Source organism: Balaenoptera musculus, chromosome 5 (genome assembly GCF_009873245.2).
Source record: "Balaenoptera musculus isolate JJ_BM4_2016_0621 chromosome 5, mBalMus1.pri.v3, whole genome shotgun sequence".
In the NCBI taxonomy this organism is placed as follows: domain Eukaryota; kingdom Metazoa; phylum Chordata; class Mammalia; order Artiodactyla; family Balaenopteridae; genus Balaenoptera; species Balaenoptera musculus.
The window spans coordinates 62,266,824-62,338,912 of NC_045789.1; the positions used below are offsets into that span (position 1 = coordinate 62,266,824).

At 35.3% G+C, this 72,089-nt stretch overlaps 1 pseudogene; it reads right to left on the reverse strand.

Moving 5' to 3' along the window:
* Positions 1–8,838: 8,838 nt before the first annotated feature.
* On the reverse strand, positions 8,839–59,767 carry LOC118895302 (annotated as a pseudogene).
* Between the last annotated feature and the right edge of the window lie 12,322 nt (positions 59,768–72,089).

Here is a 72,089-nt window from a genome sequence, read left to right on the forward strand (position 1 = left end):
TTGAGGAGTTTTGCATCTATGTTCATCAGTGATATTGGCATGTAGTTTTCTTTCTTTGTGACATCTTTGTCTGGTTTTGGTATCAGGGTGATGGTGGCCTCGTAGAATGAGTTTGGGAGTGTTCCTCCCTCTGCTATATGTTGGAAGAGGTTGAGAAGGATAGGTGTTAGCTCTTCTCTAAATGTTTGATAGAATTCGCCTGTGAAGCCATCTGGTCCTGGGCTTTTGTTTGTTGGAAGATTTTTAATCACAGTTTCAATTTCAGTGCTTGTGGTTGTCTGTTCATATTCCATGCAAATGGAAATCAAAAGAAAGCTGGAGTAGCAATTCTCGTATCAGACAAAATAGACGTTAAAATAAAGACTATTACAAGAGACAAAGAAGGACACTATATAATGATCAAGGGATCAATCCCAGAAGAAGGTATAACAATTGTAAAAACTTATGCACCCAACATAGGAGCACCTCAATACATAAGGCAAATACTAACAGCCATAAAAGGGGAAATCAAAAGTAACACAATCATAGTAGGGGACTTTAACACCTCACTTTCACCAATGGACAGATCATCCAAAATGAAAGTAAATAAAGAAACACAAGCTTTAAATGATACATTAAACAAGATGGACTTAATTGATATTTATAGGACATTCCACCCAAAAACAACAGAATACACATTTTTCTCAAGTGCTCATGGAACATTCTCCAGGATAGATCATATCTTGGGTCACAAATCAAGCCTTGGTAAATTTAAGAAAATTGAAACCGTATCCAGTATCTTTTCCAACCACGACGCTATGAGACTAGGTATCAATTACAGGAAAAAATCTGTAAAAAAATACAAACACATGGAGGCTAAATGATACACTACTTAATAACCAAGAGATCACTGAAGAAATCAAAGAGGAAATCAGAAAATACCTAGAAACAAATGACAATGAAAACACGAGAACTCAAAACCTATGGGATGCAGCAAAGGCAGTTCTAAGAGGGAAGTTTAAAGCAATACAATCCTACCTTAAGAAACAAGAAACATCTCAAATAAACAACCTAACCCTACACCTAAAGCAATTAGAGAAAGAAGAACAAAAACCACCAATGTTAGCAGAAGGGAAGAAATCATAAAGATCAGATCAGAAATAAATGAAAAAGAAATGAAGGAAACGATAGCAAAGATCAATAAAACTAAAAGCTGGTTCTTTGAGAAGATAAATAAAATGGATAAACCATTAGCCAGACTCATCAAGAAAAAAAGGGAGAAGACTCAAATCAATAGAATTAGAAATGAAAAAGGAGAAGTAACAACCGACACTGCAGAAATATAAAGGATCATGAGAGATTACTACAAGCAACTCTATGCCAATAAAATGGACAACCTGGAAGAAATGGACAAATTCTTAGAAATGCACAACCTTCTGAGACTGAACCCGGAAGAAATAGAAAATATGAACAGGTATTGGCTTCTGAAGTTAAAACAATTTTCATGTTTGGAAAGGAAAACACAAAAGAGCAAGTTTTTCTTCATGCTCATAATTATTCCTCAAGAATTTCAAGTAACTTTGCAGAGAATATTTATAATATGTGAGATCATATAATGTCTACTTCCAAAATTTATTGTGTCTCCAAAACAGAAAGATTAGTTATTTTAATATATAGCATGTACAATAAGAGAAAAAAATACCAAAATTTTAGGAGGTCTGATATGGAATTTTAATAAAAGATATAGAAGAACTTTTCAGAGAAAAGTATAAAATCTATGTCAAAAGATCTATAAGAAATTCTAAACAAATATAGAAATATATACGTTTTATACAATTTTATTTAAATCCTCAAAAGGTGTTTCATGAACTGAGAAGCTGATCCTAAAAATCACATGAAAAATAGTGGACCATAAAAAACAAAAAAATTGGAAGAAGGACTAGCTCTGAGGACTCACTTTTCAAAATACCTGTAGGCATTATTGCTCAGCAGACCACTATAAACAGAATCACGTATATAGGAAAGCAGGGCATAGGACAGAGGAGGCATTGCAGATTATCATTGATCATGACAGACTTTTCAGTAAGTGATGTTATTAAAATTGCCTATTTGTGTGGAAAAAAAGATAAAATCCCTAGCTTATACAATATAAAAAATGAAAACTGTAAGGATTAAGGGAATGAATGTGAAGAACAAAATTGTATAATTATTAAAATCAGTATAGGCATTATGCCAAAAATATAACGTTTCTAAGACATAAATTTTTATGTAGTGACCTTCCTTTTTCATTTGAAAGAACTTTGCTGTTGTCTTCACATAGTTGGCTCTTCCACTGGCAGAGTATCTAAAAGAGGAACATCACCAACAAACTCTCATTGCATATCAGGCAATGTTTATTTTTTATAAAAAGAGCTAGAAAGAGGTGTTGTATGAAAACACACTATGAAGTTGGCAAATATTAAATGTTGCTTTGAAGAATTGATGATTATTTTTCAGGTATAGACAGTGAGGCAGTCTAATTTGATTAATGATTAATTCTCTCAAGTGTACAGGTATAATTCTTATATCTAGCAGAGTGACATGACCTTTCTAGGACTTCAAAATATACATTAGATCATGGAATATTTTATAAATTTCTATACCTTACTCTCCTGCATTCAACACATTGCCTGGGCCTATCTTATTTTGAAACCTGTCTTATTTCTTTTATACCTCCTGCTGCCAGTATAGCCAAAAGTAGTCTACATCATGATGGCTCATAGTTCAGCTACCAGAGTGAACGATCTATGTTCAGTCCTAAATCTGTCTCATCAGTATGTGACCTGAGAAAATTCTGGGCTTATATTTTTTTCTTCTGTAAAATTGAGACAATTGTGTATCATATCAATCAACCTCATAATGTTGTTATGATTTTTAAATAAATATATTCATATGTATTAACATATCTAGATCTATAGATAGATACACACAAGATGTTAAGAAAAATTGCTCTATTGTGTTTTACTTTTCAAAAATAAAATTTATTATTAGTTTTATTTATTTATTTATTCATTTATTTTTGACTGCGTTGGGTCTTTGTTGCTGCATGTGGGCTTTCTCTAAGCAGCAAGCGAGGGCTACTTTTCATTGCAGTGCATGGGCTTCTCATTGCGGTGGCTCCTCTTGTTGTGGAACACGGGCTCTAAGCGCATGGGCTTCAGTAGTTGTGGCACGTGTGCTCAGCAGTTGTGGCTTGCGGGCTCTAGAGCACAGGCTCAGTAGTTGTGGTGCACAGGCTTAGTTGCTCCGCGCCATGTGGAATCTTCCCAGAACAGGGATTGAACCCATGTCCCCTGCATTGGCAGGCGGATTCTTAACCACTGCACCACCAGGGAAGTCCCTATTATTAGTTTTTAACTTCATCAGCTAGTATCTGCATTATATTTCACAATAGATGGAGTTCTTGCTTAATTTCTAAATTTAAAGTACATTTAACTCACTCTTTTGCTAGAACTATAGGTAGGTAGGTTCATAGACAGACAGACAGATAGATAGGTAGACAGAGAGATAGATATTCACTCAGATCAGTGCCTTTAACATAGTGCTCTATCAAAGAAAGTTAGCTAAAGTTTTACTGGTTTCAGTAGTTGGGTCATTATCTCACTCCCCTAATTATCCCTTTATGACAATCTTTCTGACAAAAGAATGTCTCTACAGCATATATAAAACTGCTATATGTTCCCCCAAATCTGTTTCCTCTTCTTTCAGGGCACACAGTTAAGCTGCATTTTTCAACTTGCTTTGCAATTAGTTTTGGCCAGGTGATTAATTTCCAGCCAACGGTCTGTGAGCAGAAAGCACATTCGATGTGAGTACTGGTTAATAAAAAGCCCTGTGCTTGTGCTACAGTAGTGTTTCTTCTTTCTGGTTGATGATCTCAAAAGTGAATTTGCACGTGACGTATAGAGGATAAAAGGGCTGCTATTACTCTAGGCCCCAAATAAATATTCAGAGTATATCTGCCCAAGCCTGCAATGTTACCTGAGAAAGAATTACAGCATTTTTAAAGTAGTTAAAATTGGGGTACTGTATTAGTCATGATTCTCTGGAGAAACAGAACCAATTACATATATATATATGTATATATGTATGTATATATAGAGAGAGATCTGTATATATCTATACATTTATATATTTTTATAGGAATTGCCTTATGCAATCGTGGAGGCTGAGAAGTCCCACATCTGATATCTTCCAGAGAACCAAGTCTGAAGGCCTGAGAACCAGGGAAGCCAATGGTGTTTAAGTCCCAGTCCAAGTCTAAAGGCCCAAGAAGGGGGAGTGGGGAGAGGTGGAAGATAATAAGTCCCAGTCCAAGTCTGAAGGCCAGAGAACTAAGAGCACCAATGTTAGAGAGTGGGAGATGATAGACGTCCCAACTCAGGCAAAGAGCAAATTTTCTCTTCCTCCATTTTTTTGTTCTATTCAGACCCTCACTGCATTGGATGATACCACTTGCATAGGTCAGTGCAATCTTCTTTACTCAGTCTATAGATTCAAATGCTAATCTCTTCTGGAAGTACCCTCACAGACACACCCAGGAATAATGTTAGCTAACTCTAACCCTAACCCTAACCCTAACTGGTTAGCTATAAGGTTAGCTATCTGGACATCCCTTAGCCCAGTTATGGTGACATATAAAAGTAACCATCACAGGTACTATATTTCACCAAAATCTAGATTATCCTAACTAATGCTACGTGTCATTCTCAGAACAAAAACTTGCAGTAACTTCTAACTGGAAGTTGTATTTCAAGATCATTTTGTTCAGTTCTGCTTACTGCATTTTAAGCAAAGCATGGACTAATGAGCCTGCACTCAGATGTTTAACCAGACAGATAGTAGACCTAATATAATAAGATATTGGAGAACTGATGACTATTCAACTTGAAGATAATGCTTACAGAGCTCATGACTCTTTTATTCATTCATTCATTCAAATTTAATTTACTGATTGCCTGTAAGTTTTCATTTTCATTTTAATTCTTTGCCCTGGAATTGAAAAGATGATTTAAACAAGATATCCTTACTCAAGGGGCAGATAGCATTGTGGGTAAAATAAGATTAAATAAATAATTAAAATAAATTATAATAGATAATCTAAGGCATGCAGAGAACTGCAACTTGGTAGAAGTCATGATCAACACAGCCAGGGTTTGAGGTTTGCAGAATTTTTAGATAGGTAATGTTTGAGTTTATCCTTGTAGGATATGTAAGAATTTAAGAAAAACTAGGCTTAGATGGGCAATTCAAAAGAAAAAGTAGTACATTAAAAGCATAAAATAGTTCTCTTCAAATATTTTCAAGTGCTGTCACATGGAAGAGAGCACAGAATTGTTTTGATTTGTTCAGAAATATCAGTAAGGGCATTTTCTGTGGGAGACTGAACAGAGGATGTGTAAAGCCAGTCATTTTCATGGTACTAAAACTGGACTTGATAGATGAACACAGAAGGGCCTAGGGAAAAGGCTGGAAACACCAAAAGTGGTTTCCTAGATGACAGCAACCAAGTCAAGCAGAAAAGTGAACCCGAACCTGGTTGTTCATCAAAGGAGCCAGGCAAATGCTAAGTATGGAGACGTATTTACAGAACAAGAAGTTGAAGAGCAATTTTTTAAAAGAGCAAGATCAAGCAGATAAAGAGGAGTTGGTCTAGATTAATTTTGGACAGTGAGTACCAGAGTGGCTTTCAAACACCACCAGCTAGAGTTGGGTGAACAAATGGTCTTCATAAATGTGATGTATAAACAGAGAATCTGGAAGGAGAATTTTTTTTCAATATAAAAAAAAAACTTTTAATTTTTTAAATGATTTTTCTATTTCTTGCAATATATTCCTTCCTCCAAGGGCTTTCATTGTTATCCCTCAAAAAAGATATGTTGGAGCCCTAACTCCCAATCTCCCAATATCTTTGATTGTGACTTTATTTGGAAGGAATTTTTACAGAGGTAATCAAGTTAAAATGAAGTCATTAGGGTGGGCCCTAATTCAGTGTGACCGGTTTTCTTATAACACGCGGAAACTAGGCACAGGGGCAGACAGGCACACAGGGAGAATGCCACGTGAAGATAGAAACAGAGATTGGAGTGAAGTATCAGAAAGCCAAAGAAGGCTAAAGATTGACAGCAATTCACCAGAAGCTGGGACGAGGCATGGAACAGATTTTCCCTCATAGTCCTCAGACGGAACCAGCCTTGCCATCACTTTGATTTCAGACATCCAGACTTTGAGACAATAAATTTCTGTTGTTTAAACCACCCAGTTTATGACATTTTGTTATGGCAACCCAAAGAAACTACTAATACAATAATAATTTACTGAAAATTTAACACTTGTTATATGTTCTGTTAGGCACTTTCCTATCATGTTATAGGTTATAACTTTATTAAGATATATTAAGTACAGTAATTAGCATATATAAACATTTTACAACTTTAGAATTTTATGTAAACGGAATCATAAACTATGTACCAATGATATTGATATTCATCCTTGCTATTGCATGTATCAATAAGCCATTTCTGTAATTTTCTTTTCCCTTTCCTCCCTCCCGCCCTCCCTTCCTTCCTTGCTTCCTTCTGTTTTCCAATTTCTTTGTCAGATTTTAATATCAGGTTCATAATGGCCTCATTAAAAGAACTGATCAGTCATTCCTCCTCATTTATTTTTTGAAAAGATTTATGTTAAATATGTGTTATTTCTTCCTTAAGTGTTTAATAAAATTCACCAGCAAAATCATCTGGATCTTGAAAATTTTCTGGAGTTATTTTGATAACAGATTCAATTTCTTCAATAGATATACAGCTCAGATTTTGCAGGGGAGGGGTTGTGCCAATTTTGATAATTTATCTTTTTCAAGAAATATGTCCATTCATCTCAGTTATCAAATTTGTTGGCATAAAGTTGTTCATAGTATTCAATTATTACATCTTAATTCCTATAATATCTATAACAATAGCCCCCTTAATAATGATGATTTGTGTTACCTCTTTTTCTCTTAATTAGTCTACCTAGGAATTTATCGATGACACTGATCATATCAAAACACATTTTTAGCTTTTCTAATTGTCTCTGTTGCCTATCTGTTTTCATTGCATTTATATATGCTCTTCTATTTATTATTTCTTTAATTCTATTTACTTTGGGTTTACTTTGCTTTTCTTTTTCTAATACCTTAATTTGGAACCACAGATAATTTATTCTAGATTATTTTTCTTTCCTAATATAAACATTTTAAGCTATGAGTGTCCCACCAAGTGTTTCTTTAGCTGATTCAAACAAATATTGATCAGCTGGATTTCAATTGTCATTCAGTTTAAACTATTTTCTAATTTCCTTTCTGATTTCATCTATGATCCAGGAGTGTATTGTTTGACCCATGAATTATATAGATGTATTTTACTAAGTTCTAGATATTTGGGGCAGAGGTCTACATATCTTATTTTAATTTAATTCTATTTTGGTCAGAGAATAAAATCTTTATGTATTTTATCCTTTTAAATTTAGAGTATTATTTTATAGTCCAGTATATGGTCTATCTGAATAGCATTCTTTTCCATAGAAAAGAATGTGTATTGAGTATACATTATATTGAATGTGATAATATAATAAATAATATTTCTAGTGATGAATAGTGCTAAGATCTCCTATATCTTTAATGATTTATTTGTCTTGTTATTCTATCAGTTGTTGAGAGAGGGATGTTAATATCTCCTATGTTTGTTGAATTGTCTCTTTCTGCAATTCATTCAATTTTTGATTTGTATATTTTGAAGCTATTTTATTTGAGGTGCATATACATTTTGAATTATGTGCTATTGAAGATTTCTAACTTTTATCATTATAAAATGTCCTACTTTATTTCTGGTAATATTCTTTGTCTTGAAGTCTATTTTATCTGATGTTAAGACAGCTACTCCAATCTTATTAAGCTTACTGTTTGTATGGTAAGACTCATTCTATTTCTTTACTTTTAATCGACCTGTGACTTTATATTTAAAATCTTTTTCTTGTAGGCCACATATCATGCAGTTCTACATTTTATTCTACCTCTGTCAGTCTCTGGTTCTTGGTGCTTAGACCATTAACATTTAATGTAATTATTGTTATGGTTAGATATAGTCTCATGTGGTTGATATAGTCTCATTTATTGCTTGTTTTCTGTTTGTCTTTTCTGATTTTTGGTGCTCTGTTTTACCTTTTACCCCTCCTTTTGGATCACTGTATTTTAAGGTATCTATTAGATTTTTAGCTATATCTCTTTGTATAACTTTTTCTTACTCTAGGAATTTAAATACACATATTCAAGTGTTCACAGTCGTCTCAGAATAATGTTGCACTACTTCAATAAAATATAGGATGTTTGCTGCCATTTAAGTCTCTTTATACCCCCATAAGCTTTCTCTCATAGTTGTTAAATCTATTACATAAGCTGAAAGTCCCATTGGACATTGTTATACTTTTTGCTGTCAATATGTGTTTATATTTTAAAGAAATTAAAACAAAAAATAGTCTACTGTATTTAACTAGGTGTTTAGCATTTCTGGTCTCTCTTCATTCTTAAGGACCCAGGATTCCCTCTGGTATCATTTTCCTTCAGCCTAAAGAAATTTCTTTAACATTTCTCATACAGTAAGCTTGCCAGTGCAAATGCTCTTACTTTTCATTCATTTCAGAATACCTTTCTTTATTCCCTTAATATCTTCATTTCCCTAATGTGCTCGACTTCTCCAAATTTTTTCTTCCCTCTACAATCTGATTATACTTGTTTACATTTATCATAAACAACTATGAGGTAGAGGGGGCTGTAACTGGTGAGGCTCAGGTGATCTGCAGCAGGATCTCCATCTCCATGAGGAAGGTGTCAATGGGCATGTCCCCGGTGAGCTTGAAGAAGAGATGCTCCAGGCATTTCAAGCTGATGGAGCACAGGACGGGGGGCACAGCAGCAGTTTTGCAAAGCTGCCTGGTTGTTCCAGATACCTCTGCTTGGTATAGGCCTCAAGAATAACATAAACTTCCACAGAACCTCTGGGAGTTTGGACAGACCCTTGGCATCTGGGTTAAATGCACAATGGCTTGCAGGATTCCCAGCTACAACTTATCCACCCACTTCATTTTGAACACCAGCTCAGTCAGAACTCTGTCAAAGATGGAGCCAACCCCAGCACTATAGACACTGCTCAGGTGGATGTATAAGCCTATGGCCAGAAGGATGCCAGTCTGCACAGAAACCAAGTGGAAAGAGGAGGCAATCAGTGGATTACTTCTACCCTGCCCAGAACAAAATGACCTGGTCCTCCAACTTGAGGTCAGAGAAGAGGAAATGTGCCTGGCCCATTCAAAGAGTGAAAAACTGCTTATGAACTTTTTTTTTTTTTTCTGACACAGGGCATTAATTGTGTCTTTAAAACATCATAAACAGGAATCATCCAGCACCTTACTGTTTTTGTAGCTGGACAACTTAGGCCTTAATCATCAGCCTGCTGAACATCCTTTTTCGGAAACATAAATACTATCCAAAAATTTTCTGATATCCGTGTTTTTAACTGTTGGGGCTTGCTGAATCAAAGCAGCTGAATCTGATACAAGTTTAATATCGTTTCCTTCAGGAATTAACATATTTTTCTGGCGCTTGAGATACTGAAGAAGCAATGCCTGGCCTCATCTGAACCCTGTGGATACATTTTCGCCCAAGAAATTTGAAATTTTAACAAGAGGCCCGTTATTTTGAATAACGATGCTGATGGGGAAGTGAGTATACACAGGCCTCATCGTGAAACAGAAGGCCAGTGTGATGCCTTTTGATCATGTTCTGTGCATGACTACACACAGTGCAAAAGGTAGCCAGTTCCTTTCTATTTCTCTACAATTTGTCAATGCAGAGTCTCTTCTTTTTCTTTCCAAGGAGACTTTTTGTATTTTATCCAAAGATTTAGTTGTAAGCTGAAGAGGCTGCAGTGATTTTATGCAGCCGTATCATATGTGTAACTCTAAATAAACCATGTAAGAGTGATGTGGGAATGCAGTGATGAAAGTGTGGGTTTCAGGCATGGGAAAAAGCGTGGGCTATTCAGTATGAAAATCCTTATGGAAAAAAATGAAACTTGTGACCCTAACTCACAGCATACATAGAAAATAATTCCACATTGGTTATTGATTTAAATTTAAATACCGTAAGCAATACAAAATTTTAAATATAATATATGCTATCTTTATAGTCACAGGGTATAAAACATTTTAAAGACACGATGCAAAAGTACAAACTGTAAATGAGAAAAAACAATAAATTAAACTACATTATAACAAACAGCTATCTAACGAGACTATATGAGCCATTGCCTCATTGAACAAGATAGGCGAAATTTACAACATAATATTGAACAAAAGGAAAAAAACACTATGAAATAATTCTATTTATATAAAATTCAAAAAAAGGCAAAAGTGATACAGTGTGTAAGAAGATAGGGAAGTGGTTACTGTTCAAAGAAAATATTGACTTAAAGGGGGAATGAGTAGCTTCTTGGGTGCTAGTAGAGTTCTGTTTCTCCATCTGGGGATTGTTGTTATTTTTTTGTTTTTGTATTTGTTTTGCTTTATTGTGTAAGTGTGAAAATCATCAAACTGGTCACTTACTTGTTGTTTCCTATATGAATATTATACTTTGATAAATATTAAATGAAAAGTAAGGGAATAATGCACACAGTTTGGGAATAATAATTAAAATAAAAGGAGGCATTTGATGGTAATTTGGAGAAGCACAGAAGATGATGCAGTGTTATTGGCAAAGTTCCAATTAAGTTGGATTGTGGATTAAAAGATGTTCATTTTATTGCTTATTTTTACCATGTAGGTATATGTGTACCAACTATTTGCACAACTATTACAAAATAATTAATAATCATATGGTTGTGTAATAATGACATAATAAAAAAGAGAAAGAACCACATGATTGACACAGTGTGGAGTCTCAAAGTATTTGTGAAATAAATGATGAAATATGATTAATTCATTTCAATATGTCTTATATGCTTGCATGATAATAAATCATATATTATTACTGCATATTTTAATAAACACCCTGATACTATACTAAGTATTTTACAATGTTTTGTTTGCTGTTTCACACTAAATTCTAAACATCCATTTTTAATTTTTTGTTGTTGCTACAAATAGATATAGTCATATGGGTGCATCATATTTCATTTATCAATCTACTAAAGAGAAAGAGCACAAACAATGATGTGAAAAACTGAAAACCTTCTACAGTTGACCTTGAGCAACACTGGTCTGAAATGCACGGGTCCACTTGCATGCAGATTTTTTTTTCACTAAATACGTACCACGGGTCCTCAGCTGGTTGGTGTAGAGGGTTGGTGCCCCTAACCCCAGTATTGTTCAAGGGTCAACAGTATATAGATGCCTGTATTGTCCCATTCATGCAAATATGTTTGTGATATTAATTTCTAAGGATGAGAATATGGCAAACAAACTCTTTAAAATGTTTGTCTTCTAATAAATGATTCAAAATGATGTAGAAATTGAGTTCACATTCCATCAACAGCATATAAAGAGATTTGTTTCTCCGTGCCAACAATAATTTTGTCTTTGCCTATCTTTGCCCATCCATTTAAGATTGACAAAAATAACTAAGACTGTTGTTGGCATGGAGAAAAGAAAGTTCTTTTTTGTGACTGTTGATGAAATGCGAACATATATATTGGTATAGAGAAATATAAATAGACAGGGAAGGTACTTTTTGAAATCTATTTTTAACTTCTTTATTAGTGAGGTTGATCATCTGTTTTATAATTCATTTCATTTTTTACTCTCATTTATTTGGGATGTTCCTTTTACTGTTTTATTACTGTTTCTTTTATAATAAAAAGAATGTGCATATTATCTCTTTTAACCATAAAACTAGATTCTGAATTTATCTTCCATAATTATTTGTGATGATTTTATTTCAACATAAGGCTCTTTTGGAATTTGTGTCACTTTTCCACAATGAATAATCACTCATAATTTATTTAGTAGCTGCCTTTTTTGTTTAAAATTCTGAGTCAGCCAGAATTATTTCTGATATAGGGACAGAGAAATCCAGCTTCATTTTATTCTTCAAATAGCTAGCCAGCTAAAAATAGGTATTAGACTTTAATTTAATTTTCACTAATTTCAAAGGTTTGCCATATATTAAATGTATATATTTTATATTCAAAATCTTCATTTTAAGATATGCATGATTATGCAATTCTTATTTACTTTGTAGTTATAGCAAAATTTAAGCCATTTAAGGTAAAAAAAAATTGAGCCTATTTTGAAAAGTATATAGTTGTATATCATTGTATTCAATACATTCTTCCATTTCTCCACCCTAAATCCTCCTGCACTTTGAAAATCTTCACTTGTGCATAAATAGTTTTGGTAACAACACACAAACATCTAATGTTGGAAAGGGAACAACAAATTTATAATAACTTTTGTAGATGCTCAGGAAACAATTTTTTTAGCCTTATTTTTTGATTTACTTTTTATATGTAATATATCTATGGAGGAAACGAAACTCTTCAGTAACACAAATATAGGATATTTATTCTTACATATGCTTTTTCATCTGATACCTGAAAACAGTCTTGAATTCATTTCAGGGAATGTTTAAGCAAATCTAGCCAATGACACATATTCACAAATGTAAAAATCAGCTTGAAATCTTGTGTTCTTGCCATGTAAAAATTATTATTTTCTTCTCCTTTGCATGACAGTCAGTTTGTAACAAACTTGTATATTAGGAAACAGGGAAAGTACTGAAGATTATAAAGTATGTATCAGTAAATGGGTTGAAAATGTTTTTTGACTGAACCTTTCTTTATAAATATGATTTGGGATTTCAGGAAGGGCATATTGCAAATGCCACCCAGTACATTCAGCAAATGTTACCTTCTATCACAGAAGACAGGCTCCAAATGTGATTTGAGTAAAAAGGAACCATGAGGGAATAGCTTATAAATGACACTTTAGCTTTTCAGTCGTGATTGATTTCAATACTGAATTTGAGAATATAGCTGCTGTTGTAAATAAAGTTTACTCCTACTTTTATATAACTGTTAAGTGTTTTCTTTAACATTCAGGAAATTATTGCTTCTTCCACTAAAGTCTGCATTTCACTTTTGTACTGTAATAGATTTTAAAACTTTGTATAAGCAGCCTTGAAATCCTGACTGTTCCTGTGAGCATTCCTTGTATTTCCATAAAATTAACTTTGCAATGAAACTTCTTCAAGAATCCTTTAGCAGGAGATTCTCCCACCTTTTCTGGATCTATGTGCTCTTATCTATCTATGTGCTCTACTGTTGCTCACTGCCCTTGCCATCAAAGATACGGAGATAGGAAAATCCTTTAAAGTTTTCTTTTGCATTTGTTCCTCTGCTCCATTATTGAGTCTTTGTATTGACAAAGGATCATATCTACAAAATCCATGCAATAATAAAGTTTTAAAATGACAATTCATATAAAAAATAGTGATTCAGTGAAAAACAAACCAAATTATTCTAAGCCATATTCTTTATACCCAGCATAAAATCAGATCTATCTCCACAGATCATCCTCATTTATGATTTTTCTCATTCACATTCTGCTATCACAGCACTCAGAGAAAACAAATTGTGATTATTATTTTTTAAATTCCACTAAGAGTTAGGATAACTTAGAAACTTTGGATTACTCTAACTTTTAGTATGAAGCAATGACCTGGGCCATCCTTAGGTAATTAAATTAAGATCAATATATTGAGAGTCACGTAATACAAGGTGCTGTACAACAGATGGCTTGGTAGTGGCCTAGGGATACCACTCAAGGGACATAATCAGGTAGCTTAATATGCATGTCTCAGAAAAATCTTAAGCATCTTATTCATATAATCAACCACCGTAATCCTACTTTTAATAATTGGTTGCTGTTGCTTAGGGGTTGCTTTCAGCCCCTTGAGGCTGCTCTATGCTCCTTGAACATGGCCCCTTCCATCTTTAAAACCAGCAAAGATGTCTGAAATCTTTTTTTTTTCCTTTGAATATCTTTGACTTCCCATTCTGCTACTAGCTAGAGAAGTATCTCTGCTTTTAAAGGGTTCATATAATTAGATTAGACCCACTAGGATAATTTCCATTTTGATTATCTCAAAGTCAACTGATTAGAAACCTTAATTACATCTGCAAAATCCATTTTACTCTGTAACGACATAATCATGGGCAAGATATCTCTATACTTATGGTCATGGGGATTAAAGAGAAAAACATTGAGGGATAATTTTAGAGTTTGCCAACCACAGGAGTTGATCTTCCATCCCCTACTTGGCATAAAGAGGCAATGCTCTAATTATACTACTAGGGTAATGTCAGTGTACCTAAACAAGAAGTAGGTCTTCAATCCTCTATACAGAAGAAGCAATTAGGCAATGCTCTAATTCACCTACTATGGAAATTTCATGAAGGTCCAGCAGGGAGCTGAGCCACCAACCACAGTCAGCAGCAATAATACCTAACGATGTGGTAGAAGGTGGGTTAGTTAGCACTCCACTTACCATGTCTCGGTACCAGCAAGACCTAATGAGGAGCTGAGCCTTCACTCCCATCCAGCAGCAACAAGACTGAATGAGGCTGTGTGAGGCAAGGTTACTCAGCACTCTGATCTCCCCCACCCTACCTTGGTGTCAACAAGAACCAATGAGGAGCTGAACCTTCACCCTCATCTAACTCCAATGTATCCTAAACAGGACAACTGCCTACTAAAAAAGATTATATGGAATCCAGAGTCTCACAACGTAATACCCAAAGTAGCCACATGACAATAAAAAAATCTCTTTTTCAAATAATTTCTCTTTTACAAATAAACAACTTGTATAAAGTACAATCGAGAGACACCAACATTGAGATTACTGAGAAACTGTAGTTACCAGACAAGCATTTTAAAGTACTGATCATTAAAATGCTTCAGTGAGCAATTATGAACAGTCATGAAACAGGTGAAAAAATAGAAAATCTTGTCAAAGGAATTGAGAATATAAAAAAGAAACAAAAAGAAATCATAGATCTGAAAAATATAGTAACCAAAGGGGGTTGGGGGAGAACATCTCAATGGATAGGCTCAATAGCAGAATGAGATGACGGAAAAAAGAATCAGTGAATCAGTGAATCAGTGAATCAAAGATATGTCAATAGACTTTACCCAATCTGAATAATCTGAGAAACACAGAGAATACAGACTTAAAAAAAAAAAAAGAATAGAGCCTCAAGGACCTGCAGACCAATACAGGACTATCTGTCTAGCACTGAAATCCTAGAGAGGAGAAAGAGAATGTGAAGTTCATACAAGAACTTGGGTGGATCTCAAGGGCGTTTGCTGAGTGAATAAAAAGCCAGTCTCAAAAGATTAGATATAGTATCATTCCATTTATTTGATATTTCTGGATATCAAAATTATAGAGATAGACAATAGATTTGTGGTTTACAGAGGTTAGGGATGGAGATGAGAGAAAGTTTGGGCAAGGCTATGAAGGGTTAGTCTGATGGACCTTGTGGTAGTGTAACAGCTCTGTATCTTGAGTGTGGTGGCAGTTACATGAATCCATACATGTGATAAAAATGCATAGCACTACATATCACACACATACACACACACACACACACACGCACACACACAAATGAATTCTGTGTAGCATATACCAATGTCAATCTCCTGGTTTTGATCCTATACTATGATTACTCATGATGTTACCACTGGTGAAATGTGGGTGAAGCATGCATAATCTGTGTGTGTGTGTGTGTGTGTGTGTGTGTGTGCGTGTGCGTGTGTGTTTGCAATTTCCTGTGAATCTATACTCACCTCAAAATAAAAAATTTTTAAAAATTGTTGAACAAATACTCTTTCAGATAATTTGGTCTACTCTCTATACCTCAGTTTACCTGTCCTTTCAATTATTTTCATTTGGTCAAAATCATTTATCAGGACTTTGTCCTAATAAACATCCTGAGAACCTATGTTGGCTCTTTTCCTTAGACAGCTAACAATAAAATATCCTACTTTTGTAATTTCCATCCCATGACTAAATTTTTTGTGTTTTCTTTCTACTTAATGAATAGGCTTATAATAACTAGATAAAAAATGATGCTAAGAAAATACACTTCAGATGCCTGAGTCTATCTGTATAACTAGCTAACTGGGACACTAGATCTCTGGCGAATCAACATGGTCTACTGCAATTGCCCCTAGATTTGAATAGACCATTTGGAATTTCTAGAATTGCCTCTTTATCCTATTCTTCCTTTTTTAACTATAAAATAGTGATGCTTTCCTTAAAAATTTTGTAGGAAGTTACTACTAAAATGTCTAATGAAATTTTAAAAGTCTGAATGTAGTTTTCATAGCATGCTATAACAAATAAAGTATGGAGGAACAAATACTACATTATAAAATATCTGCAGATTCTCATACCAAAGGAAATTTAAAAGAGGAATATACATCAAAGGAAAAGTAATTATGATAATTTAAAGGAGAGGTTCAACCCAGTAACAAAGAATATAGATTTAAGTTAAAAATCTGTAGTCTCAGGATAAAATAAATGGCATACACAGACATGTTTAAGCAACTTTATAATCTAATAATAAAAATGTTCAATTAGTAAACTTGGTCAACTCCTAAGTTTTAAATACTGACTTAAAAAATAAATTGTGTTTAGAAGAAAAATCTTTTAACATTTTGTATTTTATGCTGACAAATAGGAAACCTAAGGTAATTTGGCAGATCTTTTTTCTCAAGTTAATACCTCAAGTAAAGTGGACCAACACAATACAAATAGAAGTAAATATACTCAGGAATGTTAAAATTCTTTGAGAGGTTTAAACATTTCCCCAGTAAATCACCAAAGAAAAGTTAAAGGTTTATAACGCATTCTGTTGTATGTATTTTATGACTGCATTTCAGCTTGTTTTGGGGTGAACATAGTGGTGTCCTCAAGTTGTATTAATGAGAAAATTGCAACCTACAAAAGATCAATGCTTCAATACCACTTGACCTGAAACAAAGGCAGGGAAACAGTATAGGGGAATAAAAATTTCTTTATATAGCTATCAACTAACTATTCAATTAGAAAAATTAAAAAATGGAAGTTAACCATAAATTACTACAGTGAAAAATAATTAACTTTTTTCATTTTCTGGTCAGATTATATACATAAAAGAATAACTTTTTAATTTGTGTCCTATAAGAATATCGCTGCACTTATATTTGGAGGATATTTCATTATTAGTTTTTCCATAGTTATGTTGAGTCATAATTACCAATAACTTACTAATTAAATATCAAAAATAGATTATTTTTTAAATGATGTATTTTATTTATACTGTATTGTGACACCTAAAATCTACCTTTCCAGATTACAGACTCTTGGTTCTGATTGACTAAATTAGATCTTATACTTTAGTGAGTTTATAAATTCAAACATCACCTGAACAAATGTTCTGAAAAAGCACAGAAAGAAAACACCTGTGAGAGAAGGCTGTAAGGACAAAGCAGGAAAAAAATCATATAAACTGTCAGCATCTAGAAAAAATTGTTCAGTGTTTTTGACAAGCAGGTCAATGGTGAATACTCACCTTTTGCCTTTTGAACTTAAAAATATATATAGTCAGCAAGTTGGCAGTTCTTAGTGACTATGTAATTCAATGAGAAACCAGAAGAAATGAAGTTTCTTCTCTGTTACACTGTGTTTTACAATTTCAGAAAATCTTGGGACACTTGAGCCTGACCTTCATACTCTCATTGTTATTGGACCAAAAAAAAAATTTTGTTTGATTCTTAAAATAATTAATAATTTTACAGTAATTTAGCAGGGGTAAGAGGCTCACAGAAATTCAGCTTATTTTTTTCAGATACAGCATCATTTTTCTCTACACAAAAATGTCTACTACCTTGTAACTTATTAGAAATATTAACCAAATATTCAACATAAACAGAAAAGTCCCCAAAATTGCCAGCTGCAATTTTGTAATAAAAACAATCTAGAAAATCCATACTCTAACTATGCTGAAATCTCTACATATCTTTATTGTCTAAGATAAAAATATCAGTGGAAAGGCAGGGTAGGCTGAGATGGAAAGTTCTATAGCTATGCTGTATAATATGGTAGACATGAATTATTGAACAATTGAAATATCACTAGTCCAAAATGAGTTGTCCTTAGGTGGAAATATGTACTAGATTTTGAAGACAGTATGGAAAGAAAAATATATAAATCTCATTAATAAGTTTATAGTAATTAAATGTTGAAATGATAATATTTTGAACATATCAAGTTAAATAAAATATATTATTAAAATCCATTTCACTTTTTATCAAGCAACTAGAAAAATTTAAACTACATATGTGGCTTTTATTTGTGGCTCATATTATGTTTCTAATAGTCTGAGTTACTCTGTAGAATATCCATAGTTCTTTCACAGTTCTTTTATTTACAGTTCCTTTGCTATAGTAAAAATCTATCTAAGTTCAGCAATGAGAGGTCTGATCATTAGGGTAGGGCTGCCAATTGACCAGGTAGTTACTTTTCTCCCAACTAGCTTATGCTAATGGCATCTTCCCAATCACCATAACTCTGGAAAGAATAAGGCAGAATGTATAAGTTTCTATATTCCATTTTTGCTCTTCTATAAAGCTTTAATCTAACTTTACCTGTTTATCCATCTGTGTTTCCCACTGTGAATTCCCAAGGATGAAACACTTCTGTCTTTGCATTTCCAAGAGGTGAGATTGCACTTACATATAACAGATGTGAAATAAATACATGTTGAATGAATATCCCCAAATCCCATTCCCTATTTTATTTGGAATGTTATATATTTATTTCCTTATTGGATTATTTCTGCCTCCCTTCACTAGAAAGTAAGTTCTCTAAAGGCAAGGACTTGTTTTACTTTAATAACTGCTACTATATGTCTCTATAGTTTAGAATAGTGCCTGACACAAAATGATGTTCAAAAGTGTCTGTTGAATGAATGAAAGTATCAATAGATCCCTTGAGAAGGACCAGGGACAGTGAAGAGTCAGTTTTAGCTATCAAGGCAAACACTTTTTTTGCCCCCTTTTCTTCCCATAATGAGATTTTACTTCCCAAATCATCATAGTTAAGAAGATAGCCCTCCAACTTTCCCTTCTTGATAAGTTGGTGTTTTTTCTTTCTTTTCAGATGAGAAAAGCTGTAGCTAATATTTTTCCGATAAAATAATAAAAAGTTTTTTTTTCCAATGGCAGTTTAAATTATTTTATCAATAATTAAACTGTCCAAATGAATGGCATACAAATAGCAGACCCATGGAAGAAGATGATGGATTATTTAAGGGAAGGAACTTCTGTCCGAGTGAGTTCTTACAACTAGTAGCATTGTAGCATGCACCTTTCTGTACAAACATTTCTTATTTGTTGCCACTTAGCTGGTAACAGTGCAGTATTGTGGAGAAAGAACCTACTCTTAGGTCTGGCACTAATTAGCTTGTGAACTTGAGCAAGTTAGTTCACCAGTACACATCTCTGGTTTCTTATCTGAAAAATTATTAGGACAGAATAAAAGGTTCCTAAAGTTAATTTTTAGACTAAATGTCCATGGGAAAACAAAATTAAAAAAAAAAAAAACCAGAACAAAGAATAGTACTACTTTTTTTACCACATATGTTTAAGTTATTTAAGGGTTTTCACGGATATTTTAGTTAACAATAAGTTATAGGGTGTCTCAGGTTGGGTCTTTGGTGAATTCTACCAAACATTTAAGGAAGAAATTATACCAATTCTCTACAGTCTCAGAGAACAGAAGCAGAAGACACAATTCCTAACTAATTTAATGAGGCCAACAGTACCCTAATATCAAAGCCAGACAAAAATATTACAAAAATAGAACACTAGACTCATGAAATATGGCTGCAAAAAATTTCAACAAAATATTAGCAAATCAAAATCAACAATGTATAAAAAAAAGTACACCTCATGACTAAGTGGGATTTATCCCAGGTATGCAAGTCTAGTTCAACAGTTGAAAATAAATTAATATAATACATCACATCAATAGAATATAGAAGAAAAATCACATGACCATATCAATAGATTCAGAAAAAGCATTTGACAAAAGCGAACACCTACTCATGATAAAAACTCTCAGTAAAATAGGGATAGAGAAGAATTCCTCAACTTGATAAAGAATATCTATAAAAAACCTATAGATAACATAGTACTTAATGGTGAGAAACTCAGTTTTCCCACTAAGATCAGGTTCAAGACAAGGATATCCCCTCTCACCATTCCTTTAAATATAATATTGGAAGTTCTAGATAATATAATAAGATAAGAAAAGGAAATAAGATACAGATTGGGAAAAAAGAAATAAAAACTGTCTTTGTTTGCAAATGATATTACTATTTATGTAAAAAATCTGAAGAATCAACAAGAACAACAACAACAAACTCCTAAAATAAGCAATTATAGCAAGGTTTCAGGATACAAAATTAATATACAAAAGTCAAACCACTTTCCTATATACCAGCAATATACAAGTGGAATTTGAAATTAAAGACATAATATTATCGACATTACCCCCGAAAAAGATGAAATGTTAAAGTATAAGTCTAATAAAAGATGTACAAGATGTACATAAGGAAAACAACAAAGCTTTGATGAATGAAATCAAAGAAGAACTAAATAAATAGATATTCCATGTTCATAGATAGGAAGATTCAATACTGTCAAGAGGTTAGTTCTTCCCAAATTGATTTATAGGTTCAATGTAATCCCAACCAAAATCCCAGCTAATTATTTTGTGGATATTGACAGGCTGATTCCAAAGTCTGTATGAAGAGACAAAAGACCCAGAATAGCTAACATGATATTGGAGGAAAAGAACAAAGTTGGAAAACTGACACTACCTAACTTCAAGACTTACTTTAATGATACAGTAATCAAGACAGTGTGGTACTGGTCAAAAAACAGACAAATAGATCAATGAAACAGAATAGGGAAAACAAACAGATCCACATAAATACATTCAACTGATCTCTGACAAAGGAGCAAAGGCAGAACAATGGAAGAAAGATAGTCTTTTCAACAAATGGTGCTGGAACAACTGGACATCCATGTGCAAAAAAAATTTTTTTTAAATCTGCAGACAGACCTCACACCCTTCACAAAAATGAACTCAAAATGGATCACAGACCTACATAAATGTAAAACACAAAACTATAAACCCATAAAAAAAAAAAAACAGGAGGAAACCTAAATGACCTTGTATTGACAGCTTTTTAGAGACAACAAAAAATGCACAATCCATGAAAGAAATAATTGATAAACTGGACTTCATTAAAATTAAAAACTTTTGCTCTTCCAAAGACAATGCCAAGAGAATAGGAAGACAAGCCACAGACTGGGAAATATTCACAAAGACCCATCTGAAAAAGGACTATTTTCCAAAATATACAAAGAACTCTTAAAACTCAACAATAAGAAGAAAATTATCCAATTAGAAAACGGGCCAGAGACCTTAAACAGATGTTTCACCAAAGATATACAGATGGCAAATATGCATATGAAAAGATGTTCCACATCACTTCTCATCAGGAAAATGCTAATTAAAACAACAAAATGCCATTACATACTTATTAGAATGGCCAAAATATAGAACACTGACAACACTAAACTCTGGAGAGGACATGAATTAACAGTAACTCTCATTTATTGCTGGTAGGAAAGCAAAATTGTAGAGCCAGACAGTTTGATGGTTTCTTATGAAACTAAATATACTTTTACCATATGATCCAGCAATTAAACTCCTTGGTATTTACCTGAAGGAGTTGAAAACTTACGTCCACAAAAAACCTGCACACAGATATTTATAGCAGCTTTATTCATAATTGCCAAAACTTAGAAGCAACAAAGATATTTTTGGTAGATGGATGGATAAACTGTGGTACATTCAGACTATGGAATATCATTCAGTGGTAAAGAGAAATGAGCTATCAAGCCATGAAAAGTCATGGAGGAACCTTAAATGCATATTACTAAACAAAAGAAGCCAATCTGAAAAGTCATCATACTGTATGATTCCAACTACATGACATTCTGGAAAAGGTAAAATCATATGACAGTGAAAAAAAAAATCAGTAGTTTCTAAGGGTTTGGGGGTGGGTAGAGGGATGACTAGGCAGAGCACAAGGAATTTTTAGGGTGGTCAAACTATTCTGTATGATACTATAATGTTGGGTACAGTTATTATATATTTGTCCAAACCCATAAAATATACGACACCAAGAGTGGACTTTATTGTAAACTTTTAGTGATTCAATGTGTGAATGTAGGTTCATCAATTGTAACAAATGTGCCATCCTGGTGGGGGATATTGACAATTGGGGAAGCTATGCATATAAGGGGTAGGAAGCATACGGAAAAATCTCTGTACCTTCCCCTCAATGTTGCTTTGAACTTAAAACTGCACTAAAAAGATATATCATTTTTTTTTAAAGTGTGGCAGTTATTTATTTTGAATATGTAGACTTCTTTTACTAACTTCAAACACCTAGTGCTGAGAAACCTTGTTGATTAAAACCCTCAGCTGTGAGAAACTTAACTGAAATTAAATCAGTGAAAATGGAACATTCTGTCTTTGCTTAAAGGATCTGAACTATTTTGGGTCACAATTGAAGTAGCCTTAATTTCCATACTCAGTTCTTCAAATAAGAGGATTTTTTTTTTTGGTTCACTTTTGTTTCTGGTTTTCACAGCATTCCTCATTTACCCTAAGTTTGCAGTTTCTTAAGAAACAAAACCCAAAGTCATCTTCTTAATGTGACTAGTAATCAGACTATAGCATTTCTAACGGAAGCTAAAAGAATGTTTTCAACTAGACATGGCCAAGGACACATAATTTGAGAAATTATGGCTTCCTTACCAATGATTTCCTTAGCCCTGCTTTGTTTCTCCTGCCTCCTGAATAAGACTGCTGTGACAAACATCTAGCAATGTTTCATGCTTCTCCAAATTGCTCCTTAGAAACAGTCATTAGGCAGAAATGCAAGCCATATTAAAAGTCCTTTCCCATTCCCCTTTAGTTATCTGCCCCAGCGTTACTCATGGACAGTGTTTGCCAATACTGCAGAAAGTTAAATAAACCAAATTTGTTTTATTGCTGGTGTATTCCTGGTGGTATTTATCAGACAGGTTTTCTCAATACGAAAATGTGTAACTTAAAACAGGTCAGTAGACATTTGCTGATTGCTTCTTCAGGTCCAATTCTTTTTTCTCCATCAACATTTTTTGTTCTTCCCATTCTTAGCTACATGGCTTGAGTAGAACTGATGGCCTAAAACAAACTTCCCTGGCCACTGAAAGCTGATTCAAATCAATGGAAACAAGTAATCGCCAAGATTTCAAGATATAGCAGAAGACACACACTAATTTCTCTTGGATTGGATACTGTAAAAATGTGTGGTCTGAATATGCTGTAGTGATTTTACTATCCTAACAGGAGAATCTGGAGCTCTGGTATGGAAACTGACATCATTAAAGCATACCGGAGAGACAGAGACATGAAGTCCTAGGGGAGACTGGATCCAGTACTGCCTGCCTCTAACTTTTCAGATAAGTAAGCCAATAAAATCCTTTCTTTATTTAAGCTACACTGAGGTTTGTTTGTTTGTTTGTTTTTAACTGAACTTAAAAATCTCCTGTTATAATTATAAATGAATCTCACCTAAAGACATAGAGAATATAGTGAAAGTTCAAAGGAGATACCAACTTTGCTGACTCCACAGGCACCATGGCAGAGTAAGATCAATTAGAGACTAGTTTGTTCCCACTACCCTTGACCCATCCACATGGCAAAGAAAAGACATAGTAGCCTAGGAGTTGTGTGTTTGACAGTGTTCCTTAATAACAGCAAAGTCAGGTCTTGTGCTCTTCATGAAGCTGGTCTCTGACTGAGAATAAAATAAAAATGTCAACCTTGATGGTATTAAAAGCCATGAGATTGTTTACTTACTTTGGAAAAGAGAAAATAGAATAGAATCCTAATTATTGTTTTTCAGTGTTGAGATACTCTAAATGGTAAGAGCAACCACTAACTATTCTCTACCTTCAAAGACAAAAACATTTGTAAGTTTTGCAAATTCTATTTTTGAAGATGAGAAAAATGAGCCTCAGAGACATAAGTGGTCATTCATAGCCTGTATCTCCTGAAACAAGAACTAATAGTGAAAATAATAACTAAATTTTATTGTTTCATTAGTCTGTTTTAGAAGGTACCTAGTTTATTCCACTTCATGAAGTATTATAGTTATAGTCATTTTGATTGTATAGGTGAGACACTGAGGTGTAGAGAGCAATTTGTCCAATATTACACAATAGCACTTATAAAAGACAAACTTGGGATTTGAACCCTTGTCTCTCACCCTCCAGGGAACACATACCTAACTACTAGTTATGTTTCATCACTAGGATCCAAATACTTTGATTCTTGCTTAGTATCTCTAAACAGATGGGATCAAACATCTCTAAAGATGGGATCAAAGTATCAGTTTGCTTCTCAAGGAAATTATGCATAAAAAATCAATAGAAACATATCTTTGTCAGATGATTAATTCTATAAATGTTATTTTGTTAGTTACATCCTGCCCTTTTCTATTTGTATGTGTGTGTGAAGGGCCTGGGAGTCCTTTATTCAATAACAAATAGCAACTTACTCTCTACTTACTCTCTTTAAGCACTAATACTTGCACTGATAATACAGCTTCTCACAGAACTGACACTTCAGTGGGAAAAAAGAGATACTAAGCAAGTAAAATAACAAATATATAATGTTAGAAGCTATTTTTAAAATGCAATATGGGTAAGAGAACAGAGTAATGTTATTTTGTTACAATAATGAGAGGAGAGAATCTGAAAATATAAAAAGCAAGGAAAGACAAGTGAAACAATTGAGAAAGTCATTTAAAAATCTGGAAGAAGAGCTCTACAATTTAAGAGAATAAGAAAAAGATCTTTAGGTGAGAATACTTGACAATTTGAAGGAACAGCATAATTCCAGTGGCTGAAGACAAGGAAGCAACTAGGTAGAGACAGGAGATGAACTTGGAAAGTTGGTAATTTCATCTGCATTATGAGGACTCAGATCATGCATGGTTTTGTGGGACATGTTAATGTATTTAGATTTTTTTTAAAAGTTTTGTGAAAAGGGAGTAGAGTTTCAGTTAAATGTGCCACACAACATTTTAAATCAACTATACTCCAAAAAAAAAATTTTTTTAAAACCTGAAAAAAATAAAGTAGCAACATGTAGACAATAAAAAATTGTGCCAATAAATTTCAAGTTTAATAACCAATTTTTAAAATGAGTTGGCATTATAATTATTTCAATAGAAAATCTGATATTGAGTGTAAAAAATGTAAATGTTAAAATGTTTTCTTAAAGCATATTTGCCATTTTCTAATATACTATAACTTTACTTCTCTAAGCCTTGTTATATTATCACATTAGTTCTTAGTTCTATAAAAATTTTAAATGTTATAACCTTTTTTACTTAAAAAAGCCAGAACCAAAAATAAAATATTTTTAGAAAATCACAGAAAGTTTTATTGCCCAAAGGTACTTTTGAGAAAGTTAAATGCAGTTCAAAGCAAGAATCTATAAATAAAATTACATCCTCTCTTGGCTAAAGTGTTCACAACTGTAGACATACTATAGTTTTAACTTTTTGCATTAAAGAGATATTATCTATTAATCCCAATGAAATATATTTTCCCTCTGGGTTTTGGTAGTTCCAAGCAGAATCTTTAAGAAAACAGAATGTAATGTGCTATTTTGTGGTCCTATACTGTTTCAGCAAAGTTGGGCTTGAGGTCAATTGATATGGCAGATACCAGAGGAATAAGTTTCTACTATCAGAAAAAAATATTTATCTATTCTTATCCAGATTGTATCATGATGTTCTCTTCAACCAGTATATCTATACTCTGGCTCCCAGTACATCTTATAGAACCATAGCTAAATCTGAGCTTCTGAACTCAACATTTTAAAGAACTAATTATGAGTAAGTGAAAAAATAAACTACATATCTGTGGATTAAATGTGCATATATGTTGTAATTACTTGATTTGACTTCTGCTTCTGGAATAGATAAAATAAATGACATTAGACTAAATCTCCCACTAGTAACAGCTATAAAATCTGGTTAAAATACAAAAGCAGTGTTTGAAAGCATCAGGAATTAAACATGGTAGCAGGTATTAGAGAGACAAAGTTTTTGAAGGATGGGAAATATATTGATGTGAGTGCTAAATTTCCACCCATTCCCAGGCTTGAAATTGGATTATTCACTGTTCAGGGGCAACGAGCAAAAACATACAGTGATCTAGATCTTATAACAGTCTCACTGGGCTGAGGAGACAAAAATTGTCATTGAGGTCTAACAAATAAAGTATGACTTTATGGGTCAAGACACAGAGGAAAGGGAACCAGAGAGAAGCAAGTACAACATTTTGAATAAAATTTATATTTATTTGTTGACTCCAAAGATTCTCATTCTTAGGGTAATATTTGCAAATATCAAATCTATAGCAGCTTCTAAAAGCTAAGCAGAAATTTTAACAGCCTTATCACACTAGGGAGATGAAGTTAGCACTTAGGGCTTTTCAAATATGAGAGGCCAAGTAAACATCCCAACTTTCAGTTCAACCTTATAAGTGTTAGGCCCTGGGGAAAAAAGGCAAACTGGAAATTTATCAACATTGACTAGGAGGGTGATATGCCCATATTCTAATTACTGGAAGAAAATTAAATCCTTTCTGAAGGAAGATACTATTATGCAGAATCTGTATTACTTTTATTACACAATTTCTAGCATGTAAACTAAAGCTTGCCTGTATTATAAGACAAAAATCAAAATATCAAAATTGTGAAAAGTGGATATATAGAGAAAATAATAGGTATTGAACTTTTAAATCGTAAGGATTAGAATGTTTATTACAAGAAATTTTAAAATAAAGAATTTTACACAGAACAGGAATAAAAACAGCAAAAGGTGAATCTTAAAGCTAAAAAATGCAATAGTTGAAACTAAAATTCAGTAGAAGGGTTTAACATCTCATTAGACCCAGCAGAAAAGAGAATTTAAAAACTAGAATACAGATCAGTAGAATTAATAGAGATTGAAGCACAAAACAAAACATGAAGTTGAAAACAGAGAAAAAAAACCCATGATGAAAAGATACAAGTGTATATGGAGTTGTATGAAGAGATAAGAGCAATAATAAAGCAAAAGTAAAACTTGAGATGGCACTGCCCATGGATAATCCAAAACCGATGAAATGCATTGTGGTAGTCTGCCTCCAAGTTGACTCACAGTGATACCCAACTCCTGGTATCTGTGCCTTTATGCTGAGTGTTGGCTGGACCTGGGGGCACACTTCTAACTAATAGAATGAAGGAGAATTAAAGGTTTCTGACTCTAAGACTAGGCCACAAGAGGCAGTGTGGCATCTTGTTCTCTCTTTTGGTCACTCATTCTGGGAGAAGCCAGCTGCATTAAGAGGGCTACAAAGCAAGGAACTGAAGCCCCTGCCAACTTCCATGGTTGTAAGTGTGGATGTGTATCCTTCAGCAGTCAGACAACTGCTACCTCACCAACAGATTAACTGTAATTTCATGAGAGAGCTCGAGTCAGAACCACCCAGCTAAGCTACCCTTAGGTTTCTGATTTTTAGAAACTTCATGAGATAATAAATGCTTGTTTTGGAAGTAACTAACTAATTTGTTATTAAGCAAAAGATAACAAATTTTCAGACCAAAAGAAAAATGAAACTGATGGATGGAAAAAACAGTGCCTGAAAGCACTGTTTAGTCAGACAAAAGACCCTTTAAAGACCTAAAAAGTATAATTCACAGATTCTCTGAATAAAAAATAGGGCTCCTAAGAAGTATAAGGACATTATTCCTTAGGAGAAATATAAGTTCTAAAAATGCTTATTTTGAAGAAATCTACAGGTATTTTTTTTTTTTTTGTCAAATGTGGTGGACAAAAAAAAGATTAATAGGAGATCTACAAAGTTTTAAAAGATTTCCATATTCAGCAAGATGCCAGGTTGAACTGAAAGAAACAGAAACAACACAAAATGAACAGAGTCCTATAGACATCCAAAATTCTACTGGCAGGAAATAGATTAAAAAAACTACTCAGCTATAAACACATGCTAACTTTCATGAAAAAGGAAATATTGTTCAGAAGATGGATCAAGACCAAAGAGTAATTTCAAGACACATGAAAAGTTATTTCCAGGTATAAGTAAAAGTGAATTATAGCCAAGGAATTTCCAACATAAGTCCTGCTTTCTAATTTGCCATCTATTTAAACAACTCAATTAACTAACAAAAATTGTGTTCTCCTGATCTTCAAAAGACATTTTATCTCTTTCAAGAATGTATGTCTTCATGGAGTTTTATAACCAATAGGAAATTTAGAGATCCACTAATCTAACATTTGTGTAAAAGTTGAAAGCTTGTGTACGTACAGAATCAGGATCAAGACCCAGACTAATGTTGTCCATAAAAATGTCAGTATAAATTCAAGGAATGGCCTCCTGCCTTCATTATGGGTACATTTCTCAATCCAATGTGCAATTTCATTAACCTATATTAAACATTTTTCTCAATTATATAACTTGAGCATTTGTTGTGATAGTTTGTTGTGAGGATTAAATAAAACAAAACATTTAAAAGCTTAGAGAACCCACATGTTGTTCAAAGCATAGGTCCTCATTCTTGCATTTGGAATATCTGAGGTTCCTCCCTTTCACCTTCCACAGTGTCCAAAACAAAGAAAAGAAAAACAACAATGACCAAAAATAGCAGCAACAACAAAAACCACACACCACACCACGAAATAAATTTTCTATTACTAAAACATGGAAAGGAAGAAAAAAATGAAAAAGAAAGGCTTAGAGGAGAGTTTCATTGGATCAGCCAAATTATTATTTAAAATTGGATGACATAAAAGCATAGGGATGTATATAAGTATCAATAATTGCCAACATTTGAAACACCAAAACTGGGATGAATGAGCATTCAGTAAAGAATATGAGGCTAATACAATATATGCTTCATCTTCGTAAAGGAATAAATTATCAATTATAAATTGGCAGAAATGCCCATGATTTTTCAATAACATCATTAATAAGAAAGATTTGCCCTTCACTTGTTTTTATTTTAATAACATCTTTCTACTTATAATTAAAACTCAGTACCTTATTTTGGTTGATTAAAGATGGCTACAATTTGTTTGGCATTCCTCTAAGTGTCCTCTTCTTGAATCTTTGCAGGCTCTGTGGCTGCTCTGGCAAATGGTATACAGTGGAAGTGATTCTGTACCTGCTTTCAGATACTGGCTTCAAGAGACTGACATCTTCTTCCACTCTCAGAACATTTGCTCTTGGAATACTGAGCTACCAGGTAAGAAGTTCAACTATCCTGAGGCTATGATACCGAGGACACCAAGATAAAAGATGATGTGGAGAAACCAAAAGAAGAAACCCTGAGACAATATGAAAAGAGGTGCCTAGCTAGTCCGCAACTGTTCCAGCCTCCGGTTGTTTGAGTTATCCCAAGTGAGAGGCTACATTTTGTGGAGCAGAAGCAAGTCTTTCCCTGTGGGCTCTGCCTAAATCCTGGATCCACAAAATACAGAGAATAATAACAAGATGGATGTTGTATTAAGCCACTAAATTTGGTGATAGTTTGTTGTGTTACAATAGAGAAGGAGAGCACCGACCATAATAAAGTTTGGAATTAGGTATTAGTGAACATCAAGCACCTATTTAGGGAGTTTTCTTAACAATACCACCCCACCTCAAAATGTAAGAAAATGTGTGCAAACTTCAAATATGTCCTAAAATTTGTGATTAGGGCACAATTCCAATAGTCTTATTTGGAAAGCAAAGGTAAATTAGCAAAAGTTACCACAAATAGGAAGAATGAAAGATCCTTAGGAATATAGTCATCTTCCTACCTGTGTGGTTGATTATTACAAGAAGTAAGAAAAACAGTTCAAAATGTCCTGCCAAGCTTTATATCCATCAGATATAATGATAGCTATTTATCAAAAATACCTTTGATGAGGAGCAATTCAGTCAACATATATATTTACTGAGCATCTACAGTATGACAGACCCCATTAAAGGTATTGGAGAAAAAGTGGTACACTAGGAGAAAAAGTACCTAACCTCATGGAATGTACACTCTAGTAGAGTAGACAGACAAAGGGACAAATACAGGACAAAGAAAATACTTTCAGGGTGAATAAGAGCTAAGAAATAAATTAGAAAGGTAGGAGATCACTGAGGAAAAAACTACTTTAAATAAAGTAGTGAGGGAGAGTCTCTTTGAGCACATGTCATGTAAGATAAGACTTAAAAATGAAAAAGAAACAATCAGATGAAGAGGAAGTTGTGGGGCACATTTAGTGGGAACTGGGGTCCAACATGTATATTTCCACCCAAACTAATGAAAAAAATTTCACATATTCTCACAACTGAGAAAAGATCAATGTGATTGGGGAAGGAGATGGAGGGGCACAAGTGTGAAGTGAGTTTAGTGATTCAGTAGAAGTGAATCACGCCCAACTGTATAGATCACAGTAAACGTTAAATTTTTTCTGAGAGCTTTGGGAAACAACTCAAACTTTTTAGTAGAACAATGTGATCCAACTTACATTTTAAAAGATCACTTTTACTGCCATGTAGAGAAGAAGTTGAAGCAAATGGACAGGAGGTATCTATCTCTAGTAATTCAGATAATAGTTAATAGCAACTCAAGATAAAGGACAATCATATAGTAAAAGAATCTAAAAATTGGCAGATATTTCCAAAATATAATCAGTATACAATTCAAATATGTAATCAATATATTTCAGAGCTATAATCAATAGGAAAGGATAGGAGGGAGCAACTGTTAGCTTAGAGAATTACTAATATAGTTACTAATATAAATTATTACTACTTTTTTTTCACATCTTTATTGGAATATAAATGTTTTACAATGTTGTATTAGTTTCTGCTGTACAACAAAGTGAATCAGCTATACATATACATATATCCCCATATCCCCTCCCTATTAAGCCTCCCTCCCACCCTCCCTATACCATCCCTCGAGGTCTTCACAAAGCATTGAGTTGATCTCCTTTGCTATGCAGCAGCTTCCCACCAGCCATCCATTTTACATTTGGTAGTGTATATATGTCAATGCTACTCTCTCACTTCATCCCAGCTTCCCCTTCCCCCCACCCCATGCCCTCAAGTCCATTCTCTACATCTGCGTCTTTATTCCTGCCCTGCTACTAGGTTCATCACTACCGCTTTTTAAAATTCCATATATATATGCGTTAGCATACGGTATTTGTTTTTCTCTTTCTGACTTACTTCACTCTGTATGACAGATTACTATTAATAATAAATGATTATTTCTGAATTCCTGGACTCAAGTGGGTGACAGTGGCATTTATTGAAAGGAGCAAGATATGCAATTTAAGAGAAACAGATAGTCAAAGGAGATGCCTGTGGAGAGAAAAGATAATTTTTGAGTCATCAGCATACAGATGACACTGGAATTCTTTGGAGTCAATGACATTACTGAGAAGTAATCAAAAAGAAATGAATAAAAGGACCAAGACCAAATTCTGAGGATCTCAACAATTAAAGGTTTGGTTTAGGAGGATGAGCTGGCAAAGAAGATTGAATAAGTGGTAAAAGGAAACCCCAATGAGGTGAATTTTGTAGAAGCCAAGAAAGAAGGTGGAAGGAATATGCAGTCCACAGAACAAATAGGAGCTAGCAAAAATATGTTTTATGCTTGCAGGAATTATCAGCTGGCTATAATGGAAGAGAATCTCGAGGGAGGAAACAGAAGATATGACAAAAAGAGTGAGCTTTTTGAAAAGGAACTGGATCCAAAGAATGCAGGGATGGACTAGCTTTTGATAAGAAGGGTAACACTCTAAACTGTGGTAGGACAGAAAGAGAAGATGGGTGTGGGATAGATAAACCTGTAGATTTTGTGGTGGAATGTTGAAGGAAATGGTTTCTGGTGGCTTCTACTTTCTCAATGAGTGAAAAGATGAATATTCAGCTCAGATTAAAGGTGAAGAAGTTTAGGGTTAAAAGAGAGAAGGAATATTTCATGGCATGAGAACATGAGCCCAACAAGAAAGCACTATAAGAGAGTTTAGTAGTCTTGATTACCTGCTTAAAATGTGTAATATGAAATGATTCATGTCAACCAAGCAGTTATGTGCTGTAGTACAGATCTGGAGAAAATAAATGGATATTGGGGTTTATATCACTTTAATGTGTTCAGCTTAGTACTACGGATGCAAAATAAAAGTAAGAAATAATGACAATGATGGAGTATGAATTGTACGTTAGACTAGGAAAAATGAACACCCGAGAGTTCTGATTAATAATGATAAAGTGGTACAATAAGTGGACTAGAGATCTCGATGAAATCAAAGAATCACTGCAGTAAAGTTTCTTTAATAAGTAAATTGGATGAATAGGATATGATCAGAGAAAGAGAGAGAAAGATATTTTTGATATTGAGATTTCAGAAGTGGATCAGATATTATAACCTAAGCAAATTTATATAACTTGATATAAACTGATAAAAATCTAGAAGTGAATTAGAAAAGTATATTACTACCTGAGACTTAACCATACTGTTTCTAAGTGTTTTTTTAAATAAATACTCTATAAATTTTGAAAAAAACATCTGGTTAGAATTGCTAATATAAGTAGAGAGAAAGTGGCCAACTAATTTATAAACAATATGTGGCATATAACCTGATAGGGTGAGGTCCTAAGTTAGGATCCTTTAATGTGATTATGTTCCATGAACTGAATATAATACATGGAAAAGATATCAACTATAGTTATAATTTTAGAAGAGTCTTTTTTTTTTCTACAGAAAAAGATATTGTGGGTTTGTTTTTTAAATTTAAGTAATACATTTGATAACCAATACAAATCATCTGGAAAAAATGAGTTAAAAATGTCTGAGTTTTGTTGCCATTTTCAGGTATATGAGAAAAAGCAAACACAGACAATGACATATTTGACTGTTCAAATGTAATGTAAGATGTGCCTCAGAGGAAACATAGACTCTATTCATAGAAGGTGCATGTCTCACTCCAAAACCAGAAATATGCAAGAAGTGACATTTTCTTTATTTTTTATAATTCAGTATAATTTTTATTTCAAGCTCCTATTCAGTGGAGATGGGAAAACTTAAAACCAGTCCATTTAAATTCCCTACCCTACTGCCAAGAATTGTGTGTACCCTGCAGAATGGCAAGGATTTTGTAAGTAATATCTTGTCCTCGTAGCCGTCAGTCTCTGTTCACATTCAGTGAAACATTCATCATTCTGAATGATCATCCATCACTGATCCATTCCAGTGCCTCTGCTTCATCCCATGTTAATGTCTGACTAATTTCTCTTACTTTCAGTAGCATTCCTTGTTGGTGTTCACTTTAGTGTTTCACACCATACCAGGACAGGAGAGTATCTCTGTGGATGTCACATGATGTCTAGTTTAATGCCAAATGCACTCTTAAGTTTGTGTAATTATTCAGGTACACCTATACTATACTGGTGCAAGGGAGAACCAAGTAAGCTCATTTCTAGACATTACATATATATTCCTAGAATTGGGTCTTTCTAACTTCCTAACGTTTACCAAGAAATATACACACTCACCATTTTTTGTTTTTGTTTTTTGTTTTTGCTCTTAGATTACACAAACCTAACTGGTTTCTCACTGTCCCACTCCAATTGAGGCTCATCCCACTTGAATTCTAAACCCTTTTTCAAAGGGACTCTCCCACATCTAACCACTCCCTCTTTCTACTCTGATACTTTTCTTTTTCCATTCTGATCTAGTCCAAAGATAGAATACCTGGCTTTTATACCATAGATATTCTCTCCTATATTTATTTTTCAAAATGTTAGTTGCTTTTATTTCCCTCCAATTACAAGGCTGTTGAAACACAAAAAGCAGCTTTTGACCACTGCATTCTCTTAGCCAAATTAGTCCTCCTCTGAGTGAGGAAAAGGTCAAATCATGTAAGGAAACACAGAGAAATTATGGCTTAATATTTTGAAAGTTTTGTCTTGTCATGTGCTAATGATGTAGAACATCACTACTTAATATTTTCATATAAGCTATAAGCAATCCCCAAATTCTGTGAAAAGTGTTAGAAATCTTTTTTAAAACAAACTACAGATGCTAAGTTTTTGAGGGGAGGGTTATGGGAGTGGGGAATACACACTGATAGAAAAACATGAGAGCTCTTGTGCTGCCGGCTGCACAGCTTCCAGGTGTCCGCCCCTCTGGTGGGACGGGGCCAGGAGACACTCTCCTCAGCTCCTTGCCTGGGTGGGCAAGCCAGGCTCTAGGGCCGGCAGAAATCCTTGTTTGAGGGTCCAACCCAGTTCTCCGGTCACAGTGCTGCAACTGAGTGGAGCAGCTGCTTGGGACTACTGCTAGGGTGCTGCAGAAAGTCTTTTTGAAATCTGACAAGTTATCACTTTGGGATTGCTGGCCAGCTGCTCCTGACTTGGCCAGATGAAGGCTCAGACTGTCCCAGTCTCTGAACTGAAGAGAACCAACACTATTAGCATATCTCTCACCACCATGAATGCAAGGTGTTTCAATGAAGAGTATAAGGAGGATATCTACAAATCCCAGACTGGCATGTGCAAGTTCTCAGGAATGGTGGAATAACCCAATGTATCTGGGTGAACCTTTGGAGATAGCTGAGACAGAGCTACAACAGGGCAGTGGCTGACACCCAACTCATAGCCCATCTTCTCTAGCTGTGTGGCTGACAGGGTCATGGTGATCCAACCGGCTGTCAGGCCTGAGCCTCTGAGGTGGGAGAGACGAATTCAGGACATTGGTCCACCTGAGATCTTCCAGCCCCACATAATATCAATCAGCGAGAGCTCTTCCAGAGATCTCTGTCTCAACATTAAGACCCAGCTCCAGTCAACGACCAGCAAGCTACAGTGCTGGACACCCCATGCCAAACAACTAGCAAGACAGGAACACAACCCCACCCATTAGCAGAGAGGCTGCCTAAAATCACAATAAGTTCACAGACACACCAACACACACCAATGGACGCAGTCCTGCCCACCAGAAAAACAAGATCCAGCCTCATCCACCAGAACACAGGCACTAGTCCCCTCCACCAGGAAGCCTACACAACCCACTGAACCAACCTTACCCATTGGGGGCAGACACCAAAAACAACAGGAAGTATGAGCCTGCAGCCTGCGAAAAGGAGACCCCAAGCACAGTAAGTTAAGCAAAATGAGAAGACAAAGAAATACACAGCAAATGAAGGAGCAAGGTAAAAACCCACCAGACCAAACAAATGAAGAGGAAATAGGCAGTCTACCTGAAAAAGAATTCAGAGTAATGATAGTAAATATGATCCAAAATCTTGGAAATAGAATGGAGAAAACACAAGAAACATTTAACAAGGACCTAGAAGAACTAAAGAGCAAACAAATAATGATGAACAACATAATGAATGAAATTAAAAATTCTCTAGGGGAATCAATAGCAGAATAACTGAGGCAGAACGGATAAGTGACCTGGAAGATAAAATATTGGAAATAACTACCACAGAGCAGAATGAAGAAAAAAGAATAAAAAGACTTGAGGACTGTCTCAGAGACCTCTGGGACAACATTAAATGCACCAGCATTTGAATTATAGGGGTCCTATAAGAAGAAGAGAAAAAGAAAGTGTCTGAGATAATATTTGAAGAGATTATCAAAAACATCCCTAATATGTAAAAGAAATAGTCAATCAAGTCCAGGAAGCACAGAAAATCCCGTACTGGATAAATCCAAGGGGAAACACGCCAAGACACATATTAATCAAACTATCAAAAATTAAATACAAAGAAAAAATAATAAAAGCAGCAAGGGAAAAGCAACAAATAACATACAAGGGAATCCCCATAAGGTTAACAGCTAATCTTTCAGCAGAAACTCTGCAAGCCAGAAGGGAGTGGCAGGACATATTTAAAGTGATGAAAGGGAAAAACCTACAATGAAGATTACTCTACCCAGCAAGGATCTCATTCAGATTCGATGGAGAAATTAAAACCTTTACAGACAAGCAAAAGCTACCATAATTCAGCACCACCAAACCAGCTTTACAACAAATTCTAAAGGAACTTCTCTGGAAGGAAACACAAGAGAAGGAAAAGACCTACAATAACAAACCCAAAACAATTAAGAAAATGGTAATAGGAACATACATATCGATAATTACCTTAAATGTAAATGGATTAAATGCTCTAACCAAAAGACATAGACTGGCTGAAAGGATAAAAAAACAAGACCCATATATATGCTGTCTACAAGAGACCCACTTCAGACCTAGGGCCACATACAGACTGAAAGTGGGGGTATGGAAAAAGATATTCCATGCAAATGGAAATAAAAAGAAAGCTGGAGTAGCAATTCTCATATCAGACAAAATCGACTTTAAAATAAAGACTACTGCAAGAGAAAAAGAAGGACACTATCTAATGATCAAGGGATCAAGCCAAGAAGAAGATATAACAATTGTAAATATTTATGCACCCACCCTAGGAGCACCTCAATACATAAGGCAAATGCTAACAGCCATAAAAGGGGAAATCGATGGTAACACAGTCATAGTAGGGGACTATAACACCTCACTTTCACCAATGCACAGATTATCCAAAATGAAAATAAATAAGGAAACACAAGCTTTAAATGATACATTAAACAAGACGGACTTAGTTGATATTTATAGGACATTCCATCCAAAAACAATAGAATACACTTTCTTCTCAAGTGCTCATGGAACACTCTCCAGGACAGATCATGTCTTGGGTCACAAATCAAGCCTTGGTAAATTAAAGAATGTTGAAATTGTATCAAGTATCATTTACGACCACAAATCAATCAATTTGAAACACCATATAAACAAATTGAAGGATAAAAACCATATGTTCATCTCAACAGATGCAGAAAAAGCTTTCAACAAAATTCAACACCCATTTATGATAAAAACCCTCCAGAAAGTAGGCATAGAGGGAACTTACCTCAACATAAAAAAGGCCATTTATGACAAACCCACAGGAAATATCGTTCTCAATGGTAAAAACTTGAAACCATTTCCACTAAGATCAGGAAAAAGAGAAGGTTGCCCACTCTCACCACTTTTATTCAACATAGTTTTGGAAGTTTTAGCCACAGCAATCAGAGAAGAAAAAGAAATAAAAGGAATCTAAATTGGAAAAGAAGTAAAGCTGTCACTGTTTGCAGATGACATGATACTATACTTAGAGAATCCTAAAGATGCTACCAGAAAACTACTAGAGCCTATCAATGAATTTGGTAAAGTAGCAGGATACAAAATTAATACACAGAAATTTCTGGCATTCTTATACACTAATGATGAAAAATCTGAAAGAGAAATTAAGGAAACACTCCCATTTACCATTGCAACAACAACAAGAAATAAAATATCTAGGAATAAACATAACTAAGGGGACAAAAGTCCTGTATGCAGAAAACTATAAGACACTAATGAAAGAAATTAAAGATGGTACAAACAGATGGAGAGATATACCATGTTCTTGGATTGGAAGAATCAACATTGTGAAGATGACTATACTACCCAAAGCAATCTACAAATTCAATGCAATCCTTATCAAACTACCAATGGCATTTTTCACAGAACTAAAGCAAAAAAATTCACAATTTGTATGGAAACACAAAAGACCCCGAATAGCCAAAGCAATCTTGAGAAAGAAACATGGAGCTGGAGGAATCAGGCTCCTGGACTTCAGACTATACTACAAAGCTACAGTAATCAAGACAGTATGGTACTGGCACAAAAACAGAAATATAGATCAATGGAACAGGATAGAAAGCCCAGAGATAAACCCATGCACATATGGTCACCTTATTTTTGATAAAGGAAGCAAGAATATACAGTGGAGAAAAGACAGCCTCTTTAATAAGTGGGGCTGGCAAAACTGGACAGCTACATGTAAAAGAAGGAAATTAGAACACTCCCTAACACCATACACAAAAATAAACTCAAAATGGATTAAAGACCTAAATGTAAGGCCAGACACTATCAAACTCTTGGAGGAAAAGATAGGCAGAACACTTTATGACGTAAATCACAGCAAGATCCTTTCTGACCCACCTCCTAGAGAAATGGAAATAAAAACAAAAATGAACAAATGGGACTTAATGAAACTTAAAAGCTTTTGCACAGCAAGGGAAACCATAAACAAGACGAAAAGACAACCCTCAGAATGGGAGAAAATATTTGCAAATGAAGCAACTGACAAAGGATTAATCTCCAAAATGTACAAGCAGCTCATGCAGCTCAATATCAAAAAAACAAAGAACCCAATCCAAGAATGGGCAGAAGACCTAAATAGACATTTCTCCAAAGAAGAGAAACGTCTATTTCTCTTCTTTGCCAACAAACACATGAAAGGATGCTCAACATCACTAATCATTAGAGAAATGCAAAACAAAACTACAATGAGGTATCATCTCACACCGGTCAGATTGGCCATCATCAAAAAATCTACAAACAATAAATGCTGGAGAGCACGTGGAGAAAAGGGAACCCTCTTGCACTGTTGCTGGGAATGTAAATTGATACAGCCACTATGCAGAACAGTATGGAGGTTCCTTAAAATACTAAAAATAGTACTACCATACGACCCAGCAATCCCACTACTGGGCATATACCCTGAGAAAACCAGAATTCAAAAAGAGTCATGTACCACAATGTTCATTGTAGCACTATTTACAATAGCCAAGATATGGAAGCAAACTAAATGTCCATCAACAGATGAATCGATAAAGAAGATGTGGCACATATATACAATGGAATATTACTCAGCCATAAAAGGAAATGAAATTGAGTTATTTGTACTGGGGTGGATGGACCTAGAGTCTGTCATACAGAGTGAAGTAAGTCAGAAAGAGAAAAACAAATACCGTATGCTAACACATATTTAAGGAATCTAAGAAAAAAAAAATGGTCATGAAGAACCTAGGGGCAAGACGGGAATAAAGACACAGACCTACTAGAGAATGGACTTGAGGATATGGGGAGGGGGAAGGGTAAGCTGTGACAAAGTGAGAGAGTGGCATGGAAATATATACACTACCAAATGTAAAATGGATAGCTAGTGGGAAGCAGCCGCATAGCAAAGGGAGATCAGCTCCGTGCTCTGTGACCACCTAGAGGGGTGGGATAGGGAGGGTGGGAGGGAGGGAGACGCAAGAGGGAAGAGATATGGGAATATATGTATATGTATGACTGATTCACTTTGTTATAAAGCAGAAATGAACACACCATTGTAAAGCAAAAATACTCCAATAAAGATGTTAAAAAAAAAAGTCTACAAACAATAAATGCTGGAGAGCGTGTGGAGAAAAGGGAACCCTCTTGCACTGTTGGTGGGAATGTAAATTGATACAGCCACTATGCAGAACAGTATGGAGGTTCCTTAAAAAGCTAAAAATAGTACTACCATACAACCCAGCAATCCCACTACTGGGCATATACCCTGAGAAAACCAGAATTCAAAAAGAGTCATGTACCACAATGTTCATTGCAGCACTATTTACGATAGCCAGGATATGGATGCAACCTAAATGTCCATCAACAGATGAATCGATAAAGAAGATGTGGCACATATATACAATGGAATATTACTCAGCCATAAAAAGAAACGAAATTGAGTTATTTCTAGTGAGGTGGATGGACCTAGAGTCTGTCATACAGAGTGAAGTAATTCAGAAAGATAAAAACAAATACTGTATGCTAACCCATATATATAGAATTAAAAAAAAAAAAAAGGTCCTGAAGAACCTAGGGGCAGGACAGGAATAAAGATGCAGACGTAGAGAATGGACTGGGGATACAGGGAGGGGAAAGTGTAAGCTGGGATGAAGTGAGAGAGTGGCATGGACATATATACACTACCAAATGTAGAATGTATGGCTGGGTGGAAGCATGTCCATAGCACGGGGAGATCAGCTTGGTGCTTTGTGACCACCTAGAGGGGTGGGATAGGGAGGGTGGGAGCGAGAAGCAAGAGGGAGGGGACATGGGGATATGTGTATATGTATGGCTGATTCACTTTGTTATATAGCAGAAGCTAAGGCACCATTGTAGAGCAAATATACTCCAATAAAGATAGTGAAAAAAACCCTCATGAATAATAAACATAGAAGAAAAGATTGCTATAATGTTATGCCAACTTTAACCAAACAATTATTAAGACCTGGGCAAAAATGCAAGTAAATATACTAGATTATCTGTGCTATGTCTGAGATAATTGATAACATTGTGCCTCTGTGTTATGTGATAAACTACATTTAAGTAACAGGTTGTTTAGACAGAATAAAAAGGGTTAGCTCTGACCATGTCATAAAGCTTTGGCATAGAGTCCAACAGGGGATATGAAAGTTTTGATAGGAAAGCTATACACTAGTACTGGAGTCACAGTAATGAAAGATTAATGGTCATATTCTCAAGTTATTACCATATATGATAATCTAAAATAAGAGAATATGCTTTTTAGGTGGTCGAATGAATACGCTTAGATTAAAACCATGTTATTATAATATCCTTCGGTATGTCAAACTCAATAATGAGAGGTGTCAAAAAATATTCCCTTTAGGTCTAATCCTATCTATCTTTTTCCTCTTTCTCCTTTTTCTTTTCTCTCCAAAACAAGGTCCTTTTGACCCCAGAGACTTATTGAATATTGTTATTCCTTCTTTGAACACTCCCCCCAATCTGTATTCTTTCTGTGGAGTTGACAACTAATCATCCCATCTATTATCACTATAACACACACTTTGATCTCTGTGTAGGTTTTTTAAGAATCTTTGTTCTAACTATTTCTCCTGCCTTGATTATTCTGACTTTAGAATTCTCCTGTGGTTGACTTCCTGAGCCCCTCAAGGAGAACTTTATCATTTCAATACCAGTGCCTGCTTCCACCATTGTGGTCAATTACTAAATCATTATATCCTTTTATTTTCTTCATACCTCTTATTAATAGCCATTATTTTGAGTATTTTTAATGTTTATTTTCTGTTTCTTTTCACTGGCGTAAAGTTACAAACCTCACAAAACATTGTTAATAGTTTAATTTAGTCAATTATCTTTTTAAAGAGATGTAAGTAATAAAGGGAAAAGCCTTTATATTTTCAAAAGCTGTTGCCATTTTTTCTGTGCTTCATTTCTTTGTGTAGATCTAGATTTTGATCTGGTATTGCCTTCCCTCTGCCCTTCCTTCTTTATAGTACAGCTCTACTGGTGATGAAATCTTTCAGTACTTTTGTATCTGAAAAAGTATTTATTATTTCTTAGTTTTTTGAAGGACAGTTTTGCTGGATATAGAATCCCAGATTGACAGTTTCCCCTATTATTTTCAAGATGTTACTTTCTGCATGCATCCTCAATGGGGCAATACCACCCTCAAGGGAGTGAAAGTTTATTCTTGGGGTGTGGGGGGGTCATATGAAATGATTTGTGTCTCTCAAAAGAGCCACAGTACATACAATATATATATAATATTGAACAAATATCGGTATGTATATCTGTATACCTTACATCTGAAGTATTGAGATTTCATCAGGCAGGATTGATTAGGAAAAAATATATATTTAAAAAGTCTTCTGTGTGAGAGGGATAACGAAGACAAAGTGGAAGAACACTGCTCAATTGTCTTCCTACTTGCATCATTCTGATAAGAAATCTGCTATCATCTCTATATATTTGCTCCTCTGTACTTATTTCAGAGCAATATGATTATGTTATGATTTGAGGTAGTTTTCTTCATATTTATTTGTTTGGGATTTGTTGAGATTCTGAAATCTGTGGATTTATTATTTTCATAAAATTGGAAAAATTCTAGCCATTATTACTTCAAATATTTTCTGCCCTTCCCCTTTTTCAGGGACCCCAATCACATATATATTAGGCAACTTGAAGTTGTTCCACAGATTTTCTTTCTCTGTCTCGTTTTGGATAGTTTCTTTAACTATCTTTTCAAGTTCACTAATCTTTTCTTCTCCATTATCTAATCTTCTATTAATTTCATGTGTGATTAAGATAATTATATATGTGTGTGTGTTCATTTGAGTAAAAAGAACAGAAGCATAAAATTTCATGTCTTAATAATGTTAATATTCAAAGTCAGAAATTAACACATCCCTTCATAGAGGCCAAAAATTTCATGGGTGACTCTAATGCAGATAGCTATGCTTAGGGACAATAATTAAACTCATGAATTAATTATAGCCCTTCATTTGTTAAGCCATATTACAATGGGATTCTAAATTCTATTCTAATGTGTGTTTAAGAAGAGTAAGATCATCTTATTATAAACAATTCATTTAGACTTAAAGCCACATCTATATAAACAAATGATTAAAAGGTGATTTGATTTGAAATTTTAAAAAATATAATGCATACCATATGACCAAGATCTGTTTGAAAAGAATAATGAAAATGAAAGCAAGTTATAAAAGCTGGATAGTGAGGCTAAGAAAATTATATCAATAATCCCTAGCTAAATAATATAGTCACAAGTGGGAACTTCCTAGCATTTATAATGAAGAAGAAAGTGAGGTGTGTGCCATTTGTCTTGTTTAGAAAATTATATTACTAAACCTATGAATCTATACATAAAAGTCATTGAGATCAAAACAAATGATATCCTTAGAGTAGTTATATTTTTAAAAGCAGTGACTTTTCTCATGTATATTGCTTCTACAACATTGTCTAATTGCTACTACTCTAAAATGTAGGCTCATCAGAAGTACCACTGTCAGATGGTTTGTCTCCATGGTGAAATAAAATATGAAGAGACTCCAATGTGCATTTGACATAGCCCTTAGACCTATAAATTTTTAAACTTTTTTGTTGTATATTGAAGCACTCTTATTAAAAGATATATATTATTGTTAATAACTTTGGTTTTGATGTAATTACATTTACATGATGTCCATGATACTAAAAGAAGTGTAGTGTCAGCACTCTGGATGGTGTTAGACCACCTATTTTCCATGACAAGAGAAAAGCGTTTATCCAAAATATATATTGAATACTTCATATCCAAGTAAGGAAGAAATGCAACCATGAAGCACTCCTTAAAATTATAGGAATTTACTTTGCTAGAAAGAATTGCTAGCTCCATTCTTTCCTAACCTACATATAAATAATTCCTGTTAGTGGAGCTCTAAATAAATAAGCACATGCTAGATCAATCACTGCACAGATGGTACTGCATTTATTTTTGACCAACGTTTTAACTAAGTAAAAGAGAGGTAACAAAGGCCAAAAATAAACAGACCAGAAATCTTCTTATTTCTTCCACAGGATATCAGACCAAGAGCTTTGTAAAAGAAGGAGCTGGTGTGAATTTTGAGCGGAGAGTTAACAGCTAATGGCTCTGCATTTTGGAGAACAAGTAACTACCTTTTGAACATGAGATAGACTATACTTTGGGAACAGCCTCTGCTACAATCATTCCTTTGAGGTGTTTCTCTTTGAGAAGATGTGTTTGTTTGGGATACAAATTGAGGACAGAAGGTATACTCCTTTTTACTTTAAAAGAGGGATTATCAGCAAAGCTCAAGCATGCATTTGACTTCTTAGTGAAATGTCTTTGTCCACTTCTTTGGGGGGATTGTTTTTATAGTAATTCATGTTGCTCTGATAAAATGACCTGGATTGTCATTACTGTTTTCAGGTGAGATTCTTGAGATTGGATTTCCAGGTTATTTAGCACTAAATAATTTCCAACTATAGTTGTAATCTGTTTAGACTTGTGAAATCTTAAATTACCATCCAGGTATAAATGAGCAAACATTTTATTAAAAAATGAAGAGCTTTATGACAACACCTTTCCTTGGAAAATGGAGCCACCTGAGCTTTTCTAATAGCTGGTGACATCCATTAGTGGTTTTCTCTGAAATTGAAAACATTTTCCATCTGTTCATACACACTCGTTACAAAGTAGTTAAGAGCCTGTGGGATCACAAAGGCACGTTTTGGCAAATTACAAAATATCAAAATGAGTTATTGAAGAGGAAGCAATGACTATAAAATAAGCTGCTCAAACCTGCAATTGTCAGGTTTTGTGTAAGAAAAGACATCCATATGCTAAAATCTAGTTTACCTTTTAATACCTGGGACTCTTCCATTTGATAGAACTCATTTCTGTGCCTATGACCCCAATTTTTTCGTCTAAGGGAATCTGTGTAATTTTGTGGATTTTCAAAAATAAAGACTTTTTTTTCAGTCTTGAGGGAACTGCTATTTAATCATTTCTCTTCAGAGGAACACATGGAAGCAATGGACTTAAATAAAGGCAGTAGAGGAATCAGACGAGCACCAAGAAGAATATTTTGATTGTCAGTTGACTAAATAATGGAAAATAAGCAGGGATAGTGATAGAGGCCCTTCATGTGAATGCCTTCAGGAAGAGAATACATAGCCATTTCTGCTGGATGCTAAAGACATTCTCTTGCCACATGGAAGTTCCAGATGATCTTTGGCAGATGTTTCAGTGATTTCTTTTTCTGCCTTATCCAATAATATATCAATATAGTTCAACCTAAGGTGCAAAACAGAGCACAGCAGTAACAATCTCTGTGAGACAAGAGAAGTGAGGGCTTGGATGGTGACAATATGAGAGCTGAAAGTAAAGCAGAGGCAAAACACAACATGGCTTCAAAAAGAAAACCTTATTTAGTTTGCAGTGTTTCCCAACACTTATCTGCAAATATCTACATAGATATAAAACTACAGATATTTTCTCTTTTAAAAATAACACGTTTTTATATGTTAGAATATTTTTTAAAAATACTTACGTAAATAATGTTTATTTTTATAGCATTGTATAGGATGAATATTAAAATTTGATAAATGAAAGAAATGTTATTTAAGATTAAATCCTCCCAAGGCAATTTTGTCAATGCAATTTATATTGCATGAATTCTTTATTAAGAACTGGAAAGAAAGAAAAGAAGGAAAAAAGGAAAGAAGGAAGGGGGAAGGGTGGAGGGAGGAATAGGAAATGGAAGGAGGGAGGGAAGAAAGAATAGAGGGAGGGGAAAAGGGAAGGAGGGAGGAAAGCAAATACTTATTAAGCAAATATATGAAATTGTAATACCATAATCTCTAGCATTCACCATTTAACATCATGCTCAAACAACTTTTCAAATGTTTTTAGATACAGAAATCAAAATGAAACTGGAAGAAGAATCACAAAGAATTTTCAACACCATTTCTCAGTGCTGGGCTTTATGGTTGTTCCTAATGCAAGCCTCGTTAATTATAACAAAGATTAGTTTTAATACTTTTAAATTTTAATTTTTGTTTGCCAGTCAAATTGATTTTAATGGCCTTCAATATTATAGAGTAAGTTCAAATTGTCTGTTAGAGAGCTAATATGTCTGCTATCCCCAAAAACATTCCCTAAGAAAACAAAAAGTCAAAAGACTCTACAGTTAAATATGTAAGAACTCTCATCAGAAAGTATTCGGAAGTTTTGATGTGTACAAGGAGTGTTGGTTCATGAAAGTATCAATATTTTTGTGTTTCTTTCAAGATTCCTTTCCTTTTCTACACTAAACATTCAATATTCCCTTCTATTTTCTACACCCTTTCACCCATAATACAGTACCTAATATACCTTTCTACCACCCTGTTTTCCATACCACTCCTAAACAATTAACCAAAAGAGGAAATAAGAAAGAAACCAGAGACCTACAAGATGGCGGAAGAGTAAGACTTAGAGATCACCTTTCTCCCAACAGATATATCAGAAAAACATCTACATGTGGAACAACTCCTACAGAACACCTACTGAATGCTGGCAGAAGACCTCAGAACTTCCCAAGAGGCAAGAAACTCCCCATGTACCTGGGTAGGGCAAAAGAAAAAAGAAAAAACAGAGACAAAAGAATAGGGATGGGACCTGCACCACTGGGAAGGAGCTGTGAAGGAGGAAAAGATTCCACACACTAGGAAGCCCCTTCACTGGCGGAGGCGGGGGGTGGCAGGGGGGAAGCTTCAGAGCCACAGAGGAGAGCACAGCAACAGGGGTGCAGAGGGCAAAGCGGAGAGATTCCCCCACAGAGGATCAGTGCCAACCAGCACTCACCAGCCTGAGAGGCTTGTCGGCTCACCTGCCGGCTGGGACAGGTTGGGGCTGGGAGCTGAGGCTCGGGCTTCAGAGGTCAGATCCCAGGGAGAGGACTGGGGTTGGTTGCGTGAACACAGCCTGATGGGGGCTAGTGCACCACAGCAGGCTGGGAGGGAGTCCGGGAAAAAGGCTGGGCCTGCCTAACAGGCAAGAGACCATTGTTTCGGGGTGCGCAAGGAGAGGGCATGCAGAGCACTACCTAAAGGAGTTCCAGGGACGGGCGCGAGCCGCGGCTATCAGCGCAAACCACAGAGACGGGCATGAAACGCTAAGGCTGCTGCTACAGCCACCAAGGAGCCTGTGTGTAAGCACAGGTCACTATCCACACCTCCCCTCCCGGGAGCCTGTGCAGCCCACCACTGCCAGGGTCCCATGATCCAGGGACAACTTCCCCGGGAGGACACACGGCAGGCCTCAGCCTACTGCAACAGCATGCCGGCCTCTGCCACCACAGGCTCGCATCATATTCCATACCCCTCCTTCCCCCTGGCCTGAGTGAGACAGAGGCTCCTAATCAGCTGCTACTTTAACCCTGACCTGTCTGAGCGAAGAACAGACACCCTCAGGTGGCCTACACGCAGAGGTGGGGCCAAATCCAAAGCTGAAGCCCAGGAGCTGTGCGAACAAAGAAGAGAAAGGGAAATCTCTCCCAGCAGCCTCAGGAGCAGTGGATTAAATCTCCACAATCAATTTGATGTACCTTGTATCTGTGGAATACCTGAATAGATAACAAATCATCCCAAAATTGAGGCAGTGGACTTTGGGGGCAACAATATATATATTTTTTTCCTTTTTCTCTTTTTGAGAGTGTGTACGTGTATGCTTCTTTGTGTGATTTTGTCTGTATAGATTTGCTTTTATCATTTGTCCTAGGGTTCTGTCTGTCGGTTTTTTCTTTTTTTTTTTAGTATAGTTATTAGCGCTTATTAACTTTGGTGGATTTGTTTTCTGGTTTGGTTGCTCTCTTCTTTCTTTCTTTTTTTAATTATTTTTAATTTTTTTATTCTTATATTTTATTTTAATAACTTTTTCTTTCTTTCTTCCTTTCTTTCTTTCTTTCTCTCTTTCTTTCTCTCTTTTTTTCTCCCTTTTCTTCTGAGCCATGTGGCTGACAGGGTCTTGGTGCACCAGCCAGGTGTCAGGCCTGTGCCTTTGAGGTTGGAGAGCCGAGTTCAGCACATTGGTCCACCAGAGACCTCCCGGCTCCACATAATATCAAATGGCAAAATCTCTCCCAGAAATCTCCATCTCAACGCTAAGACCCAGCTCCACTCAATGACCAGCAAGCTAAAGTGTTGGACACCCTAGGCCAAACAACTAGCCAGACAGGAACACAACCCCACCCATTAGCAGAGAGGCTGACTAAAATCATATTAAGTTCACAGACACCCCAAAAGACACCACTGGATGTGGTTCTGCCCACCAGAAAAACAAGATCCAGCCTCATCCACCAGAACACAGGCACCAGTCCCCCCTACCAGGAAGCCTACATAACCGACTGAACCAGACTAAACTATTGGGGGCAGACACCAAAAACAACGGGAACTACGAACCTGCAGCCTGTGAAAAGTAGACCCCAAGCACAGTAAGTTAAGCAAAATGAGAAGACAAAGACACACAGAGCAGATGAAGGAGCAAGGTAAAAACCCACCAGACCAAACAAATGAACAGGAAATAGGCAGTCTACCTGAAAAATACTTCAGAGTAATGATAGTAAAGATGATCCAAAATCTTGTAAATAGAATGGAGAAAATACAAGAAACACTTAACAAAGACCTAGAAGAACTAAAGAGCAAATAAACAATGACGAAAAACACAATAAATGAAATTAAAAATTCTCTAGAAGGAATCAATAGGAGAATAACTGAGACAGAAGAACGGATAAGTGACCTGGAAGATAAAATAGTGGAAATAACTGCCACAGAGCAGAATAAAGAAAAAAGAATGAAATCAATTCAGGACCGTCTCAGAGACCTCTGGGACAACATTAAACACACCAACATTCGAATTATAGGTGTCCCAAAAGAAGAAGAGAAAAAGAAAGGGTCTGAGCTAATATTTGAAGAGATTATAGTTGAAAACTTCCCTAACATGGGAAAGGAAATAGTCAGTCAAGTCCAGGAAGCGCAGAGAGTCCCATACAGGATAAATCCAAGGAGAAACACGCCAAAACACATATTAATCAAATTATCAAATATTAAATTCAAAGAAAAAATATTACAAGCAGCAAGGGAAAAACAACAAATAACATACAAGGGAATCCCCATAAAGTTAACAGCTGATCTTTCAGCAGAAACTCTGCAAGCCAGAAGGGAGTGGCAGGACATATTTAAAGTGATGAAAGGGAAAAACCTACGACCAAGATTACCCTAACCAGCAAGGATCTCATTCAGATTCGATGGAGAAATTAAAATCTTTACAGACAAGCAAAAGTTAAGAGAATTCAGCATCACAAAACCAGCTTTGCAAACCAGCTTTGCAATTTGTAGTAGCTGTACAACAAATGCTAAAAGAACTTCTCTAGGCAGGAAACACAAGAGAAGGAAAAGACCTACAATAACAAATCCAAAACAGTTATGAAAATGGTAATAGGATCATACATATCAATAATTACCTTAAGTGTAAATAGATTAAATGCTGCAACCAAAAGACATAGACTGGCTAAATGGATACAAAAACAAGACTTGTATATATGCTGTCTACAAGAGACCCATTTCGGACCTAGAGACACATACAGACTGAAACTGAGGGTATGGAAAAACATATTCCATGCAAATGGAAATCAAAAGAAAGCTAGAGTAGCAATTCTCATATCAGACAAAATAGACGTTAAAATAAAGACTATTACAAGAGACAAAGAAGGACACTACATACTGATCAAGGGATCAATCAAAGAAGAAGACATAACAATTGTTAAATATTTATGCACCCAACAGGGGAGCACCTCAATTCATAAGGCAAATGCTAACAGCCAAAAAAGGGGAAATCAACAGTAACACAATCATAGTAGAAGACTTTAGCACCCCACTTTCACCAAAGGACAGATCATCCAGTATGAAAGTAAATAAGGAAACACAAGCTTTAAATGATACATTAAACAAGATGGACTTAATTGATATTTATAGGACATTCTACCCAAAAACAACAGAATACACATTTTTCTCAAGTACTCATGGAACATTCTCCAGGACAGATCATATCTTGGGTCACAAATCAAGCCATAGTAAATTTAAGAAAATTTAAATCATATCAAGTATCTTTTCTGACCACAGTGCTATGAGACTAGATATCAACTACAGGAAAAAATCTGTAAAAACTACAAACACATGGAGGCTAAACAATACACAATTTAATAACCAAAAGATCACTAAAGGAATCAAAGAGGAATTCAAAAAATACCTAGAAAAAAATGGCAATGAAAACACGACAACCCAAAACCTATGAGAGGCAGCAAAAGCAGTTATAAGAGGAAAGTTTATAGCAATACAATCCCACCTCAAGAAACAAGAAACATCTCAAATAAACAATCTAACCTTACACCTAAAGCAATTAGAGAAAGAAGAACAAAAACCACCAATGTTAGCAGAAGGGAAGAAATCATAAAGATCAAATCAGAAATAAAAGAAAAAGAAATGAAGGAAACTATAGCAAAGATCAACAAAACCAAAAGCTGGTTCTTTGAGAAGATAAACAAAATTGATAAACCATTAGCCAGACTCATCAAGAAAAAAAGGGAGAAGAATCAAATTAATAGACTTAGAAAAGAAAAAGGAGAAGTAACAACTGACACTGCAGAAATACAAAGGATCATGAGAGATTACTACAAGCAACTCTATGCTAATAAAATGGAAAACCTGGAAGAAATGGACAAATTCTTACAAAAGCACAACCTTCCGACACTGAACCAGGAAGAAATAGAAAATATAAACAGACCAATCAAAACACTGAAATTGAGACTGTGATTAAAAATCTTCCAACAAAAAAAGGCGAGGACCAGATGGCTTCACAGGTGAATTCTATCAAACATTTAGAGAAGAGCTAACATCTCTCCTTGTCAAACACTTCCAAAATATAGCAGAGGGAGGAACACTCCCAAACTCATTCTACAAGGCCACCATCACCCTGATACCAAAACCAGACAAAGATGTCACAAAGAAAGAATACTACAGGCCAATATCCCTGATGAACATAGATGCAAAAATCCTCAACAAAATACTAGCAAACAGAATCCAACAGCACATTAAAAGGATCATACACCATGATCAAGTGGGGTTTATCCCAGGAATGCAAGGATTCTTCAATATATGCAAATCAATCAATGTGATACACCGTATTAACAAATTGAAGGAGAAAAACCATATGATCATCTCAATAGATGCAGAGAAAGCTTTTGACAAAATTCAACACCCATTTATGATAAAAACCCTCCAGAAAGTAGGCATATAGGGAACTTTCCTCAATATAATAAAGGCCATATATGACAAACCCGCAGCCAACATCATCCTCAATGGTGAAAAACTGAAACCATTTCCACTAAGATCAGGAACAAGACAAGGTTGCCCACTCTCACCACTATTAATCAACATAGTTTTGGAAGTCTTAGCCACAGCAATCAGAGAAGAAAAAGAAATAAAAGGAATCCAAATCAGAAAAGAAGAAGTAAAGCTGTCACTGTTTGCAGATGACATGATACTATACACAGAGAATCCTAAAAATGCTACCAGAAAACTACTAGAGCTAATCAATAAATTTGGCAAAGTAGCAGGATACAAAATTAATGCACAGAAATCTCTTGCATTTCTATACACTAATGGTGAAAAAGCTGAAACAGTAATTAAGGAAACACTCCCATTTACCATTGCAACAAAAGGAACAAAATACCTAGGAATAAACCTACCTAAGGAGACAAAAGACCTGTATGCAGAAAACTGTAAGACACTGACGAAAGAAATTAAAGATGATACAAACAGATGGAGAGATATACCATGTTCTTGGATTAGAAGAATCAACACTGTGAAAATGACTATACTACCCAAAGCAATCTACAGATTCAATGCAATCTTTATCAAACTACCAATGGCATTTTTCACAGAAGTAAAGCAAAAAAATTCACAATTTGTATGGAAACATAAAAGACCCCGAATAGCCCAAGCACTCTTGAGAAAGAGAAACGGAGTTGGAGGAATCAGACTCCCAGACCTCAGACTGTACTACAAAGCTACAGTAATGAAGACAGTATGGTACTGTCACAAGAACAGAAATATAGATCAATGGAACAGGATAGAAAGGCCAGAGATAAACCCACGCACATATGGTCACCTTATTTTTGATAAAGGAGGAAAGAATATACAATGGAGAAAAGACAGCCTCTTCAATAAGTGGTGCTGGGAAAAGTGGACAGCTACATGTTAAAGAAGAAAATTAGAACACTCTTTAACACCATACACAAAAATAAACTCAAAATCAATTAAAGACCTAAATGTAAGGCCAGACACTATAAAACTCTTAGAGGAAAACATACGCAGAACACTCTATGACATAAATCACAGCAAGATCCTTTTTGACCCACCTCCTAGAGAAAAGGAAATAAAAACAAAAATAAACAAATGGGACCTAATGAAACTTAAAAGCTTTTGCACAGCAAAGGAAGCCATAAACAAGCTGAAAAGACAACCCTCAGGATGGGAGAAAATATTTGCAAATGAAGCAACTGACAAAGGATTAATCTCCAAAATGTGTAAGCAGCTCATGCAGCTCAATATTAAAAAAACAAACAACCCAATCAGAAAATGGGCAGAAGACCTAGTCACTTCTCCAAAGAAGATTTACAGATTGCCAACAAACAGATGAAAGAATGCTCAACACCACTAATCATTAGAGAAATGCAAATCAAAACTACTATGAGGTATCGCCTCACACCAGTCAGAATGGCCATCATAAAGAATGTACAAACAATAAATGCTGGAGAGGGTGTGGAGAAAAGCATACCCTCTTGCAGTGTTGGTAGGAATGTAAATTGATACAGTCACTATGGAGAATAGTATGGAGGTTTCTTAAAAAGCTAAAAACAGAACTACCATACGACCCAGCAATTCCACTACTGGGCATATACCCTGAGAAAACCATAATTCAAATAGGGTCATGTACCAAAATGTTCACTGCAGCACTATTTACAATAGCCAGGACAGGGAAACAACCTAAGTGTCCATCGACAGATGAATGGATAAAGAAGATGTGGCACATATATACAATGAATATTATTCAGCCATACAAAGAAATGAAATTGAGTTATTTGTAGTGAGGTGGATGGACCTAGAGTCTGTCATACAGAGCGAAGTATGTCAGAAAGAGAAAAACAAATACCATATGCTAACACATATATATAGAATCTAAAAAAAAAATTAAAATGGTTATGAAGAACCTAGAGGCAGGACAGGAGTAAAGATGCAGATGTGCAGAATGGACTTGAGGACACGGGGAGGGGGAAGGGTAAGCTGGGACCAAGTGAGAGAGTGGCATGGACTTATATATACTACCAAATATAAAATAGATAGTGGGAAGCAGCCGCATAGCACAGGGAGATCAGCTCAGTGCTTTGTGACCACCTAGAGAGGTGTGATAGGGAGGGTGTGAGGGAGACACAAGAGGGAGGAGATATGGAGATATACGTATATGTATAGCTGATTCACTTTGTTTCAAAGCAGAAACTAACACACCATTGTAAAGCAATTATACTCCAATAAAGATGTTAAAAAAAAAAGAAAGAAAGAAAGGAAGAAACCAGTTGCTTGTGCAGTCATTAATAATATCAGTGTTTGCATTATATAGGCAGTCTAATCTACATGGTACATTCTTGTAATAAGGCATCTCCCTCATTTATTTGAAAAGCACTATATGGCATACATACAACTGTGAATAAGAAGAAATATTTTCTGATGAAATCTGCTTTGAATATTTTCAGGAACATTAACTTTTAAAACCTGAGGATGTTTTTATCAAAACTTAAAATAAGATCATTAAACAGAGGTAACACTGCCTCCATGCTGAAATGGAGATTTCAGCCCTAAATTCAGTGCTGAATAGAACCTTTTTCCAGTTTGTGGTAAATGCCTTATAAAGTTTTGTAGTGCTAATATCAACTCTTATTCAATGGAATAATTATCATTCAAAGTGGACAATACTAAGTACTATGTATTTTGAGGCCATATTCTTTTACATATTTTAAATTATAAAATATATTTGACTTCAAATTGAATTCTTAGGACAATACTAAGTACTATGTATTTTGAGGCCATATTCTTTTACATATTTTAAATTATAAAATATATTTGACTTCAAATTGAATTCTTAGTACAATACTAAGTACTATGTATTTTGAGGCCATATTCTTTTACATATTTTAAATTATAAAATATATTTGACTTCAAATTGAATTCAGTAGTAAAGTTGCAAAAATCGGTATAATCATATAAATTCTGTCTTTATCAGCTGTGATGACAAATGCAGTCTGTATGCTAAAGCCTTAAATGGAATTGAACTGAGTTTGATGGCAGTCGGGCAGGGGACTAACAAGAATAAAGTAGCAAGCCCAAAAGAAATTCAAGCCATTTCTAAATGCACAAGCTACTTGTTTGGCTTGCATCAGCATGGGTTTGTAAATTCTAAGCATAATTGTCGCAGGCAAATGATAGTGTTGTCTTAGCTTCTTAGAACAAGGAACAGTAGGAGGTACGGATTAAGGGGAGCTATTGATACATAGGGGTGGGCTGAATACATTTTTAGCAGGCCAAGTACATATATGTAAACCTAGTGTTTCTGAGAATGGTTTTAAAGCTGCAGTATATACATATATATATATATGTGTATATATATATATATGTATATATTATATATAAATGTTTTTATTTCCTTAGACAATAAGATGGGCTAGTAAGATAGTTCCAGGAGAGGAAGGGGTCAGGGAAAGTCTTTTTTTAAAAAAATTAATTATTTTTTTACAGTAGGTTCTTGTTAGTTACCTGTTTCAAGTATAGCAGTGTGTACACGTCAATCGCAAACTCCCAACCTATCCCTCCCCGCTATCCTTCCCCCTGGTAACCATAAGTTCATTCTCTAAGTATATATATATATATATATATATATATATATATATATATATATATATATATATCAACATTATTAAACAGAGAGGGAAAGTATTCCAGATAATTAAAGTGAATGACACACTTTAACAGAATAAACCTGCGCCAAAGATTTTTGATGTCGGATATGCTCTTTTTTGATGCTGCATAAGTATACATTAGAATATTTTATATTTTCTGCAATGAAATAGGTCCCATTAAATAAAACCCAGATATCTTTAAGATTTTTCTATTGAAACACCCAAGCTTTACTTTCAATATTCTTCACGGCACGGTGAGCACATTTCTGAAGCGTAGAGAAATAGATTAATGGATACAGACAACTTTAATTAAGCATCAACAATAAATATTTACTGCTCAATTGTACATTTGTGAAGATCAAATGTAAAATGCTTTGAATTTGCTGTTAAAAGACCAAGCTTCAAGTCCAAGATTCATTACTTACAGTTTGTGGGAATTCAGAGAAGTAAATTAAACCCTTCAGATTAAAATTTGGGCATTATAATAATTATCACATACAGTGGTTGTGAAAATGATATGATCTTCAAGTATTGCCTAAGTCACTAGTAATTGTTTTTATTCAAGGGATTATAAATGTTGAGTAATAAAATCAGTATAAATAAAACATTTGTGATTGAAGATGTTTGTTTATCTGACTTTTTTCTTAAAGTAGGCAAAGTACAGTTAATAAGGAAAACTATTAAAACGATTGTTTGTGTGATGTAGCAAAGAACACAATTTAAGCATGATCTTTTATAGGCAATGGAAAACATGATCTCTTTAAGGGCAGCAGGCAGCAATAAAGCATTAAAGTTAGGAAAATGAAAGTTTTTGATGAAGTAGAAGGAAAGTGTCAACTATGAAGAAAAATGAACACTTTCTTGTCTAATTAAAAAATAAAAGTGATAAGTAGTAACAAACTCTATTTTTAATATAGCCACAATATAGGACTACAGATTTTGAAAATCACCTCTAATTGTTTAAACTTAGTTGTGATTAGAGACATCATAGCTACCACAAAAAAGGGATTTTCTAATAAGAATTTTTGCTACATTTTTCTCTCAGCAATAATAATAATAACAAATATTACCACATAATGAATGAATGAAGGTATTAAATGAAAACCACTATTCTTTGGAAGCTTACTTTATATACCCATTTTTTAAATCACATATATCACACACCAACTCAATGCAACATTAGCTAATATTTATGACAGTAGAAAAAGTCATTAAAACTACTCAATGATAACCTATATGAGAAAAGATTCTAAAAAAGAATGAATATATGTATAAGTGTAACTGAATCACTTTGCTGTACACCTGAAACTAACACAACATTTTCAATCAACTATACTTCAATAAAATTACCAAAAAAAAAAAAGACTCTACAATGGAAAAGAAAATCTGCTAATTCTCTTCCTGTTAAACTATGTATGTTTGACCAAGTTCATTGGATGGTTCAGAGAAGGCGTTGGCCCACAGACCATACGGCCTGCAGAGATTTTTTAAAAAGGAAATAAACCATATTATAAATACTTTTGTGACATAAAAAAGTGATTTTGAGAAATTTTTAGGTGTCTTATGCTCATTGCTATCCAAAAATAGAATTGTCTACTGCTTTTTAAAAAAATATTTTAATATGTCTAGTTAATAGAACAGAAATTTAATGTTAGAGAATAAAAATATCAAATGTTGAGCTATTAAGGAAAAGGAAAATGTTGAGCAATTTAAGGAAAAGAACCAGGATTTTGAGTTCAGCCGACTTGATTCCATTCTTGGTTTTGTCTCTGTTAAAGAAAAAAATTATTCTGACACTTGGTAAAATGGTAAGGCAAACTTTATTCCAGACTATTGTGATAGGTGTCAAGACTATAGCAATAGAGGAGAGAGAATGAGCTCTACCCTGAATACAATAAGGAAAAGGGAACACAGTAGAGGAGCAGGTTGGTGGTGGCTGTTGGTGGATGGAAAATTACTAAGCGGAGACATTAAGAGTAAGGGGAATTCTTGCTAAAGTGACTTGGGATTTTTGCTGAAGGTAGGCCAAGGTGGGGCATGAGGAATTTGATCAGATATAGAGGGTAGAGGATTCTCTCTAAACTGGCTTAACAGGGTTCTCACTAAAATTGGACTATGCAGCGGGCTTCCCTGGTGGCACAGTGGTTGAGAATCTGCCTGCCAATGCAGGGGACACGGGTTCGAGCCCTGGTCTGGGAAGATCCCACATGCCACGGAGCAACTAGGCCCGTGAGCCACAACTACTGAGCCTGCGCGTCTGGAGCCTGTGCTCCGCAACAAGAGAGGCCGCGATAGTGAGAGGCCCGCGCACCGCAATGAAGAGTGGCCCCCACTTGCCGCAACTAGAGAAAGCCCTCGCACAGAAACGAAGACCCAACACAGCCAAAAAAAAAAATTGGACTATGCAGGCCTAGCAGGACTGGGGTCACAGTTTGGTCTGGTTGACAAGAGGGCTTAGAGGAGCTGAATAAACTTTAGTCAAGGAGAGTCTTTTTCACCACTTATCAGCTGTGTGACCTTCTTAATTTGCCATAACTTTTTAAGCATCAAATTCCACAGCAGCAAAACTGGGGCAATATCGATTTCATGAAGTTGTTACGAGGCAAAGTTTCTTTGGTACTTGTGTTGGCATGCTGGTCCAGCTAGGCATACAGCTTTCCCACACCTGGATTCCACAGGTTCTTAGGCTGGATTTGAGTCAAGAGAAGAGAGATTCTTCTGACCACAGCACCTTACTTCCACAAGAATTTCAATGAAACATTTTTAACCCTCCAGCTTTAGCATTTACAGTTGTTAATATTTTCAGAGAGAAACCCAACATGATACTTTAAACTCCAGAGACTTAGTGTATATCTCACAGTTGCCCAAAGGTAATGGTAACTTAAATTTCAGTTTTCTACTGAATGAGAAAAAGATTAAGATTCCATTAGGAAAAATGTATTGTATTTCATCTCATCTTCATGAGTTTATAAATGATTTGAAACACTAAATGATGGTGAAAGAAGTACAATGTTAGGGAACAAGCAAAGCTTGTCTTACATGAACAATGTCAAGTCTTAACAAAGTAAAATTAAGGGAGGAAGGTGAGCATACAGTCCTTCTGTGTCACCTGCTGGTCACCGTTCATAGGAACTCTCATTAGACTCTCCTTTCACCAGTGAGGAATCAGTGTGAAAGAACACTCAACGTGCATGTGTGTATATGTTTTCATCCATCTGTCATGTTTTGTATTTTAAAAAGTCATTTTGTTTTCCGAAAACAAAGTCTGGACTAGATGCTTTGAAGCTGACTTTGCAGAGTATGAAATAAAGACATGTAGGTCTCAAGACATCCCATTTTTTAAGGGTAAAACTCTATATTATTTTACCTTCAAAGAAAGATTTTATTCTATATTACTTTATTCTTACACAGTAATAGACAAAAAATTAAATTTTATTTAAATGTGTATATCTAGCATTTTAAACAATTTATGGCATTTTGCAAATGAGTGAAAGAATTTATCCATGAGAAAGCAAAGTTTTGAGAATATTGTTTTTCTTAATTTTACATATCTAACTTTTTCTCATCTAAACCAATTTTTGACACATGAACAATGGTTAGTAAAATACTGGTTTTATGAATTTGAATGTTATTTTATCTATAAGTTATTCTTATCTAAAAGTGGAGATATCTGTAATACAAATTTTCAACAAAGATTTCCTCAACATTCTCTGTCAGGTTGGGAGAGAGGAAAATTCTAGTAAGTAGAGAAATCTTTAAGGTCTATTCCCGATCCAATATTTCAGCTCAAGTAAAAATGCTACCTTTTCTTCTAAATTTCTACAATACTACTCACATTTTAAATAGTTTTTAAAAATATTAATTCTCTAATTCCTGTGAATTTATGAAAGATAATAACAATGAGAACAATTACTACCTACTGACTACTTACCATGTTCTAGTCACAGTATTGTACTTATGGTATTCATTTTCCCCCCAAATATCTATATGATAGGTAATATTATTTTTATCTTACAGGTGTGGAAATTTCAGCTTACTACATATTAGAAACTTACCCAAGACTGCACAGTAGCCAGGTGGTGAAGTAAAGATTTCAACAAATGTCTAGGTCATTCTTGAGCTCTCTCTTTCCACTATGTAAAACAGCTTTTATAGCTATAACTTTACAGTTAATTCAGCTTCTGCTGACCAAATTATTAATGGTCTGAGAAAAAAACTTACAGTGTTACCCTTGAAAAGTTTTTTTTGTTTGTTTTTGCTTTTTGGTTCTTCTGAGGGGTTAATTATTAAGTGAAGCAAGCAAATAGCTTCAGGCAGAAAAGAAAAGAAACTGATATCTTATTCCCAGGATCAAAATAAAAACCCACACTCTCCCTTTGTCAAAATGTGCTTCAGTATGGCTTTCTAGCTCAAAAATAAAAGAATAATAAATGTCCTGGATAAAATTCTAACCTGAGGTGTTATTCTGGCCTAAATAGGACTTGGGGTCTTGCCTGTGCCTTAAGAAAGGGATCTTAAATTTCTGATGAATGGTTATAGAACCTGCAATGATGCCCAGTTAGCAGATAATTGATGCTTTCCAAAGAAACCAATAGCAGAACAGAGAAAGAAATGCATTAAAAAAAAAAAAAAAAAAGATTCCTAGAGTGGCCAAGATGGCAGAGTAGGAAGACCCTGAGCTCACCTCCTCCCACAGGCACTCTAAAATTACAACTATTTACAGAGCAACTATTGATGAGAAAGGCCAGAAGACTAGCAGAAAAGATCTTCTACTACTAAAGATATAAAGAAGGAACCACAATGAGACGGGTAGGAGTGGTGAAGATGCGGTATATTCAAGACCCATATACCTGGGTGGGTGACCTACGAATGGGAGGATAATGACAATTTCAGAGAGTCTCCCTAAGGAGCAAGAGGTGTCAGCCCTACATCAAGCTCTCCAGCCCAGGGGTCCTGCACCAGGAAGATGAGATCTCAGAACATGTTATGAAGGCCAGTGGAGCTTACTCTCAGGAGACCCAGAGGGCTATGGGAAATAGAGATTCTACTGCTAAAGGGTACATACAAAATCTCACACACTCTGGACCCAGAGCAGAAACAGTAATTTAAAAGAAGCCTGGGTGAGACCCACCTGCTCATCTCGGAGAGCCTCCTGTAGAGGCAGGATGCAACTGGAGCTCACCATAGGGATATAGACACTGGCAGCATCCATCTTTGGGAGCTCATTCTACCGCAAGGACACTGGTGTTGACAAGCGCCATTTTGGAATCTTCCCTCTAGCTTATTAGTGATGGGACCCACCCTGCCCACCAGCCTGTTGGCACCAGTATTGGGATGCCTCAGGCCAAGCAGCTAACTGGGCAGGGACACATATCTACCCAACAGCAGGCCAACTGCCCTAAGACCACAGATATTTTGGGACATGGTCCTGTCCACCATAAAGCTCTAGGACCTGGCCCTGCATACCAGAGCACCAGCAATAGTCCTGGAACACCCCAGGGACCACACAGTCAGATGTTGGGACCCACTCCCACCCACCAGCAAGATGACGCTAACTTCAGGAACCCCAGGGCCCTGCAGCCAGCAGCAACACCCTGGCTATACCTACCAGTGGGCAGGCACTAGCCCTGAGACCGTCACAGCCCCTCAGCCTGTCATGTGAGGAAATAGCCCTCCCACCAGCAGAATGGCACCAGCCCCAGGACCCCCGGGACCCAGTCCCACCCACCAGTTGACCAACACCAGCTCTGGGACACCTTGAGCCTTTCAGCCAGCAGCCCCAGTATCTGCCCAACCCACCAGCAGGCCAACACCAACTTTGGAAACCCCAGGACCCTGCAGCCAGAAACCCTGGGACCTAGATCCATTCACAACTGGCCTGGGACTAGCTCTGGGACACCCTGTGCCCCAGCCCCACCCACCAGCAGGCTGACACTTGTTCTCAGACACTTTGGACACCTCAGCCAGCTGCCCCAGGATCCAGTCCCACTCACCAGAAGGCTGATACCAGCTTTGGGACTCCCCAACACAGCAGCTAGCCATGTCAGGAACCAGTCCCACCCACCAGCAGGCTGATATAGATCCAGGGTCCCCGGCCCTGCACTACCCACCCTGGAACCTGGCTACACCCACAAGTAGGACAGCACTAGCCCTGGGAACCCCCAAGGATCTGCAGACAACTGCTTCATGACCTGACCCAACCCATCTGTGACTGGCAGCCTCCACATGAGTCAGAGCCTGGCAATCAACCAGACTAGGGGTCAGCCATGCCTATCAGACCACCCATAGTAGTCAGCTTGCTACAACAGAAGGACCCATGCAGCCCACATATGGGACACACCTAGAACATATAGCTCTGGTGATCAGAGAGGAGTGCCCTGCTGGGACACATAGGACATCTCCTACAAAAGGTCACTTCTCCAAGGTTGAGAAACGTAACCAGCTTACTAAACACATAGAAATAAAAGCAGCAAATTAGGCAAATTGAGGCGACAGAAGAATACGTTCCAAATGAAGGAATACGATAGAACCCAAGATGAAGAATGAAGTAGAGGGACTCCCCTGGTGGCACAGTGGTTAAGGATCTGCCTGTCAATGCAGGGGACACAGGCTCGAGTCCTGGTCCAGGAAGATCCCATATGCTGCAGAGCAACAAAGCCTGTGCGCCACAACTACTGAGCCTGCACTCTAGAACCCACAAGCCACAACTACTGAGCCCGTGAGCCACAACTACAGAGCCCGTGAGCCACAACTACAGAGCCCGTGAGCCACAACTACTGAAGCCCGTGTGCCTAGAGCCTGTGCTCCACAACAAGAGAAGCCACTGCAATGAGAAACCCACACACCACAATAAAGAGTAGCCCCCTCTCGCTGCAACTAAAGAGAAAGCCTGCACTCAGCAATGAAGCCCCAATGGAGCCAAAAATAAATAAATAAATAAATTTATATATATATATTTTTTAAAAAAGAATGAAGTAGAGATAAGCAGTCTACCTGATAAAGATTTGAAGGTAATGATCATAAAGATGCTTCAAAAAACTCAGGAGAATGGATGAACAGAGTGAAAAATTAGAAGTTTTAACAAAGAGTTAAAAATATAAAGAAAAACCAAATATATATGAAGAATATGAGAAGATGATGTAGATTAGATAATGTAGCGGAATGGATCAGAGCTCTGGAAGCCAGAATAGTGGAAATCACTGAAGCTGAACAGAAAAAAGCAAAAAGAATAAAAATAAATAAGGACAGTTTAAAAGACCTCTAAGGAAAGATCCAGCATACTAACATTCATATTATAGGAGTCCTAGAAGGAGAAGAGAGAGAGAAAGAGGCAGAGAACATATTTAAAGATATAATATCTGAAAAATTCCTTAACCTGGGAAAGGTAACAAATATCCAAGTCTGGGAAGAGCAGAGAGACACAAACAAGATCAACCCAAAGAGGACCACATCAAGACACACTGTAATTAAAATGGCAAAAATTAAAAATAAAGAGAGAGGGACTTCCCTGGTGGTGCAGTGGTTAAGAATCCGCCTGCCAATGTAGGGGACATGGGTTCGAACCCAGGTCCAAGAAGATCCCACATGCCGTGGAACAACCAAGCCCATGTGCCACAATTAATGAGCCCATGTGCCACAACTGAAGCCTGCGCACCTAGAGCCCGTGTTTCACAACAAGAGAAGCCACCACAATGAGAAGCCCACACACCACAATGAAGACCCAATGCAGCCAAAAATTAATTAATTAATTAAAAATAAATAAATAAAGAGAGAATATTAACAGCAGCAAGGGAAAAGCAAAAAAGTTACCTACAAGGGAACTCCCATAAGGCTATAAGCTGACTTTTCAACAGAAACTGCAGGCCAGAAGGAGTGGAATCATATATTTAAAGTGATGAAAGGGAAAAACCTACAACCAAGAATATTCCATTCAGCAAGAATTTCATTCAAATTTGATGGAGAGATTAAAAGTTTTAGAAACAATAAAAACTAAAAGAGTTCACCAAACCAGCTTTACAAGAAATGTTAAAGGGACTTCTTTAAGCCAAAAAGAAAAGGCCACCACTAGAAACATGAAAAGGAAAAAGTTTATTGGTAAAGGCAAATATACAGTAAAAGTAGTAAATCAACCATGTACGAAGCTAGTAGGAAGATTAAAGACAAAAGTAGTAAAATCTATATCTGCAATAAGTAGTTAAGGGATACACAAAAGAAAGACATGTAAAATATGATGTCAAAAACAGTAACTGTGGGGGGGAGGTGAGTAAAAATACACAGTTCTTAAAATGTGTTTGAAAGTAAAATAATCATATATATATATATATATATATACACACACACACACACACACACACACACACACACACGTATATATAAATTGCTATATATAAACCTCATGGTAACCACAAACAAAAAATGTATAATAGATACATACACAAAAAAAGACAAAGGAATCCAAACATAATACTAAAGATATTCATCCAATCACAAGGAAAGAAGACAAAAAAAAAGAAAAAAAAGAAAAAAGGAACAAAAAAGAACTAAAATATCAACCCCAAACAATAAAATGGCAATAAGTTTATACCTATCAATAATTATTTTACATGTAAATGGACTAAATGCTTCAGTCAAAAGATACAGAGTGTCTGAGTGGATATAAAAGCAAGGACCATTTATATGCTGTCTACAAGAGATTAATTTTAGATCTAAAGACACTGAAAGTGAGGGTATGAAAAAAGGGTCACTGACTAAATCAAAGAAGAAATTTAAAAATACCTTGAGACAAATGAAAACAATTAAACAACAATCCAAAATGTATGGGATGCAGCAAAAAATGTTCTAAGACAGAAGTTGTTATTGAAACAAGCCCACCTCAGGAAACAAGAAAATCACAAATAAACAACTTAATCTTACTAAGGAACTAGAAAAAGAACAAACAAAACCCAGTGAGTGGGATTCCCTGGTGGCGCAGTGGTTGAGAATCTGCCTGCCAATGCAGGGGACATGGGTTCGAGCCCTGGTCTGGGAAGATCCCACATGCCGTGGAGCAACTGGGCCCGTGAGCCACAACTACTGAGCCTGTGCGTCTGGAGCCTATGCTCCGCAACAAGAGAGGCTGCAATAGTGAGAGGCCCACGCACTGCGGTGAAGAGTGGCCCCCGCTTGCCACAACTAGAGAAAGCCCTCGCACAGAAACAAAGACCCAACACAGCCAAAAATAAATAATAAAGTATTAAAAAAAAACAAAACTTTAAACAAACAAACAAACAAAAAACCCAGTGAGTAGAAGGAAAGAAATCATAAAGATCAGAACAGAAATTTTTTTAAAAGGGACTAAAAAGCAATAGAAAAGATCAATGAAACTAAAGGATGGTTCTTTGAAAAGGTAAACAAAATTGGTACCTTTAGCCAGACTCATCAAGAAAAAATGAGAGAGGGCCCAAATTAATAAAATCACCAATGAAAAATAAGTTATGACTGACACCACAGAAATACAAAGAATTATGAGATTACTACGAACAATTATATATCAATAAAATGGATAACCTAGAAGAAATGGACAAATTCCTAGAAATGTACAATCTCCCAAAGACTGAACCAGGAAGAAATAGAAAATATGAACCGACCAATACCAGTAATAAAATTGAATCAGTAATTAAAAAAAAAAGAAAAGAAAAACTCCCAACAAACAAAAATCCAGGACCAGACAGTTTCACAATTGAATTCTATCAACATTTAAAGAGTTGTTAACACCTATCCTTCTCAAACTATTCCAGAAAATTGCAGAGGAAGGAACACTTCTGAATTAATTCCATGAGACCAGCATCACCTTGATATCAAAACTGGACAAAGACAGCACAAAAAAGAAAATTATAGGCCAATATCACTGATAAGCATAGATGCAAAAATCCTCAACAAAATATTAGAGAACTGAATTCAACAATACATAGAAGGAATTATGCACCAGGATCAGCTGAGGTTTATCCCAGGATGCAAGGATGGTTCAATATCTGTAAATCAATCACATTTACTAATTGAAAAATAAAAATCATATGATCATCTCAACAGATGCAGAAAAAGATTTTGGCAATATTCAATATCTATTTATAAAAACTCTCCACTAAGTGGATATAGAGGGAATATACCTCAACATCATAAAGACCATATATGACAAGCCCACAGCTAATATCACTCTCAATAGTGAAATGCTAAAAGCACTTTCTCTAATATCAGGAACAAGAGAAGGATGTCCAGTTTTGCCACTTTTATTCAACATAGTATTGGAAGTTCTAGCCACGGTAATTAGACAAGAAAAAAAATAAAATAAAAGGAATCCACATTAGACGGAAAGGAGTAAAACTGTAACTATTTGTAAATGACATTTCTATATATAGAAAATCCTAAAGATACCACCAAAAACTATTTGAATTCATCAATGAACTTGGTAAAGTTGCAGGATACAATGTTAATATATAGATATTTGTTGCATTTCTATACACTAATGATGAGCTATCAGAAGTTAAGAAAAGGATACAATCTAATTAAAAAGAATAAATACCTAGGAATAAATCTAATCAAAGAGTTAAAGACCTGTACTCAGAAAACTACAAGACACTGATGAAAGAAACTGAAGACAACACAAACATATGGCAAGATATACTGTGTTCATGCATTGGAGGAATTAATAATGTTAATATGACCATACTATCCAAGGCAAGCTACAGATTCAATGCAATCCCTATCAAAATGCCAACAGCATTTTTCACAGAACTAGAACAAATAATTGTAAAATTTGTATGGAAACATAAAAATCCCAAATAACCAAAACAATCTTGAGAAAGAAGAACAAAGCTGGAGGTGTCAGGCTCCCTGGTTTCAAACTATACTATAAAGCTACCGTAATCAAAACAGTATGGTACTGGTACAAAAACAGACACATAGATCAATGGGAAAGAATAGAGAGCCTGGAATTGAATCCACACTTATATGGACAATTAATCTACAACAAAAGAGGAAAGAATGTACAGTGGGGAAAAGATAACCTCTTTAATAAATGGTGTTGGAAAAACTGGACAGCTGCATGCAAAAGAATCAAACTGGACTACTCTCTCACACTATGCACAAAAATAAATATATAATGGATTAAAGAATTAAATGTAAAGCCTGAAACCATAAAACTTCTGGAATAAAATATAGGCAGTAAGCTCTCTGACATCAGTCTTAGTAATATTCTTTTGGATATGTCTCCTCAGGCAAGGGAAACAGAAGCAAAAATAAACAAATGGGACTATAACAAACTACAAAATTTTTTCACAGCAAAGAAAGCTATCATGAAATGAAAAGGCCACATACTGAATGGGAGAATACATCTGCAAACAATATTTCCAATAAAGGGTTACTATCCAAAATATACAATAAACTCATACAACTCAACATCCAAAAAAACAAACAGCCCAATTTAAAAATGGGCAGAGGACCTGAACAGACATTTTTCTGAAGAAAGTATACAGATAGCCAATAAACACATGAAAAGATGCTCAAAATCACTAGTCATCAGGGAAATGCAAATCAAAACCACGAGTTTCAAGTAGACAAATAACAAGTGTTGGTGAGGACGTGGAGAAAAGGGAACCCTTATGCACTGTTGGTGGGAATGTATCCTGGTGCAATCACTATGGAAAACAGTATGGAAGATCCTCAAAAAATTTAGAATAGACTTACCATAGCAATTCCATGCCCAGTATTTATCCGAAGAAAATGAAAATACCAATTTGAAACACACTTGTGTTCATAGCAGCTTTACTTACAATAGCCAGATATAAAAACAACCTAAGTGCCCAACAATAGATGAATGAATAAAGAAGGTGTGGTACATATATACAATGGAATATAACTCAGCTGTAACAAGAATGAAATCTTGGCATTTGTGACAACATTGATGGACCTAGAGAGTATTATGCTAAGTAAAATAAGTCATACAGAGAAAGACAGATACTGAATGATTTATCTTATATATGGAATCTAAAAAAACAAATGAACAAACATAACTAAACAGAAATAGAGTTATAGATTCAGAGAATGAACAGGTGGTTGCCTGAGGGCAGGGGGGCAGGTGAGGGGAGAAAACAAATAAGTGAGGGAGATTAAGAGGTACAAACTTCCAGTTGCAAAACAAATGAGTCACGAATATGAAATGTACAGTGTAGGGAAAATAGTCAATAACTATGCAATATCCTTGCATGGTGACATACCCTAACTAGACTTATTTTGGTGATCATTTTGCAATGTAAAGAAATATCGAATCACTATAGTGTATACCAGGAACTAACATACTTCAGAAACAAACAAACAAACAAACTCAGAGCAAAAGAGATCAGATTTGTGGCTACCAGAGGTGGGGGAAGGAGGGGGAATTGGAGGAAGGCAGTTAAAATGTACAAACTTCCAATTATAAGATACATAAGTACTAGGGAAGTATTGTACAACATGACAAATATAATTAACACTGCTATATGTTATATATGAACGTTGTTAAGACAGGAAATCCAGTGTTCTTATCACAAAGAACATTTTTTTTATATTTCTTTAATTTTGAATCTATATGAGATGATGGACATTCACTAATCTCACTGTGATAATCATTTCATAATGTATGTAAGTCAAATCATGCTGTACACTTTAAACTTATACAATGCTGTATATCAGTTATATCTCAATAAAAGCAGAAGAAAAAATAATAAAATTAAAAAAAAATGATTCCCATCACCTACATATGGTAGCCTATACAACATATGTTCCACACAAGGCCAAGGCTCAAATGTGTGTGTTCCATGAGGGACTGCTGTTTGTTTTAGTAAGTGCTGTATCCCTAGAACTTTAGTAGCTTCCCAGTAAACATTTGTATAATAAATGGTTTATTATTCATTTGCAGCAGCAATTTAAGGAGGGAAGTATTGGAAGAGGGAGAGGGCACTATATATTTTTTTCTGGTTTTCAACAATCAATTGTATTGTAGAGAGATTTTATTTTAAAATTTTATTTTAATAGTCTGAGAAGCAATGAAATTGAGACCATGAACAGCTTACGTAAATCAGTCTACTAAGGATAGTATTGGCATTTAGGTTCCTGGGCTTTCTGCTGGAAGCATTCTAAAACAAACATGAGAATTAGTGACATGGAAGATAGGAGATCCCAGATGCAGGGATCATATCTAACTCAGCATTGTATTTCCAGTCCCTTGATTAGGCACAGATTTGAAATATAAAACTTCAGTTCAGAAAAAATGGGGAAGGTCAGTGGAAGAGACAACTGAGCTTAGCATCAACCTTTGACAGAAAAACAGCTCCTGTCCCAATTCCTGGGAGGACATGATATAAACTCCTCACAGAAAAGTAAGTAAGCCTGAAAGAACAAGGTTACCTTGTGAGAGCAAAAGAACATGAATCAATTACAGTATCCAATAGCAACCAAAAAAAACGACAGTTCTTTCTACTTGGGGTGGGATAATTTTTACTAACAGCTATTATAGAATGACTCTATGTTCCAAGTGCTCTGTGTCCATTATTTCTAATCTACCAGCAACCTTCCAAGGTCACATTCCTTTTTATATAAGAGGAAACTAAAACCTAGTAGGCCAAGTAACATTCCCATAGCCATACAGAGATGGGATTAAAAATCTATGCCTGTCTGGTGCTTTACATTATATCATGATGCCTGTGAAATATGTAACTCTTAGTGGAAACAATCCTAGTTTATTGATTGCCCCAGATACTGGAGGGCATCTGCCCATTGCTGAAAGGAGTCTTACAGTGCAAAGACTACTTAGATTTTTTACATTGCCCTTTCATTCAATAAATAGTTTTCTAAGCATTCTATAACTGTGATAGGCATATTTCCTTAAATAAGTTGCCCTTGATACTGAGAGAGAAAAAGAAGTTAGAAGGCATTCTGGCATCACAAGCAGCCACTTGTGAAGACTGGTGGAATTAGAACTTCAATAGAGTATTTAAAAAAATAAAAAGAATTTAAAGCCATTGATTTAAGTTGGGTACTTGATTTTTTTTCCTTAGGTCTGAGTTAGCCTGTGGCAATCTAAGGTTACATTAAATAGAGTCATCAACTCTCTTTTCTTGATTCTCTTTTTTCTGACTCTACAAATTCTATTGCATAAATCTCACTAAAGGAAATATGAAAAACCTCCAGGCTTTGAAAAATGCCATTCAAGTTTGCAATAAAGCATGTAATAAAGACCAGATGTAGATGCCATGGTTTAAATCACTACCAATGATGCATAACTCAAACATGAGGAATGGTATAAAAGGAAAAAACAAGGACATTGTGTTTAAAATCTATTTCAAAAAAAAGCACTGGAAACTAGTTGATTAGTCCCTGCAGTAGAGTTAAAATAACTCAGGATTTTATCCTACTCTTTTCCGAATGACTGAAAATTTGTTTTAGGATTTTACTTTTGTTTCCAATTTATCTACCTTTCTTCCAAGAACATCTAAGTAATGCGTAGGCGTAGAAGAAAATGAGCATATATCCTTATGCAGCCATATGATTTAAGAAAACCAATTATTTAATAAAAATTACATGTTACTTCATTCTTCTTCCAAAGACTAGCTCACTAATTTGTAACAATAATAATATATAGAAGAAATATAAATTAATTCTTTACCACTGCTTGACTTGTTATCAGGAACAAAATTCAAATGTAGGCTCTCTTAAAATATTGAAGCAATTACATAGTAACCTTTTGGAATTGGGTAAGACTTGTGATTTAAGTTTATGTATGAGTTAGCATAATGCAGTCCATTCTTTACAATGTTACTCTAGATCATGAATAATCTTAACCATTAGAAAGATAAGTGAAAGAGCCCACTATCCACTAATCGCTTGGAATTTTCAGAGTACACTGAGAATATCACTGACATGAACTTTATCTTCTCATTGTACCTTCCAACTAGAAAAGATACTCAAAGGAGAATCTCTCTCATGAAATTTTACCATAAAGATTGATCTTGGGAATAATCAGTTCAACTTTTAGTAGCCTCACTGTCTGGGAGACAGTTCATTGAGGCTTACCTGTCACAAACACATCAAACTGTTCTGTGAAATAAATTAAAAAGTGCATTATGAGACGTATAAAGATTAATAATATGCTCAAATCATTTTTTCAAATACAGAATGATATATATCAAAAATATATTTAATTTGTAAAATAGGAAACCAGTAAATGAAAAAGCTGGTTGAAACAGCATTTTGAGAAACTAGGTATTCTGGGGAACTAGAAAACTAGGAAAGACACAAAACTGATTAATACTTGCAGAGAATTAAAAATATAACATCTGGGATTTTTTTCTAATGGACAGAAATTATTTGAAACTCTACTGGACAAGATCTAGATCTTTGATCAGTAATAACCCGTAAGGTAAACACAGGTACCTTCCTGGCTTAGAGCAGGGGTTACATGCTCATAACTGTCAATTAGAATTTTCCTTTTAGATCAAGATTTGAAAGAGTCCTCCTTGGGAGCACAAGAGAAGATGGATCTCCCAAGTGAGTTTTCAGCTCCAAGAAACTTGTTTTCAGCTTTATAAAAGAGAGGGATAGAATACCATTGTTGCAAAAAATTTGAATGAAACTCAAAGGTATAGCTATTATTTTGTCCCCAGTTTCAGTGACTTTCCTTACATACTGACAATTTTTAAAAGCTACAGGTCAAAAACAAACAAACAAAAACCCACTGGGTACTAGGAATTTGTCACAAAAGATCCTTCAAAAACTCTTTTATGAAAAAGTTTTACAACAATATTTCAGAGAACCATAGGATCAACCTGAATGACCCAGAAGCCTTATAGGAAAATATGTTTTTGTGAGTTCATTAATTTTGTTCAGTATTTAAGTATGACACAGCAAGTGATTTTCAAATGAGAGAACACCTTACCGTATGTATTTTCTTCAAAAAATATATTTGGAGTGGGGAAATGTTTAAAATATCTGCTACTGAAAATAACCAAAGAGATTTGAATACAAAACAGGAAACAATGTATACCATTTAAATATCCAATTATATTATAAAGGTAAGTGGAAATTTCAGTTAATGAAAAAATAATGAGAAATAATAAATACATGGGGATTTCAATAAGTTCAGAAAAGAGTTAATGTTCCACTCATGTTCTTTATGCAGGTGATACATTGCTAAACAACCATCTGTCTTTTGATAAAATACACTTGTTCCAGGAGTACAGAAAGACACATGGGTTTACTTTATCTCTTAGTTCCAAGGCCACTATACAGGTGCAGATTCATTTAATTTAATCTGATGGCCAAATGACATTTTACCAATTATCTGTTCATCTTGTTTGTAATTAAGAAAAAAAAGTGTGTGTGTGTGTACATGTGTGTGTCCATTCCAAAACTTTTGGAAAACTGCAACGAAAAATTTGAAATTGTGCCAGTAAAACAAACAAAAAGATTATATAGATCTCAATGTAATAAAAAAGTTACTAATACTAAAACTATTAATAATATCAAAATATGTCTATCAAAATGTATTCCTATTTTCAACAATACTCCAAATTCAAGGTTACAACACACTATTTGATAGTTTCAATGAGAGATTTGATTTGATTTTCATTTTTAAATGTTTTTTTCCTCAAAGAAGTTTTCTTCACATATTATCTACATATACTCTTCCCCTCTTTGAAACCTAAAGATAACAAGGAACATTTTATGTGTTTTAACTAATTTGCCCTGTGGACATATTAGACAAACATAAATCACCACATTCAAATAAAGAACTCTTGAAAGTAGAAACATATACAAAGCTTGGGTACAGTTACCCTATACATTTGACGTTTTTCTTTGCCTGATTAAATTCTCTTTTGGTCAGGTGTTGAATCATACCCAGAGACATTCCTAAATAAATCCAAAGATATTATATGTAATTATTTAGATTTTATCAGAGAAAATTGAAAAGTGACACATAATAGTATCCAAATATAAAAAAGTAATTACACAAATTGGATGATGTCTAGCTATTCTTTTCCATCAATAAATGAAATTTTTCTACAAGACACTCAGAATGAATGAGAAATAAGAATGCTTACATTTATAAATAGCAGGCAAGGAGAAAGTATAACTCATTCCTTTATTTACCTGTTTATTGTGTGCCTACCAGAGAGAATCTCAAGTAGTCAGAACATGAAAACCATACAATGAACTTTCTAAAAAAAAGATCTAAATTTCCTATTGAATCCTCATCTCAGAGTGTACATATTTTGAGGACTCCTCACAGTGATTCCGCCAGGAATGATAATCATTGGTGCAGTATGTGCTTGGCACTTCATTTTGTTGCAGGGGTACAGGATGTGTAAAACATAATCTTGCCTTCAGGAAGCTCATTGTGTAGCAGGAAAGATGACCATATAAGAAATGCAGCAGGAAAAGAGCTAGGTATAAGTAAAAATAGAGTGGTCACACAGAGGTGAGAATGATTAATTCTGTCCAAGTCTGTCAGAAAAGAGTTTTTA